This window comes from Ranitomeya imitator, chromosome 8 (assembly GCF_032444005.1).
Source record: "Ranitomeya imitator isolate aRanImi1 chromosome 8, aRanImi1.pri, whole genome shotgun sequence".
NCBI lineage: Eukaryota > Metazoa > Chordata > Amphibia > Anura > Dendrobatidae > Ranitomeya > Ranitomeya imitator.
The window spans coordinates 200,258,539-200,319,486 of NC_091289.1; the positions used below are offsets into that span (position 1 = coordinate 200,258,539).

General features: G+C 42.9%; 1 protein-coding gene across 4 annotated transcripts; it reads left to right on the plus strand.

Moving 5' to 3' along the window:
* The first annotated feature begins 33,593 nt into the window (after positions 1-33,593).
* LOC138647043 (uncharacterized) lies at positions 33,594-58,608 on the plus strand. 4 transcript variants are annotated; one of them, XR_011314847.1, is made up of 4 exons: positions 33,638-33,784; positions 53,412-53,517; positions 55,050-56,832; positions 56,917-58,608. XR_011314847.1 is itself a non-coding variant. In XM_069735831.1 (3 exons), the coding sequence occupies exons 2-3, from the start codon at positions 53,511-53,513 to the stop codon at positions 56,312-56,314; spliced, it is 1,272 nt and encodes a 423-aa protein (XP_069591932.1). In that variant the 5' UTR covers positions 33,594-33,784; positions 53,412-53,510; the 3' UTR covers positions 56,315-58,608. The 4 variants fall into 4 exon arrangements, 3 of the variants coding, with proteins under 3 accessions (XP_069591932.1, XP_069591930.1, XP_069591931.1); XM_069735831.1 differs by having other exon boundaries at positions 33,594-33,784; positions 55,050-58,608; XM_069735829.1 differs by lacking the exons at positions 33,638-33,784; positions 53,412-53,517 and having other exon boundaries at positions 56,310-56,832.
* The last annotated feature ends 2,340 nt before the right edge of the window (positions 58,609-60,948 follow it).

Consider the following 60,948-nt stretch of genomic DNA (forward strand, 5'->3'; position numbering starts at 1 on the left):
GATCGTATAATGATATTTATTTTCTTGAGTAGAGGTATTATTTGCTAACTTCATAGCTTTGTCATGTATGCAGGTGGCGCACGTGGTTCATTGACCCTCTGTGCCACGGGGCTGGGCTTACCTAGGAGGGGTGCAGCTAGGAGGCTACCTGGGGTTCACCGGAGCTCCTGATGGTGGAGTGAGGCTTGGCTGCCGGTAGCTGCTAGGTACCGCTCCTAGGAGGTCCCCGACACTGCAGCTGCTGCCCCCAAGGGCCACCGACACAGACTCGGGCTTCGTACAGACTACTCCTGGAGCACCGGCCATGTGCACAGCACGTATCGCTGGCTGCTATGGACAATTGCCGCTCCGCATGACCACACTGGGGTAGCTCAGCCGTGTGTGAGGGGTCAGGGTCTTTGTCGCATAGTTAGCGCCTGGACAAGGCTGGAATTTATATTTATGATTTTGTGTTGGTGCCGTGAAACCTGTGGAAATAAAAATCACGTTGTTTTAACACAAAAATCCAGGGCCTGTGTGACCGCTGGCGACCTGAGAGCGGGAATCCATACAATATACATAGTGTGTGTGTTACTGTCTTTTTTGATTGAGGGGGAACATATATCTTTGTAGACTTTAGCAGAGTCACAGGGTCCCACACATCAGAGCAACAATCTGATGCTTGCAGGGAGACCAGAGACCAGTTGCCTAGGGACCCATAGGACTTTAGTTACGTCCCTCGGCCCTACAGATAAGTCACAGTATCATAAGGTCGGACAAGCCCCTTAAATGCGACCTTAGGTCCTTGTCACTGCATTCTACTATTTCACCACCAGAGGGAGGCAAATTACCAGGATGATATCTAATGGACATAAACTATAAATTGTGAACTATGATAGTGTGCAGGAGGTGGAGGAGCGATGCTCTGCAGAGAGGTCAGTGGTGTAATACTCTGCAATATATCACTGTATCTGTAAGGAAGTGGAGGAGCGATGCTCTGCAGATCTGTAGAGGTCAGTGGTGTACTAAGTGGTGGTGTTCAGTGGTGTCCCCACCATCCTGTAGAATGTAAACCCACAAGGGCAGGGTCGTCGCCCCTCTGTATCAGTCTGTCATTGTTAGTTTACTGTAAGTGATATCTGTAACTTGTATGTGACCCCTTCTCATGTACAGCACCATGGAATCAATGGTGCTATAGAAATAAATAATAATAATAATCTGCAGGATATATCACTATGTATCTGTCAGGAGGTGGAGGAGCGATGCTCTGCAGAGAGGTCAGTGGTGTAATAATCTGCAGGATATATCACTATGTATCTGTCAGGAGGTGGAGGAGCGATGCTCTGCAGAGAGGTCAGTGGTGTAATAATCTGCAGTATGTATCACTATGTATCTGTCAGGAGGTGGAGGAGCGATGCTCTGCAGAGGGGTCGGTGGTGTAATAATCTGCAGGATATATCACTGTATCTGTCAGGAGGTGGAGGAGCGATGCTCTGCAGAAAGATCAGTGGTGTAATCTGCAGGATAGAGCGCTATGTATCTGTCAGGAGGTGGAGGAGCGATGCTCTGCAGGGAGGTCGGTGGTATAATCTGCAGGATAGATCACTATGTATCTGTCAGGAGGTGGAGGAGCGATGCTCTGCAGAGAGGTCAGTGGTGTAATCTGCAGGATATATCACTATGTATCTGTCAGGAGGTGGAGGAGCGATGCTCTGCAGGGAGGTCGGTGGTGTAATAATCTGCAGGATATATCACTATGTATCTGTCAGGAGGTGGAGGAGCGATGCTCTGCAGAGAGGTCAGTGGTGTAATAATCTGCAGGATATATCACTATGTATCTGTCAGGAGGTGGAGGAGCGATGCTCTGCAGAGAGGTCAGCGGTGTAATAATCTGCAGGATATATCACTGTGTATCTGTCAGTAGGTGGAGGAGCAATGATCTGCAGAGAGGTCAGTGGTGTAATAATCTGCAGGATATATCACTGTATCTAAGGAGGTAGAGGAGCGATGCTCTGCAGAGAGGTCAGTGGTGTAATAATCTGCAGGATATATCACTGTATCTAAGGAGGTAGAGGAGCGATGCTCTGCAGAGAGGTCAGTGGTGTAATAATCTGCAGGATAGATCGCTATGTATCTGTCAGGAGGTGGAGGAGCAATGCTCTGCAGAGAGGTCAGTGGTGTAATAATCTGCAGGATAGATCACTATGTATCTGTCAGGAGGTGGAGGAGTGATGCTCTGCAGAGAGGTCAGTGGTGTAATAATCTGCAGGATATATCACTATGTATCTGTCAGGAGGTGGAGGAGCGATGCTCTGCAGAGAGGTCGGTGGTGTAATAATCTGCAGATAGATCACTGTGGATCTGTCAGGAGGTGGAGGAGCGATGCTCTGCAGAGAGGTCAGTGGTGTAATAATCTGCAGGATATATCACTATGTATCTGTCAGGAGGTGGAGGAGCGATGCTCTGCAGAGAGGTAAGTGGTGTAATCTGCAGGATATATCACTGTGGATCTGTCAGGAGGTGGAGGAGCGATGCTCTGCAGAGGTGAGTGGTGTAATAATCTGCAGGATATATCACTATGTATCTGTCAGGAGGTGGAGGAGCGATGCTCTGCAGAGAGGTCGGTGGTGTAATAATCTGCAGGATATATCACTATGTATCTGTCAGGAGGTGGAGGAGCGATGCTCTGCAGGGAGGTCAGTGGTGTAATCTGCAGGATATATCACTATGTATCTGTCAGGAGGTGGAGGAGCGATGCTCTGCAGAGAGGTCGGTGGTGTAATAATCTGCAGGATATATCACTATGTATCTGTCAGGAGGTGGAGGAGCGATGCTCTGCAGAGAGGTCAGTGGTGTAATCTGCAGGATATATCACTATGTATCTGTCAGGAGGTGGAGGAGCGATGCTCTGCAGAGAGGTCGGTGGTGTAATAATCTGCAGGATATATCATTATGTATCTGTCAGGAGGTGGAGGAGCGATGCTCTGCTGAGAGGTCAGTGGTGTAATCTGCAGGATATATCACTATGTATCTGTCAGGAGGTGGAGGAGCGATGCTCTGCAGAGAGGTCGGTGGTGTAATAATCTGCAGGATATATCACTATGTATCTGTCAGGAGGTGGAGGAGCGATGCTCTGCAGAAAGGTCAGTGGTGTAATAATCTGCAGGATATATCACTATGTATCTGTCAGGAGGTGGAGGAGCGATGCTCTGCAGAGAGGTCGGTGGTGTAATAATCTGCAGGATATATCACTATGTATCTGTCAGGAGGTGGAGGAGCGATGCTCTGCAGAAAGGTCAGTGGTGTAATAATCTGCAGGATATATCACTATGTATCTGTCAGGAGGTGGAGGAGCGATGCTCTGCAGAGAGGTCGGTGGTGTAATAATCTGCAGGATATATCACTATGTATCTGTCAGGAGGTGGAGGAGCGATGCTCTGCAGAGAGGTCAGTGGTGTAATCTGCAGGATATATCACTATGTATCTGTCAGGAGGTGGAGGAGCGATGCTCTGCAGAGAGGTCGGTGGTGTAATAATCTGCAGGATATATCACTATGTATCTGTCAGGAGGTGGAGGAGCGATGCTCTGCAGAGAGGTCAGTGGTGTAATAATCTGCAGGATATATCACTATGTATCTGTCAGGAGGTGGAGGAGCGATGCTCTGCAGAGAGGTCAGTGGTGTAATAATCTGCAGGATATATCACTATGTATCTGTCAGGAGGTGGAGGAGCGATGCTCTGCAGAAAGGTCAGTGGTGTAATAATCTGCAGGATATATCACTATGTATCTGTCAGGAGGAGCGATGCTCTGCAGAGAGGTCAGTGGTGTAATAATCTGCAGGATATATCACTATGTATCTGTCAGGAGGTGGAGGAGCGATGCTCTGCAGAGAGGTCGGTGGTGTAATAATCTGCAGGATATATCACTATGTATCTGTCAGGAGGTGGAGGAGCGATGCTCTGCAGAGAGGTCAGTGGTGTAATAATCTGCAGGATATATCACTATGTATCTGTCAGGAGGTGGAGGAGCGATGCTCTGCAGAGAGGTCAGTGGTGTAATAATCTGCAGGATATATCACTATGTATCTGTCAGGAGGTGGAGGAGCGATGCTCTGCAGAAAGGTCAGTGGTGTAATAATCTGCAGGATATATCACTATGTATCTGTCAGGAGGTGGAGGAGCGATGCTCTGCAGAAAGGTTAGTGGTGTAATAATCTGCAGGATATATCACTATGTATCTGTCAGGAGGAGTGATGCTCTGCAGAGAGGTCGGTGGTGTAATAATCTGCAGGATATATCACTGTATCTAAGGAGGTAGAGGAGCGATGCTCTGCAGAGAGGTCAGTGGTGTAATAATCTGCAGGATAGATCGCTATGTATCTGTCAGAAGGTGGAGGAGCAATGCTCTGCAGAGAGGTCAGTGGTGTAATAATCTGCAGGATAGATCACTATGTATCTGTCAGGAGGTGGAGGAGCGATGCTCTGCAGAGAGGTCAGTGGTGTAATAATCTGCAGGATATATCACTATGTATCTGTCAGGAGGTGGAGGAGCAATGCTCTGCAGAGAGGTCGGTGGTGTAATAATCTGCAGGATAGATCACTATGTATCTGTCAGGAGGAGCGATGCTCTGCAGAGAGGTCGGTGGTGTAATAATCTGCAGGATAGATCACTATGTATCTGTCAGGAGGTGGAGGAGCGATGCTCTGCAGAGAGGTCAGTGGTGTAATAATCTGCAGGATATATCACTATGTATCTGTCAGGAGGTGGAGGAGCGATGCTCTGCAGAGGTCAGTGGTGTAATAATCTGCAGGATATCACTATGTATCTGTCAGGAGGTGGAGGAGCGATGCTCTGCAGAGAGGTCAGTGGTGTAATAATCTGCAGGATATATCACTGTATCTAAGGAGGTGGAGGAGCGATGCTCTGCAGAAAGGTTAGTGGTGTAATAATCTGCAGGATATATCACTATGTATCTGTCAGGAGGAGCGATGCTCTGCAGAGAGGTCGGTGGTGTAATAATCTGCAGGATAGATCACTATGTATCTGTCAGGAGGAGCGATGCTCTGCAGAGAGGTCGGTGGTGTAATAATCTGCAGGATAGATCACTATGTATCTGTCAGGAGGAGCGATGCTCTGCAGAGAGGTCGGTGGTGTAATAATCTGCAGGATAGATCACTATGTATGTGCGATGCTCTGCAGATTTCTGCCTCCATCTTGCAGCCGCCTGTCGATATTCAGACTTTGCTGGAATTTCAGGCCGGCATGCAGCGGACTCTGCAGCGATTGGCTGTGCCGTCTCCCCAGGACGCGGCCACCGGGTGAGATAAACGTCTGTCTGAATTGTCTCTTATTCTTCCGCTTTCTTAAAGGGCAACGCCACTTCAGACCAGACAGTGACAGGTGATGTCATGTCCTTCCTCCAGCTGCAGGTACAACTGGTCGCGTTTTACATTCATTCTCTGCTCGGCTGAAGAAGCAGAACTGCAGTGTAAAGCAGAGAGGACGGAGACGGCGGCTGCTTATACCTGGAAGAAAGTAAAAATGCAAAAGAGGAGAAGTCACTGATGAGAGAAGCGGAGGAGGAGGATCGGAGGGAACCGCTGGGCTCAGAATGGCGGACAGGAGGATCTCCGCTGATCTGTCCGTGCCCGGAGGGGGAACATCTACTGACTGCTGCACCTCAGGGGCTGGAACTCCTGGAGAAGCATCGCGAGGAGGCCTAGCCTTTACTGAAGGGAGAAATTCTGCTGTTTACTATTGGAAACCGTCAGCAAGAAGGTGGACACAGATACAGTATCACACAAGCAGTGCGCAGATATTTCCACACAGACACTGAACACGCGGAAGAGTTCAGCTCTAAAGATCGCAGAGTACTGAGTGCAGCTCTGGAGTATAATGCAGGATGTAACTCAGGATCAGTAATGTAATGTATGTACACAGTGACTGCACCAGCAGAATAGTGAGTGCAGCTCTGGAGTATAATGCAGGATGTAACTCAGGATCAGTAATGTAATGTATGTACACAGTGACTGCACCAGCAGAATAGTGAGTGCAGCTCTGGGGTATAATACTGGATGTAACTCAGGATCAGTAATGTAATGTATGTACACAGTGACTGCACCAGCAGAATAGTGTGTGCAGCTCTGGAGTATAATACAGGAGGTAACTCAGGATCAGTAATGTAATGTATGTACACAGTGACTGCACTAGCAGAATAGTGAGTGCAGCTCTGGGGTATAATACAGGATGTAACTCAGGATCAGTAATGTATGTACACAGTGACTGCACCAGCAGAATAGTGAGTGCAGCTCTGGGGTATAATACTGGATGTAACTCAGGATCAGTAATGTAATGTATGTACACAGTGACTGCACCAGCAGAATAATGAGTGCAGCTCTGGGGTATAATACTGGATGTAACTCAGGATCAGTAATGTAATGTATGTACACAGTGACTGCACCAGCAGAATAGTGAGTGCAGCTCTGGGGTATAATACTGGATGTAACTCAGGATCAGTAATGTATGTACACAGTGACTGCACCAGCAGAATAGTGAGTGCAGCTCTGGAGTATAATACAGGATGTAACTCAGGATCAGTAATGTATGTACACAGTGACTGCACCAGCAGAATAGTGAGTGCAGCTCTGGGGTATAATACTGGATGTAACTCAGGATCAGTAATGTAATGTATGTACACAGTGACTGCACCAGCAGAATAATGAGTGCAGCTCTGGGGTATAATACTGGATGTAACTCAGGATCAGTAATGTAATGTATGTACACAGTGACTGCACCAGCAGAATAGTGAGTGCAGCTCTGGGGTATAATACTGGATGTAACTCAGGATCAGTAATGTATGTACACAGTGACTGGCACCAGCAGAATAGTGAGTGCAGCTCTGGAGTATAATACAGGATGTAACTCAGGATCAGTAATGTAATGTATGTGCACAGTGACTGCACCAGCAGAATAGTGAGTGCAGCTCTGGAGTATAATACAGGATGTAACTCAGGATCAGTAATGTAATGTATGTACACAGTGACTGCACCAGCAGAATAGTGAGTGCAGCTCTGGAGTATAATACAGGATGTAACTCAGGATCAGTAATGTATGTACACAGTGACTGGCACCAGCAGAATAGTGAGTGCAGCTCTGGAGTATAATACAGGATGTAACTCAGGATCAGTAATGTATGTACACAGTGACTGCACCAGCAGAATAGTGAGTGCAGCTCTGGGGTATAATACAGGATGTAACTCAGGATCAGTAATGTAATGTATGTACACAGTGACTGCACCAGCAGAATAGTGAGTGCAGCTCTGTGGTATAATACAGGATGTAACTCAGGATCAGTAATGTAATGTAAGTACACAGTGACTGCACCAGCAGAATAGTGAGTGCAGCTCTGGAGTATAATACAGGATGTAACTCAGGATCAGTCATATAATGTATGTACACAGTGACTGCACCAGCAGAATAGTGAGTGCAGCTCTGGAGTATAATACAGGATGTAACTCAGGATCAGTAATGTAATGTATGTACACAGTGACTGCACCAGCAGAATAGTGAGTGCAGCTCTGGGGTATAATACTGGATGTAACTCAGGATCAGTAATGTAATGTATGTACACAGTGACTGCACCAGCAGAATAGTGAGTGCAGCTCTGGGGTATAATACTGGATGTAACTCAGGATCAGTAATGTATGTACACAGTGACTGGCACCAGCAGAATAGTGAGTGCAGCTCTGGAGTATAATACAGGATGTAACTCAGGATCAGTAATGTAATGTATGTGCACAGTGACTGCACCAGCAGAATAGTGAGTGCAGCTCTGGAGTATAATACAGGATGTAACTCAGGATCAATAATGTAATGTATGTACACAGTGACTGCACCAGCAGAATAGTGAGTGCAGCTCTGGAGTATAATACAGGATGTAACTCAGGATTAGTAATGTATGTACACAGTGACTGGCACCAGCAGAATAGTGAGTGCAGCTCTGGAGTATAATACAGGATGTAACTCAGGATCAGTAATGTATGTACACAGTGACTGCACCAGCAGAATAGTGAGTGCAGCTCTGGGGTATAATACAGGATGTAACTCAGGATCAGTAATGTAATGTATGTACACAGTGACTGCACCAGCAGAATAGTGAGTGCAGCTCTGTGGTATAGGAGGACAGGAGGATCTCCGCTGATCTGTCCGTGCCCGGAGGGGGAACATCTACTGACTGCTGCACCTCAGGGGCTGGAACTCCTGGAGAAGCATCGCGAGGAGGCCTAGCCTTTACTGAAGGGAGAAATTCTGCTGTTTACTATTGGAAACCGTCAGCAAGAAGGTGGACACAGATACAGTATCACACAAGCAGTGCGCAGATATTTCCACACAGACACTGAACACGCGGAAGAGTTCAGCTCTAAAGATCGCAGAGTACTGAGTGCAGCTCTGGAGTATAATGCAGGATGTAACTCAGGATCAGTAATGTAATGTATGTACACAGTGACTGCACCAGCAGAATAGTGAGTGCAGCTCTGGAGTATAATGCAGGATGTAACTCAGGATCAGTAATGTAATGTATGTACACAGTGACTGCACCAGCAGAATAGTGAGTGCAGCTCTGGGGTATAATACTGGATGTAACTCAGGATCAGTAATGTAATGTATGTACACAGTGACTGCACCAGCAGAATAGTGTGTGCAGCTCTGGAGTATAATACAGGAGGTAACTCAGGATCAGTAATGTAATGTATGTACACAGTGACTGCACTAGCAGAATAGTGAGTGCAGCTCTGGGGTATAATACAGGATGTAACTCAGGATCAGTAATGTATGTACACAGTGACTGCACCAGCAGAATAGTGAGTGCAGCTCTGGGGTATAATACTGGATGTAACTCAGGATCAGTAATGTAATGTATGTACACAGTGACTGCACCAGCAGAATAATGAGTGCAGCTCTGGGGTATAATACTGGATGTAACTCAGGATCAGTAATGTAATGTATGTACACAGTGACTGCACCAGCAGAATAGTGAGTGCAGCTCTGGGGTATAATACTGGATGTAACTCAGGATCAGTAATGTATGTACACAGTGACTGCACCAGCAGAATAGTGAGTGCAGCTCTGGAGTATAATACAGGATGTAACTCAGGATCAGTAATGTAATGTATGTGCACAGTGACTGCACCAGCAGAATAGTGAGTGCAGCTCTGGAGTATAATACAGGAGGTAACTCAGGATCAGTAATGTAATGTATGTACACAGTGACTGCACCAGCAGAATAGTGAGTGCAGCTCTGGGGTATAATACAGGAGGTAACTCAGGATCAGTAATGTAATGTATGTACACAGTCAGGGGTGGATTAAGGGTAGCCAGGGCCCCGGGCTGTTCAGACACTGTGGCCCCCCCCCCCGGTCATGTGACGGGGGTCATGTGACGGGGGTCATGTGACGGGGGTCATGATATACCCGAACCAGATTATTCCAGAAAAATGGCCGGGCCCTACTCTACTGTAACCTATTAAATATTTGTTAAAATCTGCAATACAATTTAGGTATATTTTGACCAATAATATCACATACAAAGAACAAATACCACCGCACCATGTCAAGACCACATATTACCACCACTTGATGACCAAATAGTACATACAAGGGACAAATACCACAACACCATTTCCAGTCCACATATTACCACCACATAGTAACTGAATACTACAATACCGATCAGTAATAATAAAAAAAAAAAACACAATACTATCACCATAAGTGCCAGTATTCACAGGAGATCTGTACTTGGTATGCAGTGTCTGTGTAGAGGTAATACAGTGATCATTGGTGACATTGTACACAGGACCTTTATATATAGTATACAGTGTATAGTGTCAGTGTATAGATAACACTGACTCACCAGTGACGTCTCTAGGTGAAGTCCTTCATATTTCATCCAGCACAGACCGCCATCATTTCTTCCAGCCAGGACTCGTTTCTGCAGGAAATAACACAGTTATCTCGAGCTCCGCTTGCAGAACACATTACTTAATTTTTCACAACTTCTACATTACACCACATGAAGAAAAAAAGGCGACATAGTGTCACTCTGCACAGTAACAGGACCGCCCCCCCCATTTAAAACAGTATACTCAAAAAATAAAATAAATACATCACTGCAGTAATAATATCCCTTAATTAGCCCCTATGGTAATAATATTCCCCACCCTGGCCCCGTGTGTCTCATTCCTGGCTCCAGCCATATGTTCTCGCATCCTGCCCTCATGAGTATCCATTCTGCCCCATATGATCTCCCCATCCTGCCCCATCAGTCTCCATCGTATCCATCCTGCCCCGTGATCCAATCCTGCCCCGTGTCTCCAATCCTGCCCCGTGTCTCCAATCATGCCCCGTGTCTCCAATCATGCCCCCAGTGTGTCCAGCAATCTGCCCCAGTATGTCCAGCATATTGCCCCAGTGTCCAGCAATCTGCCCCAGTGTGTCCAGCAATCTGCCCCAGTGTGTCCAGCATTGCCCCCAGACAGTGTCTCCAGCAATCTGCCCCAGTGTGTCCAGCAATCTGCCCCAGTGTGTCCAGCAATCTGCCCCAGTATGTCCAGCATTTCCCCCAGTGTCTCCAGCAATCTGCCCCAGTGTCTCCAGCAATCTGCCCCAGTGTCTCCAGCAATCTGCCCCAGTGTCCTCCAGCACTGCCCCAGTGTCCTCCAGCAATCTGCCCCAGTGTCCTCCAGCAATCTGCCCCAGTGTCCTCCAGCAATCTGCCCCAGTGTCCTCCAGCAATCTGCCCCAGTGTCTCCAGCATTGCCCCAGTGTCTCCAGCATTGCCCCAGTGTCCTCCAGCATTGCCCCAGTGTCCTCCAGCATTGCCCCAGTGTCTCCAGCATTGCCCCAGTGTCCTCCAGCATTGCCCCAGTGTCCTCCAGCAATCTGCCCCAATGTCCTCCAGCAATCTGCTCCAGTGTCCTCCAGCAATCTGCCCCAGTGTCCTCCAGCAATCTGCCCCAGTGTCCTCGAGCAATCTGCCCCAGTGTCCTCCAGCAATCTGCCCCAGTGTCCTCCAGCAATCTGCCCCAGCGTCCTCCAGCATTGTCCCAGCGTCCTCCAGCAATCTGCCCCAGTGTCCTCCAGCATTGCCCCAGCGTCCTCCAGCAATCTGCCCCAGTGTCCTCCAGCAATCTGCTCCAGTGTCCTCCAGCAATCTGCCCCAGAATCTCCAGCAATCTGCCCCAGTGTCCTCCAGCAATCTGCCCCAGTGTCTCCAGCATTGCCCCAGTGTCCTCCAGCAATCTGCCCCAGTGTCCTCCAGCAATCTGCCCCAGTGTCTCCAGCATTGCCCCAGTGTCCTCCAGCAATCTGCCCCAGTGTCCTCCAGCAATCTGCCCCAGTGTCTCCAGCATTGCCCCAGTGTCCTCCAGCAATCTGCCCCAGCGTCCTCCAGCAATCTGCCCCAGTGTCCTCCAGCAATCTGCCCCAGCGTCCTCCAGCAATCTGCCCCAGTGTCCTCCAGCAATCTGCCCCAGTGTCCTCCAGCATTGCCCCAGTGTCCTCCAGCAATCTGCCCCAGTCCCAGCGTCCTCCAGCAATCTGCCCCAGTGTCCTCCAGCATTGCCCCAGTGTCCTCCAGCAATCTGCCCCAGCGTCCTCCAGCAATCTTCCCCAGCGTCCTCCAGCAATCTGCCCCAGTGTCCTCCAGCAATCTGTCCCAGTGTCCTCCAGCAATCTGCCCCAGTGTCCTCCAGCATTGCCCCAGTGTCCTCCAGCAATCTGCCCCAGCGTCCTCCAGCAATCGCCCCAGCGTCCTCCAGCAATCTGCCCCAGTGTCCTCCAGCAATCTGCCCCAGTGTCTCCAGCATTGCCCCAGTGTCCTCCAGCAATCTGCCCCAGTGTCCTCCAGCAATCTGCCCCAGCGTCCTCCAGCAATCTGCCCCAGTGTCCTCCAGCAATCTGTCCCAGCGTCCTCCAGCAATCTGCCCCAGTGTCCTCCAGCATTGCCCCAGTGTCCTCCAGCAATCTGCCCCAGCGTCCTCCAGCAATCGCCCCAGAATCTCCAGCAATCTGCCCCAGTGTCCTCCAGCAATCTGCCCCAGTGTCTCCAGCATTGCCCCAGTGTCCTCCAGCAATCTGCCCCAGTGTCCTCCAGCAATCTGCCCCAGTGTCCTCCAGCAATCTGCCCCAGTGTCCTCCAGCAATCTGCCCCAGCGTCCTCCAGCAATCTGCCCCAGTGTCCTCCAGCAATCTGCCCCAGTGTCCTCCAGCATTGCCCCAGTGTCCTCCAGCAATCTGCCCCAGTCCCAGCGTCCTCCAGCAATCTGCCCCAGTGTCCTCCAGCATTGCCCCAGTGTCCTCCAGCAATCTGCCCCAGCGTCCTCCAGCAATCTGCCCCAGTGTCCTCCAGCAATCTGTCCCAGCGTCCTCCAGCAATCTGCCCCAGTGTCCTCCAGCATTGCCCCAGTGTCCTCCAGCAATCGCCCCAGCGTCCTCCAGCAATCTGCCCCAGTGTCCTCCAGCATTGCCCCAGTGTCTTCCAGGATTGCCCCCAGTGTGTCCACCGTTATAAAAAAAAAAAAAACAGTCTCCTCACATGTCCCCGTTCCAGCGGCGAGCTCCCTCCAACAGAGCACACTCGCCGGCGACTGACAATGACGTCAGACGCCGGCGACGTGTGCGCCTGCGGCCAACTTCAGCTGCCAGCCTCCAATTGGCTGGCGGCTGTTGTTAACTATTGACGTGCGGGCGCGAGCCCGCACGTCAATAGGAAACCGCCGCAGCGCCGGAAGGGGCCCAGTGAGCAGATGAGAAGGGGCCCGATGCGGGCCCCCTCTCTCTGCCCACCAGGTACAGGGGCACATAAATGCCGGCGGCGGCGGGCATTCACAGATGATTAGCAGAGGGTCAATCTCTGCGGTAGCCCAGGGCCCCCCCAGACCACTGGGCCCTGGGCTACCGCCCATATTGACCCTCTGATAATCCGCCCCTGTGTAATACAGTGACTGCACCAGCAGAATAGTGAGTGCAGCTCTGGAGTATAATACAGGATATAACTCAGGATCAGTAATGTAATGTATGTACACAGTGACTGCACCAGCAGAATAGTGAGTGCAGCTCTGGAGTATAATACAGGATGTAACTCAGGATCAGTAATGTAATGTATGTACACAGTGACTGCACCAGCAGAATAGTGAGTGCTGCTCTGGGGTATAATGCAGGATGTAACTCAGGATCAGTAATGTAATGTATGTACACAGTGACTGCACCAGCAGAATAGTGAGTGAAGCTCTGGGGTATAATACAGGATGTAACTCCGGATCAGTAATGTAATGTATGCACACAGTGACTGCACCAGCAGAATAGTGAGTGCAGCTCTGGGGTATAATACAGGATGTAACTCAGGATCAGTAATGTAATGTATGTACACAGTGACTGCACCAGCAGAATAGTGAGTGCAGCTCTGGGGTACAATACAGGATGTAACTCAGGATCAGTAATGTAATGTATGCACACAGTGACTGCACCAGCAGAATAGTGAGTGCAGCTCTGGGGTATAATACAGGATGTAACTCAGGATCAGTAATGTATGTACACAGTGACTGCACCAGCAGAATAGTGAGTGCAGCTCTGGAGTATAATACAGGATGTAACTCCGGATCAGTAATGTAATGTATGTACACAGTGACTGCACCAGCAGAATAGTGAGTGCAGCTCTGGATTATAATACAGGATGTAACTCTGGATCAGTAATGTAATGTATGTAAACAGTGACTGCACCAGCAGAATAGTGAGTGCAGCCCTGGATTATAATACAGGATGTAACTCTGGATCAGTAATGTAATGTATGTACACAGTGACTGCACCAGCAGAATAGTGAGTGCAGCTCTGGAGTATAATACAGGATGTAACTCAAGATCAGTAATGTAATGTATGTACACAGTGACTGCACCAGCAGAATAGTGAGTGCAGCTCTGGAGTATAATACAGGATGTAACTCAGGATCAGTAATGTAATGTATGTACACAGTGACTGCACCAGCAGAATAGTGAGTGCAGCTCTGGGGTATAATACAGGATGTAACTCAGGATTAGTAATGTATGTACACAGTGACTGCACCAGCAGAATAGTGAGTGCAGCTCTGGGGTATAATACAGGATGTAACTCAGGATCAGTAATGTAATGTATGTACACAGTGACTGCACCAGCAGAGTAGTGAGTGCAGCTCTGGAGTATAATACAGGATGTAACTCAGGATCAGTAATGTAATGTATGTACACAGTGACTGCACCAGCAGAATAGTGAGTGCAGCTCTGGGGTATAATACAGGATGTAACTCAGGATCAGTAATGTAATGTATGTACACAGTGACTGCACCAGCAGAGTAGTGAGTGCAGCTCTGGAGTATAATACAGGATGTAACTCAGGATCAGTAATGTAATGTATGTACACAGTGACTGCACCAGCAGAATAGTGTGTGCAGCTCTGGGGTATAATACAGGATGTAACTCAGGATCAGTAATGTAATGTATGTACACAGTGACTGCACCAGCAGAATAGTGAGTGCAGCTCTGGGGTATAATACAGGATGTAACTCAGGATCAGTAATGTAATGTATGTTCACAGTGACTGCACCAGCAGAATAGTGAGTGCTGCTCTGGGGTATAATGCAGGATGTAACTCAGGATCAGTAATGTAATGTATGTACACAGTGACTGCACCAGCAGAATAGTGAGTGAAGCTCTGGGGTATAATGCAGGATGTAACTCAGGATCAGTAATGTAATGTATGTACACAGTGACTGCACCAGCAGAATAGTGAGTGCAGCTCTGGGGTATAATACAGGGTGCAACTCGGGATCAGTAATGTAATGTATGCACACAGTGACTGCACCAGCAGAATAGTGAGTGCAGCTCTGGGGTATAATACAGGATGTAACTCAGGATCAGTAATGTAATGTATGTACACAGTGACTGCACCAGCAGAGTAGTGAGTGCAGCTCTGGAGTATAATACAGGATGTAACTCAGGATCAGTAATGTAATGTATGTACACAGTGACTGCACCAGCAGAATAGTGAGTGCAGCTCTGGAGTTTCTGTATAGCAGTTTACCCCGCTGCCTCAGGGTGTGGAGTTGGTTACATTGTGATCTGTTTCCTTCTTCTAAGCTAGTGACACAGAACCCGCATGTCCACATTCCTCTGCCAACTACTAGTGATAGCACCACACACCCCAGGGCGAAGAGTGTGAAGGGGAAAAAAACGATACTAAGTGCTGGTCTTTAGATTACTGATAGGGAGCAGACACTAAAGCCCTGAACTTCCCGTCACATCCTCAGTGTCAAACAGAGATGTTTGTGTCTTATTTCTTACTTCCATAAGGAGGCTCCTCCCCTTACTGTCAGCCCCGCCCTAATGACACTGACATTCTGTGTGGAAGGAAGAGATAATAATAATAATAATAATTTTTATTTTTATATAGCGCTAACATATTCCGCAGCGTTTTACAGTTTTGCACACATTATCATCACTGTCCCCGATTGGGCTCACAATCTAGAATTCCTATCAGTATGTCTTTGGACATGCAATATCACCATGCAATATCACACCTGTATATTATCTGTATATTACACCCCTGTGTCGCCTGTATATTATCTGTATATTACACCCCTGTGTCACCTGTATAATATCTGTACATTACACCCATGTGTCACCTGTATATTATCTGTATATTACACCCCTGTGTCGCCTGTATAATATCTGTATATTACACCCCTGTGTCGCCTGTATATCTGTATATTACACTCCTGTGTCACCTGTATATTATCTGTATATTACACCCCTGTGTCGCCTGTATATTATCTGTATATTACACCCCTGTGTCGCCTGTATATTATCTGTATATTACACCCCTGTCGCCTGTATAATATCTATTTATTACACCCCTGTGTCGCCTGTATATTATCTGTATATTACATCCCTGTGTCGCCTGTATAATATCTGTATATTACACCCCTGTGTCACCTGTATATTATCTGTATATTACACCCCTGTGTCACCTGTATATTATCTGTATATTACACCCCTGTCGCCTGTATAATATCTATTTATTACACCCCTGTGTCTCCTGTATATTATCTGCATATTACACCCCTGTCGCCTTTTATATTATCTGTATATTACACCTCTGTGTCGCCTGTATATCTGTATATTACACCCCTGTGTCGCCTGTATATTATCTGTATATTACACCCCTGTCGCCTGTATAATATCTATTTATTACACCCCTGTGTCTCCTGTATATCATCTGTATATTACACCCCTGTCGCCTGTATATTATCTGTATATTACACCCCTGTGTCACCTGTATATTACACCCCTGTGTCGCCTGTATATTATCTGTATATTACACCCCTGTGTCGCCTGTATATTATCTGTATATTACACCCCTGTGTCGCCTGTATATTATCTGTATATTACACCCCTGTCGCCTGTATAATATCTAATTATTACACCCCTGTGTCGCCTGTATATTATCTGTATATTACACCCCTGTGTCACCTGTATAATATCTGTATATTACACCCCTGTGTCACCTGTATATTATCTGTATATTACACCCCTGTGTCGCTGTATATTATCTGTATATTACACCCCTGTCGCCTGTATAATATCTATTTACTACACCCCTGTGTCTCCTGTATATTATCTGCATATTACACCCCTGTGTCGCCTGTATATTATCTGTATATTACACCCCTGTGTCGCCTGTATATTATCTGTATATTACACCCCTGTGCCGCCTGTATATTATCTGTATATTACACCCTTGTCGCCTGTATAATATCTATTTATTACACCCCTGTGTCGCCTGTATATTATCTGTATATTACACCCCTGTGTCGCCTGTATATTATCTGTATATTACACCCTTGTCGCCTGTATAATATCTATTTATTACACCCCTGTGTCTCCTGTATATTATCTGCATATTACACCACTCTGTCGCCTGTATAATATCTGTATATTACACCCCTGTGTCGCCTGTATAATATCTGTATATTACACCCATGTGTCGCCTGTATAATATCTGTATATTACACCTGTGTTTCCTGTATATTATCTGTATATTACACCCCTGTGTCGCCTGTATATTATCTGTATAGTACACCCCTGTGTCGCCAGTATAATATCTGTATATTACACCCCTGTGTCGCCTGTATATTATCTGTATATTACACCCCTGTGTCTCCTGTATATTATCTGTATATTACACCCCTGTGTCGCCTGTATAATATCTGTATATTACACCCCTGTGTCGCCTGTATATTATCTGTATATTACACCCCTGTGTCGCCTGTATATTATCTGTATATTACACCCCTGTGTCGCCTGTATATTATCTGTATATTACACCCCTGTGTTGCCTGTATATTATCTGTATATTACACCCCTGTGTCGCCTGTATAATATCTGTATATTACACCCCTGTGTCGCCTGTATATTATTTGTATATTACACCCCTGTCTCCTGTATATTATCTGTATGTTACACCCCTGTCTCCTGTATATTATCTGTATAGCACACCCGTGTTGCCTGAATAATATCTGTATATTACACCCCTGTGTCGCGTGTATAATATCTGTATATTACACCCCTGTGTCGCCTGTATATTATCTGTATAATACACCCCTGTCCCTGTGTACCTGTGTATATTACACCCCTGTTTCACCTATATACACTTGTGCTCAAAAGTTTACATACCCAGGCAGAATTTTTGTTTTCTTGGCCTTTTTTCAGAGAATATGGATGATAACACCAAACCTTTTCCTCCACTCATGGTTAGTGTTTGGATGAAGCCATTTATTGTCAGACTACTGTGTTTTCTCTTATTAAATCATAATGACAACCCAAAACATCCAAATGACCCCGATCAGAAGTTCACATACCCCATTTCTTAATACCATGTATTGCCCCCTCTAACATCAATGACAGCTTGAAGTCTTTTGTGGTAGTTGTGGATGAGGTTCTTTATTTTCTCAGATGGTAAAGCTGTCCACTCTTCCTGGTAAAAAGCCTCCAGTTCCTGTAAATTCCTGGGCTGTCTAGCATGAACTGCGTACTTGAGATGTCCCCAGAGTGGCTCAATGATACTGAGGTCAGGAGACTGAGATGGCCACTCCAGAACCTTCACTTTGGTCGGCTGTAGCCAATGACAGGTCGACTTGGTCTTGTGTTTTGGATCGTTGTCGTATTGGAACGTTCAAGTGTGTCCCATGCGCAGCTTCCGGACTGATGAGTGTAAATTTGCCTTCAGTATTTTGCTGATAACGTGCTGCATTCATCTTTCCTTCAACTTTGACCACGTTTCCTGTGCCTTTGTAACTCACACATCCACAAAACATCAGCGATCCACCGCCATGCTTTACAGTAGGAATGGTGTTCCTTTCATCATGGGTCTTGTTCACTTCTCTCCAAATGTAACGTTTATGGTTATGGCCAAAAAGTTCAATTTTGGTCTCATCACTCCTAATTCCCTTGTTCCAGAAGTTTTGAGGCTTGTCTCTGTGCTCTTTTGCATATTTGTAGGTGAGATACTTTGTGGCATTTGCGTAGTAATGGTTTTCTTCTGGCAACTCGACCATGCAGCCCCATTTTTCTTCAAGTGCCTCCTTATTGTGCATCTTGAAACAGCCACACCGCTAGTTTTCAGAGAGTCCTGTATTTCAGCTGATGTTATTTGTGGGTTTTTCTTTGCATCCTGAACAATTTTCCTGGTAGTTGTGGATGACATTTTTGTTGGTCTACCGGACCGTGGTTTTGTTGTTACAGAGCCCCTGATTTTCCATTTGTTAATCACAGTGTGAATGCTGCTGACTGGCATTATCATTTTCTTGGATATCTTTTTGTATCCCTTTCCTGTTTTATACAGTTCAACTACCTTTTCCCGTAGATCCGTTGACAATTCTTTTGCTTTCCCCATGACTCACAATCCAGAAACGTCAGTGGCTGGATGAAAGATGCAAGAGTCTGTCTGGATCCCAGAAACTCACTCCACTTTTATGCACACACTGATTACAAGCAAACAGGTCACAGGTGAGGATGTTACCTGTAGTAGCCATTCACACCAATTTGTTTCAACTTCTGTGCATGTTATCAGGCCACAATCACCAGGGTATGTGAACTTTTGATCAGGGTCATTTGGATGATTTGGGTTGTCGTTATGATTTAAAAAGAGAAAACACAGTAGTCTGACAATAAATGGCTTCACACAACCACTATCTATGAGTGGAGACAAAGGGTACCGTCTCACAGTGGCACTTTTGTCGCTACGACGGTACGATCCGTGACGTTCCAGAGATATCCATACGATATCGCTGTGTCTGACACACAGCAGCGATCAGGGACCCTGCTGAGAATCGTACGTCGTAGCAGATCGTTTGGAACTTTCTTTCGTCGCTGGATCTCCCGCTGTCATTGCTGGATCGGTGTGTGTGACACCGATCCAGCGATGCGTTCGCTTGTAACCAGGGTAAACATCGGGTTACTAAGCGCAGGGCCGCGCTTAGTAACCCGATGTTTATCCTGGTTACCAGCGTAAAAAAAAACAAACACTACATACTTACATTCCGGTGTCTGTCCCTTGCCGTCTGCTTCCCGCACTGACTGACTGCCGGCCGTAAAGTGAAAGCAGAGCACAGAGGTGACGTCACTGCTGTGCTTTCACTTTACGGCCGGCAGTCAGTCAGTGCGGGAAGCAGACGGCAAGGGACAGACACCGGAATGTAAGTATGTAGTGTTTGGGTTTTTTTACGCTGGTAACCAGGATAAACATCGGGTTACTAAGCGCGGCCCTGCGCTTAGTAACCCGATGTTTACCCTGGTTACCCGGGGATCATGGCCAGGTCGTATCGCTGGTCGTGATCGTTGGTAAATCGTATAGTGTAACGGTACCCTAAGTTTTGGTGTTCACATTCATATTCTCTGACAAAAGGACAAGAAAGCAAAAATTCTGCCGGGATATGTAAACTTTTGAGCACAACTGTATTATCTGTATACTACACCCCTGTGTCAGCTGTATATTATCTGCATATTACACCTGTTTTGACTGTATATTATCTGTATATTACACCGCTGCTGGCTGTATATTACACCCCTGTGTCGCCTGTATATTATCTCTATGTTACACCCCTATGCCACCTCTATATTATTTGTATTTTACACCAGTCGCCTGTATATTATCTGTATATTACACCCCTGTGCTGCCTCTATATTATTTGTATTTTACACCAGTCGCCTGTATATTATCTGTATATTGCACCCCTGTCACCTGTATATTACACCCTGTTCCGCCTGTATATTATCTGTATATTACACCCCTGTGCCGCCTCTATATTCTTTGTATTTTACACTGCTGTGACGCCTGCATATATTATACAGATAATATACAAGCGACACTGGTGTAATATATACAGGCGACACAACGGTGTAAAATACAAAGAATATAGTGGCGGCACAGGGGTGTAATATACAGATAATATACAGGCGGAATAGGGTGTAATATACAGGTGACACAGGTGTAATATACAAATAATATAGAGGCGGCACAGGGGTGTAACATACAGATAATATACATGTGATACAGGGATATAATATACAGGTAATATACAGGCGACACAGGTGTGTAATATACAGCCAGCACCGGTGTAATATACAGATAATAAACAGTCAACATGGGTGTATTACACCCCTGTTCCACCTGTATATTATCAGTATATTACACCCTTGTGTCACCTTTATAATATTTGTATATTACACACCTGTGCCGCCTGTATAATATTTGTATATTACACCCCTGTGTCACCTGTATATTACACCCTTGAGTCACCTGTATAATTGTATATTACACCCTTGTGTCGCCTGTATAATATTTGTATATTACACCCGTGTCACCTGTATATTACACCCTTGTGTCGCCTGTATAATTGTATATTACACCCTTGCGTCACCTGTATATTACACCCTTGTGTCGCCTGTATAATATTTGTATATTACACCCCTGTGCCGCCTGTATATTACACCCTTATGTCGCCTGCAGGGCCGCCATCAGGGCATTACTGCCCTGGCTGGCGTATGGGGCCCGGTGGGCAGAGGGTGCCCGCATCGGGCCCCGTCTCATCTGCTCACCGGACCCCTACCGGCAGGCTAAATCAGGTCCTTAGCTGCGGCAACACTATTGACGTACGGGCCTCGCCCGCACGTCAATAGTTAACAGCTGCCAGCCAATCAGAGGCTGGCAGCTGACGTCAGCCGCAGCGCGCACGTTGCCGGTGTCTGACGTCCATGTCAGTTGCCGGCAAGTGCGCGCTTCAGCTGAGTGGAGGGAGCTTCGCCTTCGCCGCAGGAGCACGGCCAGGTAAGAAGACCTTTTTTTTTATTATAGAGAGCGGCGATCCGGGGGGCGGGAGCAGAATGCTGGACACACTGGGGGCAGGACTGGAGACAGGTGGGTCAAGAATGGAGATACGGGGCATGATTGGAGACATGGGGCAGAATAAAAGACATGGGGGCAGGATGGAGACAGATGGGGCAGGATGGGGAGATCATATGGGGCAGGATGGGGAGATCATATGGGGCAGAATGGATACTCATGAGAGCAGGATGGGAGAACATATGGCTGGAGCCAGGAATGAGACACACGGCGGCCATGGTGGGGAATATTATTACCATAGGGGCTAATTAAGGGATATTATTACTGCAGTCATGTATTTTTTTTATTTTTTGAGTATACTGTTTTAAATGAGGGGGTGGTCCTGTTTCTGTGTAGAGTGATACTATGTCGCCTTTTTTTCTTCATGTGGTGTAATGTAGAAGTTGGGAAAAATTAAGTAATGTGTTCTGCAAGCGGAGCTCGAGATCACTGTGTTATTTCCTGCAGAGATGAGCCCTGGCTGGATGAAGTGATGGCGGTCTGTGCTGGATGAAAGATGAAGGACTTCACCTAGAGACATCACTGGTGAGTCAGTGTGTTACCTATACACTGACATTATACACTGTATACTATATACAGTGGTCCTGTGTATAATGTCACCAGTGAGCACTGTATTACCTGTACACAGACACTGCATACTAAGTACAGATCTCCTGTGTATAATGGCACTTATGGTGATAGTATTGTGTTTTTTTATTACTGATCAGTATTGTAGTATTCAGTCACTGTGGTGGTAATATGTGGTCTGGACATGGTGTTGCGGTATTTGTCCCTTGTATGTGGTATTATTCAGTCACTATGTGGTGGTAATATGTGGTCTGGTCATGGTGCGGTGGTATTTGTCCCTTGTATGTGGTATTATTCAGTCACTGGTGGTAATATGTGGTCTGGTCATGGTGCGGTGGTATTTGTCCCTTGTATGTGGTATTATTCAGTCACTGGTGGTAATATGTGGTCTGGTCGTGGTGTAGCGGTATTTGTCCCTTGTATGTGATATTATTCGGTCACTGGTGGTATTATGTGGTCTGGTCATGGTGCGGTGGTATTTGTTCCCTGTATGTGATATTATTGGTCATTTTAAAAATTGAAAAATAAATAAAAATATACCTAAATTGTATTGCATATTTTAACAAATATTTAGTAGGTGTTGTGGTGGCGGCTTAAAATATCTTTTGGCCAAATCAAAAGCTGCCGGCTATATGTGTGATCTGCTGATGGGAACTGTTAATGTGTGATAGGTGAGAAGTGGAGATTTTCCAAGAGAGAGCGGTGGGGCTGTGGACAGTTTGAGGGGTGGAGGCAGGGCTGGGGTGGAACCTGGGCGGAGTCTCAAGGGGGCCCAAAAATTTTTGCCAGTATGGGGCCCCGAAATTTCTAATGGCAGCCCTGGTCGCCTGTATAATATCTGTATATTACACCATTGTGTCGCCTGTATAATATTTGTATATTACACCCCTGTGTCGCCTGTATAATGTTTGTATATTACACCCCTGTGCCGCCTGTATATTACACACGTGTCGCCTGTATAATTTGTATATTACACCCTTGTGTTGCCTGCATAATATTTGTATATTACACCCTTGTGCCGCCTGTATATTACACCCGTGTCGCCTGTATAACATTTGTATATTACACCCTTGTATCGCCTGTATATTTTATATTACACCCCTATACCGCCTGTATATTACACCCGTGTCACCTGTATAATATTTGTATATTACACCCTTGTGTTGCCTGTATAATATTTGTATATTACACCCCTGTGCCACCTGTATATTACACCCGTGTCGCCTGTATAATATTTGTATATTACACCCTTGTGTCGCCTGTATAACATTTGTATATTACACCCTTGTGTCGCCTGTATATTTTATTTTACACCCTGTGCCGCCTGTATATTACACCCGTGTCGCCTGTATATTTGTATGATACACCCTTGTGTCGCCTGTATAGCATTTGTATATTACACCCTTGTGTCGCCTGTATATTTTATTTTACACCCCTGTGCTGCCTGTATATTACACCCGTGTCGCCTGTATATTTTATTTTACACCCCTATGCCGCCTGTATATTACACCCGTGTCGCCTGTATATTTGTATGATACACCCTTGTGTCGCCTGTATAACATTTGTATATTACACCCGTGTCGCCTGTATAGTATTTGTATATTACACCCCTGTGCCGCCTGTATATTACACCGGTGTCGCCTGTATAATATTTGTATATTACACCCTTGTGTCGCCTGTATAATATTTTATATTACACCCCTGTGCCGCCTGTATATTACACCCGTGTTGCCTGTATAATATTTGTATATTATACCCTTTTGTCGGCTGTATAACATTTGTATATTACAGCCTTTTGTCGCCTGTATAATATTTGTATATTACACCCCTGTGCCGCCTGTATATTACACCCGTGTCACCTGTGTAATAGTTGTATATTACACCCTTGTGTCGCCTGTATAATATTTGTATATTACATCCTTGTGCCGCCTGTATATTACACACTTGTGTCGCCTGTGTAATAGTTATATATTACACCCCTGTGCCACCTGTATAACATATGTATATTACACCCTTGTGTTGCCTGTGTAATATTTGTATATTACACCCTTGTGTCGCCTGTATAACATTTGTATATTACACCCTTGTGTCGCCTGTATATTTTATTTTACACCCTGTGCCGCCTGTATATTACACCCGTGTCGCCTGTATATTTGTATGATACACCCTTGTGTCGCCTGTATAGCATTTGTATATTACACCCTTGTGTCGCCTGTATATTTTATTTTACACCCCTGTGCTGCCTGTATATTACACCCGTGTCGCCTGTATATTTTATTTTACACCCCTATGCCGCCTGTATATTACACCCGTGTCGCCTGTATATTTGTATGATACACCCTTGTGTCGCCTGTATAACATTTGTATATTACACCCGTGTCGCCTGTATAGTATTTGTATATTACACCCCTGTGCCGCCTGTATATTACACCGGTGTCGCCTGTATAATATTTGTATATTACACCCTTGTGTCGCCTGTATAATATTTTATATTACACCCCTGTGCCGCCTGTATATTACACCCGTGTTGCCTGTATAATATTTGTATATTATACCCTTTTGTCGGCTGTATAACATTTGTATATTACAGCCTTTTGTCGCCTGTATAATATTTGTATATTACACCCCTGTGCCGCCTGTATATTACACCCGTGTCACCTGTGTAATAGTTGTATATTACACCCTTGTGTCGCCTGTATAATATTTGTATATTACATCCTTGTGCCGCCTGTATATTACACACTTGTGTCGCCTGTGTAATAGTTATATATTACACCCCTGTGCCACCTGTATAACATATGTATATTACACCCTTGTGTTGCCTGTGTAATAGTTGTATATTACACTCCTGTGCCACCTGTATAACATTTGTATATTACACCCTTGCATCGCCTGTATAATATTTTATATTACACCCCTGTGCCGCCTGTACATTACACCCGCGTCGCCTGTATAATATTTGTATATTACACCCTTGTGCCACCTGTATATTACACCCGTGTCGCCTGTATAATATTTGTATATTACACCCCTGTGCCACCTGTATATTACATCCGTGTCGCCTGTATATTTGTATATTACACCCTTGTGTCGCCTGTATAATATTTGTATATTACACCCTTGTGTCGCCTGAATAATATTTGTATATTACACCCCTGTGCCGCCTATATATTACACCCGTGTCGTCTGTATAATATTTGTATATTACACCCTTGTGTTGCCTGTATAATATTTGTATATTACACCCCTATGCCACCTGTATATTACACCCGTGTCGCCTGTATAATATTTGTATATTACACCCGTGTTGCCTGTATAATATTTGTATATTACACCCTTGTGTTGCCTGTATAATATTTGTATATTACACCCTTGTGTTGCCTGTATAATATTTGTATATTACACCCTTGTGTTGCCTGTATGATATTTGTATATTACACCCCTGTCGCCTGTATGATATTTGTATATTACACCCGTGTTGCCTGTATAATATTTGTATATTACACCCTTGTGTTGCCTGTATAATATTTGTATATTACACCCTTGTGTTGCCTGTATGATATTTGTATATTACACCCCTGTGCCAACTGTATATTACACCTGTGTCGCCTGTATAATATTTGTATATTACACCCGTGTTGCCTGTATAATATTTGTATATTACACCCTTGTGTTGCCTGTATAATATTTGTATGTTACACCCTTGTGTTGCCTGTATAATATTTGTATATTACACCCTTGTGTTGCCTGTATAATATTTGTATATTACACCCTTGTGTTGCCTGTATAATATTTGTATATTACACCCCTGTGCCACCTGTATATTACACCCGTGTCGCCTGTATAATATTTGTATATTACACCCGTGTCGCCTGTATAACATTTGTATATTACACCCTTGTGTCGCCTGTGTAATAGTTGTATATTACACCCCTGTGCCACCTGTATAACATTTGTATATTACACCCCTGTGTTGCCTGTATATTACACCCCTGTGTTGCCTGTATAACATTTGTATATTACACCCCTGTGTTGCCTGTATAATATTTGTATATTACACCCTTGTGTTGCCTGTATAATATTTGTATATTACACCCTTGTGTTGCCTGTATAATATTTGTATATTACACCCCTGTGCCACCTGTATATTACACCCGTGTCGCCTGTATAATATTTGTATATTACACCCGTGTCGCCTGTATAACATTTGTATATTACACCCTTGTGTCGCCTGTGTAATAGTTGTATATTACACCCCTGTGCCACCTGTATAACATTTGTATATTACACCCCTGTGTTGCCTGTATATTACACCCCTGTGTTGCCTGTATAACATTTGTATATTACACCCCTGTGTTGCCTGTATAACATTTGTATATTACACCCCTGTGTCCCCTGTATATTACACCCCTGTGTTGCCTGTATAACATTTGTATATTACACCCCTGTGTTGCCTGTATAACATTTGTATATTACACCCCTGTGTTGCCTGTATAACATTTGTATATTACACCCCTGTGTTGCCTGTATAACATTTGTATATTACACCCCTGTGTCGCCTGTATATTACACCCCTGTGTTGCCTGTATAACATTTGTATATTACACCCCTGTGTCGCCTGTATATTACACCCCTGTGTTGCCTGTATAACATTTGTATATTACACCCCTGTGTTGCCTGTATATTACACCCCTGTGTTGCCTGTATAACATTTGTATATTACACCCCTGTGTCGCCTGTATAACATTTGTATATTACACCCCTGTGTCGCCTGTATAACATTTGTATATTACACCCCTGTGTCGCCTGTATAACATTTGTATATTACACCCCTGTGTTGCCTGTATAACATTTGTATATTACACCCCTGTGTCGCCTGTATAACATTTGTATATTACACCCATGTGTCGCCTGTATATTACACCCCTGTGTTGCCTGTATAACATTTGTATATTACACCCCTGTGTCGCCTGTATATTACACCCCTGTGTTGCCTGTATAACATTTGTATATTACACCCCTGTGTCGCCTGTATAACATTTGTATATTACACCCCTGTGTCGCCTGTATAACATTTGTATATTACACCCCTGTGTTGCCTGTATAACATTTGTATATTACACCCTTGTGTTGCCTGTATAATATTTGTATATTACACCCTTGTGTTACCTGTATATTACACCTGTGTCGCCTGTATAATATTTGTATATTACACCTGTGTCGCCTGTATAATATTTGTATATTACACCCTTGTGTTGCCTGTATAATATTTGTATATTACACCCTTGTGTTGCCTGTATAATATTTGTAAATTACACCCCTGTGCCAACTGTATATTACACCTGTGTCGCCTGTATAATATTTGTATATTACATCCGTGTCGCCTGTATAACATTTGTATATTACACCCCTGTGTCGCCTGTATAACATTTGTATATTACACCCCTGTGTTGCCTGTATAACATTTGTATATTACACCCCTGTGTTGCCTGTATAACATTTGTATATTACACCCCTGTGTTGCCTGTATAACATTTGTATATTACACCCCTGTGTCGCCTGTATATTACACTCCTGTGTTGCCTGTATAACATTTGTATATTACACCCCTGTGTCGCCTGTATAACATTTGTATATTACACCCCTGTGTCGCCTGTATATTACACCCCTGTGTTGCCTGTATAACATTTGTATATTACACCCCTGTGTTGCCTGTATAACATTTGTATATTACACCCCTGTGTTGCCTGTATAACATTTGTATATTACACCCCTGTGTTGCCTGTATAACATTTGTATATTACACCCCTGTGTCGCCTGTATAACATTTGTATATTACACCCCTGTGTCGCCTGTATAACATTTGTATATTACACCCCTGTGTCGCCTGTATATTACACCCCTGTGTTGCCTGTATAACATTTGTATATTACACCCCTGTGTCGCCTGTATAACATTTGTATATTACACCCCTGTGTTGCCTGTATAACATTTGTATATTACACCCCTGTGTCGCCTGTATAACATTTGTATATTACACCCCTGTGTCGCCTGTATAACATTTGTATATTACACCCCTGTGTCGCCTGTATATTACACCCCTGTGTTGCCTGTATAACATTTGTATATTACACCCCTGTGTTGCCTGTATAACATTTGTATATTACACCCCTGTGTCGCCTGTATAACATTTGTATATTACACCCCTGTGTCGCCTGTATATTACACCCCTGTGTTGCCTGTATAACATTTGTATATTACACCCCTGTGTTGCCTGTATAACATTTGTATATTACACCCCTGTGTTGCCTGTATAACATTTGTATATTACACCCCTGTGTTGCCTGTATAACATTTGTATATTACACCCCTGTGTCGCCTGTATATTACACCCCTGTGTTGCCTGTATAACATTTGTATATTACACCCCTGTGTCGCCTGTATATTACACCCCTGTGTTGCCTGTATAACATTTGTATATTACACCCATGTGTCGCCTGTATATTACACCCCTGTGTTGCCTGTATAACATTTGTATATTACACCCCTGTGTCGCCTGTATAACATTTGTATATTACACCCCTGTGTCGCCTGTATAACATTTGTATATTACACCCCTGTGTCGCCTGTATATTACACCCCTGTGTTGCCTGTATAACATTTGTATATTACACCCCTGTGTCGCCTGTATACTACACCCCTGTGTTGCCTGTATAACATTTGTATATTACACCCCTGTGTCGCCTGTATATTACACCCCTGTGTTGCCTGTATAACATTTGTATATTACACCCCTGTGTTGCCTGTATAACATTTGTATATTACACCCTTGTGTCGCCTGTATAACATTTGTATATTACACCCCTGTGTCGCCTGTATATTACACCCCTGTGTCGCCTGTATAATAGTTGTATATTACACCCGTGTCGCCTGTATATTACACCCCTGTGTTGCCTGTATAACATTTGTATATTACACCCGTGTTGCCTGTATAACATTTGTATATTACACCCCTGTGTCGCCTGTATAACATTTGTATATTACACCCCTGTGTTGCCTGTATAACATTTGTATATTACACCCCTGTGTTGCCTGTATAACATTTGTATATTACACCCCTGTGTTGCCTGTATAACATTTGTATATTACACCCCTGTGTTGCCTGTATAACATTTGTATATTACACCCCTGTGTCGCCTGTATATTACACCCCTGTGTTGCCTGTATAACATTTGTATATTACACCCCTGTGTCGCCTGTATAACATTTGTATATTACACCCCTGTGTCGCCTGTATATTACACCCCTGTGTTGCCTGTATAACATTTGTATATTACACCCCTGTGTTGCCTGTATAACATTTGTATATTACACCCCTGTGTTGCCTGTATAACATTTGTATATTACACTCCTGTGTCGCCTGTATATTACACCCCTGTGTTGCCTGTATAACATTTGTATATTACAACCCTGTGTCGCCTGTATATTACACCCCTGTGTTGCCTGTACAACATTTGTATATTACACCCCTGTGTCGCCTGTATATTACACCCCTGTGTTGCCTGTATAACATTTGTATATTACACCCCTGTGTCGCCTGTATAACATTTGTATATTACACCCCTGTGTCGCCTGTATAACATTTGTATATTACACCCCTGTGTCGCCTGTATATTACACCCCTGTGTTGCCTGTATAACATTTGTATATTACACCCCTGTGTCGCCTGTATATTACACCCCTGTGTTGCCTGTATAACATTTGTATATTACACCCCTGTGTCGCCTGTATATTACACCCCTGTGTTGCCTGTATAACATTTGTATATTACACCCCTGTGTTGCCTGTATAACATTTGTATATTACACCCCTGTGTCGCCTGTATATTACACCCCTGTGTTGCCTGTATAACATTTGTATATTACACCCCTGTGTTGCCTGTATAACATTTGTATATTACACCCTTGTGTCGCCTGTATAACATTTGTATATTACACCCCTGTGTCGCCTGTATATTACACCCCTGTGTCGCCTGTATAATAGTTGTATATTACACCCGTGTTGCCTGTATAACATTTGTATATTACACCCCTGTGTCGCCTGTATAACATTTGTATATTACACCCCTGTGTCGCCTGTATAATAGTTGTATATTACACCCGTGTTGCCTGTATAACATTTGTATATTACACCCGTGTCGCCTGTATATTACACCCCTGTGTTGCCTGTATAACATTTGTATATTACACCCCTGTTTCGCCTGTATATTACACCCCTGTGTTGCCTGTATAACATTTGTATATTACACCCCTGTGTCGCCTGTCTATTACACCCCTGTGTTGCCTGTATAACATTTGTATATTACACCCCTGTGTCGCCTGTATATTACACCCCTGTGTTGCCTGTATAACATTTGTATATTACACCCCTGTGTTGCCTGTATAACATTTGTATATTACACCCCTGTGTCGCCTGTATATTACACCCCTGTGTTGCCTGTATAACATTTGTATATTACACCCCTGTGTTGCCTGTATAACATTTGTATATTACACCCTTGTGTCGCCTGTATAACATTTGTATATTACACCCCTGTGTCGCCTGTATATTACACCCCTGTGTCGCCTGTATAGTTGTATATTACACCCGTGTTGCCTGTATAACATTTGTATATTACACCCCTGTGTTGCCTGTATAACATTTGTATATTACACCCCTGTGTCGCCTGTATAACATTTGTATATTACACCCCTGTGTCGCCTGTATAACATTTGTATATTACACCCCTGTGTTGCCTGTATAACATTTGTATATTACACCCGTGTTGCCTGTATAACATTTGTATATTACACCCCTGTGTCGCCTGTATAACATTTGTATATTACACCCCTGTGTCGCCTGTATAACATTTGTATATTACACCCCTGTGTCGCCTGTATATTACACCCCTGTGTTGCCTGTATAACATTTGTATATTACACCCCTGTGTTGCCTGTATAACATTTGTATATTACACCCTTGTGTCGCCTGTATAACATTTGTATATTACACCCCTGTGTCGCCTGTATAATAGTTGTATATTACACCCGTGTTGCCTGTATAACATTTGTATATTACACCCCTGTGTTGCCTGTATAACATTTGTATATTACACCCCTGTGTCGCCTGTATAACATTTGTATATTACACCCCTGTGTCGCCTGTATAACATTTGTATATTACACCCCTGTGTCGCCTGTATAACATTTGTATATTACACCCCTGTGTTGCCTGTATAACATTTGTATATTACACCCCTGTGTCGCCTGTATAACATTTGTATATTACACCCCTGTGTCGCCTGTATAACATTTGTATATTACACCCCTGTGTCGCCTGTATATTACACCCCTGTGTTGCCTGTATAACATTTGTATATTACACCCCTGTGTTGCCTGTATAACATTTGTATATTACACCTTTGTGTCGCCTGTATAACATTTGTATATTACACCCCTGTGTCGCCTGTATAATAGTTGTATATTACACCCGTGTTGCCTGTATAACATTTGTATATTACACCCCTGTGTTGCCTGTATAACATTTGTATATTACACCCCTGTGTCGCCTGTATAACATTTGTATATTACACCCCTGTGTTGCCTGTATAACATTTGTATATTACACCCCTGTGTTGCCTGTATAACATTTGTATATTACACCCCTGTGTCGCCTGTATAATAGTTGTATATTACACCTGTGTTGCCTGTATAACATTTGTATATTACACCCCTGTGTCGCCTGTATAACATTTGTATATTACACCCCTGTGTCGCCTGTATAACATTTGTATATTACACCCCTGTGTCGCCTGTATATTACACCCGTGTTGCCTGTATAACATTTGTATATTACACCCCTGTGTTGCCTGTATAACATTTGTATATTACACCCCTGTGTCGCCTGTATAACATTTGTATATTACACCCCTGTGTCGCCTGTATAACATTTGTATATTACACCCCTGTGTCGCCTGTATAACATTTGTATATTACACCCCTGTGTCGCCTGTATAACATTTGTATATTACACCCCTGTGTCGCCTGTATAACATTTGTATATTACACCCCTGTGTCGCCTGTATAACATTTGTATATTACACCCCTGTGTCGCCTGTATAACATTTGTATATTACACCCCTGTGTCGCCTGTATAACATTTGTATGTTACACCCCTGTGTCGCCTGTATAACATTTGTATGTTACACCCCTGTGTCGCCTGTATAACATTTGTATGTTACACCCCTGTGTCGCCTGTATAACATTTGTATATTACACCCCTGTGTCGCCTGTATAACATTTGTATATTACACCCCTGTGTCGCCTGTATAACATTTGTATATTACACCCCTGTGTCGCCTGTATAACATTTGTATATTACACCCCTGTGTCGCCTGTATAACAGTTGTATATTACACCCGTGTTGCCTGTATAACATTTGTATATTACACCCCTGTGTCGCCTGTATAACATTTGTATATTACACCCCTGTGTCGCCTGTATAACATTTGTATATTACACCCCTGTGTCGCCTGTATAACATTTGTATATTACACCCCTATGTTGCCTGTATAACATTTGTATATTACACCCCTGTGTTGCCTGTATAACATTTGTATATTACACCCGTGTCGCCTGTATAATAGTTGTATATTACACCCCTGTGTCGCCTGTATAATAGTTGTATATTACACCCGTGTTGCCTGTATAACATTTGTATATTACACCCGTGTCGCCTGTATAACATTTGTATATTACACCCCTGTGTCGCCTGTATAACATTTGTATATTACGCCCCTGTGTCGCCTGTATAACATTTGTATATTACGCCCCTGTGTAGCCTGTATAACATTTGTATATTACGCCCCTGTGTCGCCTGTATAACATTTGTATATTACACCCCTGTGTCGCCTGTATAACATTTGTATATTACACCCCTGTGTCGCCTGTATAACATTTGTATATTACACCCCTGTGTCGCCTGTATAACATTTGTATATTACACCCCTGTGTTGCCTGTATAACATTTGTATATTACGCCCGTGTCGCCTGTATAACATTTGTATATTACGCCCCTGTGTCGCCTGTATAACATTTGTATATTACACCCCTGTGTCGCCTGTATAACATTTGTATATTACACCCCTGTGTCGCCTGTATAACATTTGTATATTACGCCCCTGTGTCGCCTGTATAACATTTGTATATTACGCCCCTGTGTCGCCTGTATAACATTTGTATATTACACCCCTGTGTCGCCTGTATAACATTTGTATATTACACCCCTGTGTCGCCTGTATAACATTTGTATATTACACCCCTGTGTCGCCTGTATAACATTTGTATATTACACCCCTGTGTCGCCTGTATAACATTTGTATATTACACCCCTGTGTCGCCTGTATAACATTTGTATATTACACCCCTGTGTCGCCTGTATAACATTTGTATATTACACCCTTGTGTCCTCTGACCCCTTTTCCTCTGACTCTCTCTCTCAGGCTACAGCCTCTCCAGGTTAATGATTAACCAGTTTCGGGTCACCGGGCGTCGCCGCTCTCCTTCCTCTTTAACCCTTTCCTCCCAGGACGCAGCCCAGTAACCCGTTCGCCGCCGGGGGATGTGTCAGGAAGGATTCATCCGCGGGAGGTGGAAGGAGGAAGAGACGGAGCGGAGGCTGAAGGCGCCGGGCAGGGACTGAGCTGGACAAGGTAGGAGACAGCCCGAGGTGCCGGAGCGCCGAACTTCTGCGGAGTGGACCGGCACCGACAGAGACCGCAGCGCTGCACACAGAGTATCACTCCCTCCATATAACGCCAACTGGGACCACATTATAGGAGCAAGAGCTATAGAGGGGGCGGCCATTCCTGGGGGTCCCAGCGACAAACAGCAACTATTGTGGATGCGGAACCAATAGACTGAAATTCTGCTCAGTAGCATTATTACATTATTATTATTATTATTATTATTATTATTATTATTATTATTATTAATAATAAATATTGAGCAGAATTGACCCCATTGAGCAGTTGCTGATAGATGTGATGATGGCGCCGATTGTATCCTGTGTTCTCACCTGCAGCAGAGAATCAAATCCATAGAATTCTGAGTATAAATCCTGTACCTGGACCTTCAGCTCCCCCCACACATTGTGAGACCCCCACTGCACAGAATGATTCCCCACAACCACCCACACAGTACAAGAACCTCACTGCCCCCCATATAGTGTACACAGGAGCAGTATTATAGTAGTTATATTCTTGTACATAGGGGCAGTATTATAATAGTTATATTCTTGTACATAGGAGCAGTATTATAGTAGTTATATTCTTGTACATAGGAGCAGTATTATAGTAGTTATATTCTTGTACATCGGAGCAGTATTATAGTAGTTATATTCTTGTACATAGGAGCAGTATTATAGTAGTTATATTCTTGTACATAGGAGCAGTATTATAGTAGTTATATTCTTGTACATTGGAGCAGTATTATAGTAGTTATATTCTTGTACATAGGGAGCAGTATTATAGTAGTTATATTCTTGTACATAGGGAGCAGTATTATAGTAGTTATATTCTTGTACATAGGGACAGTATTATAGTAGTTATATTCTTGTACACAGGAGCAGTATTATAGTAGTTATATTCTTGTATATAGGAGCAGTATTATAGTAGTTATATTCTTGTACATAGGGGCAGTATTATAGTAGTTATATTCTTGTACATAGGGGCAGTGTTATAGTAGTTATATTCTTGTATATAGGAGCAGTATTATAGTAGTTATATTCTTGTACATAGGGGCAGTATTATAGCAGTTATATTCCTGTACATAGGAGCAGTATTATAATAGTTATATTCTTGTACATAGGGGCAGTATTATAGTAGTTATATTCTTGTACATAGGGGCAGTATTATAGTAGTTATATTCTTGTACATAGGAGCAGTATTATAGTAGTTATATTCTTGTACATGGGGCAGTATTATAGTAGTTATATTCTTCTATATAGGAGCAGTACTATAGTAGTTATATTCTTGTACATAGGGACAGTATTATAGTAGTTATATTCTTGTACATAGGAGCAGTATTATAGTAGTTATATTCTTGTACATGGGGCAGTATTATAGTAGTTATATTCTTGTACATAGGAGCAGTATTATAGTAGTTATATTCTTGTACATAGGAGCAGTATTATAGTAGTTATATTCTTGTACATAGGGGCAGTGTTATAGTAGTTATATTCTTGTATATAGGAGCAGTATTATAGTAGTTATATTCTTGTACATAGGGGCAGTATTATAGCAGTTATATTCCTGTACATAGGAGCAGTATTATAATAGTTATATTCTTGTACATAGGGGCAGTATTATAGTAGTTATATTCTTGTACATAGGGGCAGTATTATAGTAGTTATATTCTTGTACATAGGAGCAGTATTATAGTAGTTATATTCTTGTACATGGGGCAGTATTATAGTAGTTATATTCTTCTATATAGGAGCAGTACTATAGTAGTTATATTCTTGTACATAGGGACAGTATTATAGTAGTTATATTCTTGTACATAGGAGCAGTATTATAGTAGTTATATTCTTGTACATGGGGCAGTATTATAGTAGTTATATTCTTGTACATAGGAGCAGTATTATAGTAGTTATATTCTTGTACATAGGAGCAGTATTATAGTAGTTATATTCTTGTACATAGGAGCAGTATTATAGTAGTTATATTCTTGTACATAGGGGCAGTATTATAGTAGTTATATTCTTGTACATAGGAGCAGTATTATAGTAGTTATATTCTTGTACATGGGGCAGTATTATAGTAGTTATATTCTTGTACATAGGGGCAGTATTATAGTAGTTATATTCTTGTACATAGGGACAGTATTATAGTAGTTATATTCTTCTATATAGGAGCAGTACTATAGTAGTTATATTCTTGTACATAGGAGCAGTATTATAGTAGTTATATTCTTGTACATAGGGGCAGTATTATAGTAGTTATATTCTTGTACATAGGAGCAGTATTATAGTAGTTATATTCTTGTACATAGGGGCAGTATTATAGTAGTTATATTCTTGTATATAGGAGCAGTATTATAGTAGTTATATTCTTGTATATAGGGGCAGTATTATAGTAGTTATATTCTTGTACATAGGGGCAGTATTATAGTAGTTATATTCTTGTACATAAGGGCAGTATTATAGTAGATATATTCTTGTATATAGGGGCAGTATTATAGTAGTTATATTCTTGTACATAGGAGCAGTGTTATAGTAGTTATATTCTTGTACATAGGAGCAGTATTATAGTAGTTATATTCTTGTACATAGGGGCAGTATTATAGTAGTTATATTCTTGTACATAGGGGTAGTATTATAGTAGTTATATTCTTGTACATAGGAGCAGTATTATAGTAGTTATATTCTTGTACATAGGAGCAGTGTTATAGTAGTTATATTCTTGTACATAGGAGCAGTATTATAGTAGTTATATTCTTGTACATAGGGGCAGTATTATAGTAGTTATATTCTTGTATATAGGAGCAGTATTATAGTAGTTATATTCTTGTATATAGGGGCAGTATTATAGTAGTTATATTCTTGTACATAGGGGCAGTATTATAGTAGTTATATTCTTGTACATAAGGGCAGTATTATAGTAGATATATTCTTGTATATAGGGGCAGTATTATAGTAGTTATATTCTTGTACATAGGAGCAGTGTTATAGTAGTTATATTCTTGTACATAGGAGCAGTATTATAGTAGTTATATTCTTGTACACAGGAGCAGTATTATAGTAGTTATATTCTTGTACATAGGAGCAGTATTATAGTAGTTATATTCTTGTACATAGGAGCAGTATTATAGCAGTTATACTCTTGTACATAGGGGCAGTGTTATAGTAGTTATATTCTTGTATATAGGAGCAGTATTATAGTAGTTATATTCTTGTACATAGGGGCAGTATTATAGCAGTTATATTCCTGTACATAGGAGCAGTATTATAATAGTTATATTCTTGTACATAGGGGCAGTATTATAGTAGTTATATTCTTGTACATAGGGGCAGTATTATAGTAGTTATATTCTTGTACATAGGAGCAGTATTATAGTAGTTATATTCTTGTACATGGGGCAGTATTATAGTAGTTATATTCTTCTATATAGGAGCAGTACTATAGTAGTTATATTCTTGTACATAGGGACAGTATTATAGTAGTTATATTCTTGTACATAGGAGCAGTATTATAGTAGTTATATTCTTGTACATGGGGCAGTATTATAGTAGTTATATTCTTGTACATAGGAGCAGTATTATAGTAGTTATATTCTTGTACATAGGAGCAGTATTATAGTAGTTATATTCTTGTACATAGGGGCAGTATTATAGTAGTTATATTCTTGTACATAGGAGCAGTATTATAGTAGTTATATTCTTGTACATGGGGCAGTATTATAGTAGTTATATTCTTGTACATAGGGGCAGTATTATAGTAGTTATATTCTTGTACATAGGGACAGTATTATAGTAGTTATATTCTTCTATATAGGAGCAGTACTATAGTAGTTATATTCTTGTACATAGGAGCAGTATTATAGTAGTTATATTCTTGTACATAGGGGCAGTATTATAGTAGTTATATTCTTGTACATAGGAGCAGTATTATAGTAGTTATATTCTTGTACATGGGGCAGTATTATAGTAGTTATATTCTTGTACATAGGGGCAGTATTATAGTAGTTATATTCTTGTACATAGGAGCAGTATTATAGTAGTTATATTCTTGTACATAGGAGCAGTATTATAGTAGTTATATTCTTGTACATAGGAGCAGTATTATAGTAGTTATATTCTTGTACATAGGGCAGTATTATAGTAGTTATATTCTTGTACATAGGAGCAGTATTATAGTAGTTATATTCTTGTACATGGGGCAGTATTATAGTAGTTATATTCTTGTACATATGGTCAGTATTATAGTAGTTATATTCTTGTACATAGGAGCAGTATTATAGTAGTTATATTCTTGTACATAGGAGCAGTATTATAGTAGTTATATTCTTGTACATAGGGCAGTATTATAGTAGTTATATTCTTGTACATAGGAGCAGTATTATAGTAGTTATATTCTTGTACATGGGGCAGTATTATAGTAATAATAATAATAATAATAATAATTTTTATTTATATAGCGCCAACATATTCCGCAGCGCTTTACAAATTATAGAGGGGACTTGTACAGACAATAGACATTACAGCATAACAGAAATACAGTTCAAAACAGATACCAGGAGGAGTGAGGGCCCTGCTGCTCGCAAGCTACAAACTATGAGGAAAAGGGGAGACACGAGAGGTGGATGGTAACAATTGCTTTAGTTATTCGGACCGGCTATAGTGTAAGGCTCAGGTGTTCATGTAAAGCTGCATGAACCAGTTAACTGCCTAAGTATGTAGCAGTACAGACACAGAGGGCTAATACTGCATAAAGTGTATGAGAACATGATGCGAGGAACCTTTTTTTTTTTTTTTTTATTATAAATAGGCCACACAGGGATCGTTAGGTTAATGCATTGAGGCGGTAGGCCAGTCTGAACAAATGAGTTTTTAGGGCACGCTTAAAACTGTGGGGATTGGGGATTAATCGTATTAACCTGGGTAGTGCATTCCAAAGAATCGGCGCAGCACGTGTAAAGTCTTGGAGACGGGAGTGGGAGGTTCTGATTATTGAGGATGCTAACCTGAGGTCATTAGCGGAGCGGAGGGCACGGGTAGGGTGGTAGACTGAGACCAGGGAGGAGATGTAGGGTGGTGCTGAGCCATGGAGTGCTTTGTGGATGAGGGTAGTAGTTTTGTACTGGATTCTGGAGTGGATGGGTAGCCAGTGTAATGACTGGCACAAGGTAGAGGCATCGGTGTAACGGTTGGTGAGGAATATGATCCTGGCTGCAGCATTCAGGACAGATTGGAGCGGGGAGAGTTTGGTAAGAGGGAGGCCGATTAGTAGAGAGTTACAATAGTCCAGACGAGAATGAATAAGTGAAACAGTCAGAGTTTTTGCAGAGTCGAAAGTAAGAAAAGGGCGAATTCTAGAAATGTTTTTGAGATGCAGGTAAGAAGAGCGAGCCAGTGATCGGATGTAGGGGGTGAATGAAAGGTCAGAATCAAGGATGACCCCAAGGCAGCGGGCATGTTGCTTTGGAGTAATGGTGGAACCGCACACGGAGATGGCAATGTCAGGCAAAGGTAGGTTAGTAGAGGGAGAGAACACGAGGAGTTCAGTTTTTGACAGGTTTAGTTTCAGATAGAGGGAGGACATGATGTTAGAGACAGCGGTAAGACAATCACTGGTGTTTTCTAAAAAGGTTGGTGTGATATCAGGAGCAGAAGTGTATAATTGGGTGTCGTCAGCATAGAGATGGTACTGGAAACCAAATCTACTGATTGTTTGTCCAATAGGGGCAGTATACAACGAGAAGAGAAGGGGGCCTAGGACTGATCCTTGAGGAACCCCAACAGTAAGGGGAAGGTGAGAGGAGGAGGAACAAGCAAAAGATACAGTGAAGGATCGGTCAGAGAGATAGGAGGAGAACCAGGAGAGAACGGTGTCCTTGAGGCCGATGGAGCGGAGCATAGTGAGGAGGAGCTGATGATCCACAGTATCGAATGCTGCAGAGAGATCCAAGAGAATTAGCATGGAGTAGTGATCATTAGATTTAGCTGTTAGTAGGTCATTAGAGACTTTAATGAGGGCAGTTTCAGTAGAGTGTAAAGAGCGGAAGCCAGATTGAAGAGGGTCGAGAAGAGAGTTATCTGAGAGATAGCGGGTAAGACGGGAGTGGACCAGGCGTTCGAGGAGTTTAGAGATGAAGGGAAGATTAGAGACAGGTCTATAATTAGCGGCACAGTTTTGATCGAGGGATGGTTTTTTAAGTAATGGATGTATGATGGCATGCTTAAATGAGGAGGGAAAAATACCGGAAGTGAGGGAAAGGTTGAATATTTTTGTTAGGTGAGAGGTGACAGCCGGGGAAAGGGACTGGAGGAGATGTGACGGAATGGGGTCACTGGTGCAAGTGGTCGGGCGAGAAGATGCAAGGAGCCTGCTTACTTCTTCTTCTGTAACTGCTTCAAAGTCAGAGAGTGAACTAGATGCAGTGGGGGAGGGAGGACAGTGCATGGTATGAAGAGATTGGGAGATGATTTCCTGTCGAATGTGGTCAATTTTTTCTTTGAAGTAATTGGCCAGATTGTCAGCACGGAGATCCGTGGTTGGGGCCTGCGCTCTTGGGTTGAGTAGGGACTGGAACGTGTCAAAGAGACGTTTAGGGTTATTGGACAGGGAGGTGATGAGGGTGTTGAAGTAGGTTTGTTTGGAGAGGTGAAGGGCAGAATTGTATGTCTTTAGCATGAACTTATAATGGATGAAATCTTCGGGTAGATTAGATTTTCTCCACAGACGTTCTGCGCACCTGGAGCACCGCTGCAGGAAACGTGTTTGCAGCGTGTGCCACGGTTGTTGCCGTCTGTGCCGAGTTGTTTTATGTATAGGAGGAGCAGCGCCATCCAGAGCACTTTGCAGGGTTTCATTGTAATGCTTCAATGCAGAATCAGGACATGAGATGGAGGAGATAGGGGCCAATGAGGACTGCAAGTTCTTCATAAGTTTCTGGGTGTTAATGGCCTGTATGTTTCTATAAGTGTGGAAAGTGGGGGTGACCTGAGCGGGATGGCAGTTGTTGATAGAGAATGAAAGAAGGTTGTGGTCAGAGAGCGGGAGAGGGGAGTTTGTGAAATCATCCACTGAGCAAAGTCGGGAGAAGACCAAGTCAAGGGAATTTCCATCTTCTTGTACATAGGGGCAGTATTATAGTAGTTATATTCTTGTACATAGGAGGAGTATTATAGTAGTTATATTCTTGTACATAGGGGCAGTATTATAGAAGTCATAGTCTTGTACATAGGGGCAGTATTATAGTAGTTATATTCTTGTACATAGGAGCAGTATTATAGTAGTTATATTCTTGTACATAGGAGCAGTATTATAGTAGTTATATTCTTGTACATAGGAGCAGTATTATAGTAGTTATATTCTTGTACATAGGGAGCAGTATTATAGTAGTTATATTCATGTACATAGGAGCAGTATTATAGTAGTTATATTCTTGTACATGGGGCAGTATTATAGTAGTTATATTCTTGTACATAGGGGCAGTATTATAGTAGTTATATTCTTGTACATGGGGCAGTATTATAGTAGTTATATTCTTGTACATAGGGGCAGTATTATAGTAGTTATATTCTTGTACATAGGAGCAGTATTATAGTAGTTATATTCTTGTACATAGGAGCAGTATTATAGTAGTTATATTCTTGTACATAGGAGCAGTATTATAGTAGTTATATTCTTGTACATAGGAGCAGTATTATAGTAGTTATATTCTTGTACATAGAGGCAGTATTATAGTAGTTATATTCTTGTACATGGGGCAGTATTATAGTAGTTATATTCTTGTACATAGGGGCAGTATTATAGTAGTTATATTCCTGTATATAGGAGCAGTATTATAGTAGTTATATTCTTGTACATAGGAGCAGTATTATAGTAGTTATATTCTTGTACATAGGAGCAGTATTATAGTAGTTATATTCTTGTACATAGGAGCAGTATTATAGTAGTTATATTCTTGTACATAGGAGCAGTATTATAGTAGTTATATTCTTGTACATAGGAGCAGTATTATAGTAGTTATATTCTTGTACATAGGGAGCAGTATTATAGTAGTTATATTCTTGTACATAGGAGCAGTATTATAGTAGTTATATTCTTGTACATGGGGCAGTATTATAGTAGTTATATTCTTGTACATAGGGGCAGTATTATAGTAGTTATATTCTTGTACATAGGAGCAGTATTATAGTAGTTATATTCTTGTACATAGGAGCAGTATTATAGTAGTTATATTCTTGTACATAGGAGCAGTATTATAGCAGTTATATTCTTGTACATAGGAGCAGTATTATAGCAGTTATATTCTTGTACATAGGGAGCAGTATTATAGTAGTTATATTCTTGTACATAGGGGCAGTATTATAGTAGTTATATTCTTGTACATAGGAGCAGTATTATAGTAGTTATATTCTTGTACATAGGAGCAGTATTATAGTAGTTATATTCTTGTACATAGGAGCAGTATTATAGTAGTTATATTCTTGTACATAGAGGCAGTATTATAGTAGTTATATTCTTGTACATGGGGCAGTATTATAGTAGTTATATTCTTGTACATAGGGGCAGTATTATAGTAGTTATATTCTTGTATATAGGAGCAGTATTATAGTAGTTATATTCTTGTACATAGGAGCAGTATTATAGTAGTTATATTCTTGTACATAGGAGCAGTATTATAGTAGTTATATTCTTGTACATAGGAGCAGTATTATAGTAGTTATATTCTTGTACATAGGAGCAGTATTATAGTAGTTATATTCTTGTACATAGGAGCAGTATTATAGTAGTTATATTCTTGTACATAGGAGCAGTATTATAGTAGTTATATTCTTGTACATAGGGAGCAGTATTATAGTAGTTATATTCTTGTACATAGGAGCAGTATTATAGTAGTTATATTCTTGTACATGGGGCAGTATTATAGTAGTTATATTCTTGTACATAGGAGCAGTATTATAGTAGTTATATTCTTGTACATAGGGACAGTATTATAGTAGTTATATTCTTGTACATAGGAGCAGTATTATAGTAGTTATATTCTTGTACATAGGGCAGTATTATAGTAGTTATATTCTTGTACATAGGAGCAGTATTATAGTAGTTATATTCTTGTACATAGGGAGCAGTATTATAGTAGTTATATTCTTGTACATAGGAGCAGTATTATAGTAGTTATATTCGTGTACATAGGGAGCAGTATTATAGTAGTTATATTCTTGTACATAGGAGCAGTATTATAGTAGTTATATTCTTGTACATAGGGAGCAGTATTATAGTAGTTATATTCTTGTACATAGGAGCAGTATTATAGTAGTTATATTCTTGTACATAGGGAGCAGTATTATAGTAGTTATATTCTTGTACATAGGAGCAGTATTATAGTAGTTATATTCTTGTACATGGGGCAGTATTATAGTAGTTATATTCTTGTACATAGGGGCAGTATTATAGTAGTTATATTCTTGTACATAGGAGCAGTATTATAGTAGTTATATTCTTGTACATAGGAGCAGTATTATAGTAGTTATATTCTTGTACATAGGAGCAGTATTATAGCAGTTATATTCTTGTACATAGGAGCAGTATTATAGCAGTTATATTCTTGTACATAGGGAGCAGTATTATAGTAGTTATATTCTTGTACATAGGGGCAGTATTATAGTAGTTATATTCTTGTACATAGGAGCAGTATTATAGTAGTTATATTCTTGTACATAGGAGCAGTATTATAGTAGTTATATTCTTGTACATAGGAGCAGTATTATAGTAGTTATATTCTTGTACATAGAGGCAGTATTATAGTAGTTATATTCTTGTACATGGGGCAGTATTATAGTAGTTATATTCTTGTACATAGGGGCAGTATTATAGTAGTTATATTCTTGTATATAGGAGCAGTATTATAGTAGTTATATTCTTGTACATAGGAGCAGTATTATAGTAGTTATATTCTTGTACATAGGAGCAGTATTATAGTAGTTATATTCTTGTACATAGGAGCAGTATTATAGTAGTTATATTCTTGTACATAGGAGCAGTATTATAGTAGTTATATTCTTGTACATAGGAGCAGTATTATAGTAGTTATATTCTTGTACATAGGAGCAGTATTATAGTAGTTATATTCTTGTACATAGGGAGCAGTATTATAGTAGTTATATTCTTGTACATAGGAGCAGTATTATAGTAGTTATATTCTTGTACATGGGGCAGTATTATAGTAGTTATATTCTTGTACATAGGAGCAGTATTATAGTAGTTATATTCTTGTACATAGGGACAGTATTATAGTAGTTATATTCTTGTACATAGGAGCAGTATTATAGTAGTTATATTCTTGTACATAGGGCAGTATTATAGTAGTTATATTCTTGTACATAGGAGCAGTATTATAGTAGTTATATTCTTGTACATAGGGAGCAGTATTATAGTAGTTATATTCTTGTACATAGGAGCAGTATTATAGTAGTTATATTCGTGTACATAGGGAGCAGTATTATAGTAGTTATATTCTTGTACATAGGAGCAGTATTATAGTAGTTATATTCTTGTACATAGGGAGCAGTATTATAGTAGTTATATTCTTGTACATAGGAGCAGTATTATAGTAGTTATATTCTTGTATATAGGGACAGTATTATAGTAGTTATATTCTTGTACATAGGGAGCAGTATTATAGTAGTTATATTCTTGTACATAGGGAGCAGTATTATAGTAGTTATATTCTTGTACATAGGAGCAGTATTATAGTAGTTATATTCTTGTACATAGGGACAGTATTATAGTAGTTATATTCTTGTACATAGGGCAGTATTATAGTAGTTATATTCTTGTACATAGGAGCAGTATTATAGTAGTTATATTCTTGTACATAGGGAGCAGTATTATAGTAGTTATATTCTTGTACATAGGAGCAGTATTATAGTAGTTATATTCTTGTACATAGGGCAGTATTATAGTAGTTATATTCTTGTACATAGGAGCAGTATTATAGTAGTTATATTCTTGTACATAGGGACAGTATTATAGTAGTTATATTCTTGTACATAGGAGCAGTATTATAGTAGTTATATTCTTGTACATAGGGCAGTATTATAGTAGTTATATTCTTGTACATAGGAGCAGTATTATAGTAGTTATATTCTTGTACATAGGGAGCAGTATTATAGTAGTTATATTCTTGTACATAGGGAGCAGTATTATAGTAGTTATATTCTTGTACATAGGAGCAGTATTATAGTAGTTATATTCTTGTACATAGGGACAGTATTATAGTAGTTATATTCTTGTACATAGGGAGCAGTATTATAGTAGTTATATTCTTGTACATAGGGAGCAGTATTATAGTAGTTATATTCTTGTACATAGGGCAGTATTATAGTAGTTATATTCTTGTACATATTGGCAGTATTATAGTAGTTATATTCTTGTACATAGGGACAGTATTATAGTAGTTATATTCTTGTACATAGGGAGCAGTATTATAGTAGTTATATTCTTGTACATAGGGCAGTATTATAGTAGTTATATTCTTGTACATATTGGCAGTATTATAGTAGTTATATTCTTGTACATATTGGCAGTATTATAGTAGTTATATTCTTGTACATAGGAGCAGTATTATAGTAGTTATATTCTTGTGCATAGGGCAGTATTATAGTAGTTATATTCTTGTACATAGGGCAGTATTATAGTAGTTATATTCTTGTACATATTGGCAGTATTATAGTAGTTATATTCTTGTACATATTGGCTGTATTATAGTAGTTATATTCTTGTACATAGGAGCAGTATTATAGTAGTTATATTCTTGTACATAGGGCAGTATTATAGTAGTTATATTCTTGTACATATTGGCAGTATTATAGTAGTTATATTCTTGTACATATTGGCTGTATTATAGTAGTTATATTCTTGTACATAGGAGCAGTATTATAGTAGTTATATTCTTGTACATAGGGCAGTATTATAGTAGTTATATTCTTGTACATATTGGCAGTATTATAGTATAGAAAAAAACAGGAACAGCATCTAGTACTACCTCAATGGTGTGCAAAGCTCTCCCAACCAGCAGTCCAAACGGCCTCCAGTAATAATATCAAAAAAAGAAAAGCAGCACAAAAATACATAGGGCCAGTATTATAGTAGTTATATTCTTGTATATAGGGGGCAGTATTATAGTAGTTATATTCCTGTAGAGCAGTATTGGAACAGTTATATTTTTGTATGTAAGGGCAGTATTATAGCAATTATATTCCTGCAAATAGGGGATTAGTATTTGTTGTCACTTTCCCTTTCCTCGGCTGCCCCACGATTCTGATGTAACTTATTTCCATGGTTGCTCATAATTATGACACTCGTGTAGGGATATTATAAGATAGATTTGGATTCTGGGCTTCATATCTGAACGTTTCTTTATAAACAGTGAAAATATTTTCTCCTTAAAATAGCCAAGAGGAGATAATTCTGCTGGGAAGAAGGGATCTTATGTCCCCGAGGCCTTTTTACAGGACAAGGAATTTACCCTTAATAATATAATAAATTAAGCTGGGGCCTCATAATGTTTTCCTGGGAAAAAAATGAAACTTAAGAGTCGCAATGATCACAAATGTAGAATCTGTCACATGTCACTACAATCCAGCTGACATTTCATAAGATTTGCAGCAAATCTGCCCTAGTGGGGGGCGGGGGGAATAAATGAAATATCCTAAAGGCCTCTTACACTGCAGTGTTCCCAGTCAGACCACACTTACTTTTCTATGTTGGAAACCTTTGCTGTTGAATCACTTTAGGTTTCAAGATCTTTGCTTGCGGTCAATGAATGGGAACATTGGATCAGTTTCCTAGAAGTGATTAAGCTGAGTGCTCTGCACGAGATGCAAACTCGGCTTTGGGAAAATGGCCGCCGCGATCTCTAATGCGCACGCGCGGCATCCCGCGGCCATTTTCCTGAAGCCCCGTGCAGCAGAGCACTCGATCTGCGCACGCGCGGCCCCAGGAAGATGGCGGCCCCCACCGATGCAAGGGATTACAGCGCAGATCGCGCGCTGCTTGTTCACCATTACGCCACTACGCCACCAACGTAAAGCTGAGGAAGAACCAGCGATGTCACCACGCCCTCCCGACCTGACCAGCCTGATTGACAGGCGAAAACGGCGACTTTGGTAAGTTATATCTCAGCATAGGTGGGGAATCGGGGTACACTACATACACTATAGGAACACACAGCGCAGGCCCTATTTAACAGTATTTATAGCTCAATCTCAAAAAACGGGGTGACAGGTTCCCTTTAAGAGAAGTGATTGGTGAGGAAAGTTACAGACATTTCAACTACATTGTGATAGTGCTGAATTTACTTCGGAGCTGTACTCTTCAGACTTCAGTTTCTGCAGGACTCTGTATCTAAGCTGTAGAGGCGGCTAGGATAGGTCTTTGTTCATAAAATCATTCTCTTTTGGCCACGTGCACACGTTCAGTATTTTATTCGTAGCCACAACCAGGAGTGGGTGATAATACAGAAGTGGTGCAGATGTTTCTATTCTACTTTTCCTCTGAATGTTGCACTCCTGGTTTTGGCTACAAATACTGATGTACAGTGCTGAACGTGTGAACGGGGTCTTAAGATGATATTCCAGCGCCAGGATACCCCTTTGAGCTCTTATGGGCCGTGATCTGATGATTTTTGCTGCTGCAGAGGTAACTCAACCCTTGTGGTGCTAATCCGGACTACTCCAGAGGATGTGACTGTGTATCTCATCTCCATGGATATCTTTACACCTGATGCACCAGAACAGGGGTGAATCCCTGCAGTGCAGCTGCTATATAAGATTCCCAGCGGTGGGCTCTCACTGTAGCCCCCAAATCAAACATAAAAGGAAAGGTCTTCAAGGTGAAAAACCAAACATACAGTGAAAATCTGCAAAGCTTATGTATTGTCAATGTGCGTAGATGTCAGAAGGGCAATAAAGAGTTAACAATGCTGTCTCCTAGCAACTGGGAGTGTTTACAAACATGTAAAGCCTAACTGTGGAAGGCAAGGTCCCTTTAAGAGGTTACTTGTTACAATTTATACAGGGGAAAATGACTGTGCACAAATGAGTAGGGGGGGGAGGGGGGGTCGAGCATAACATGGAAACTCCCCCCACTAAACCAAGAGCCAAACCTACCAACATTTCTTGTGAATTAATTCTATTATTTTTTGTCATAAACTGTTTCATTGTCAGTCATCAGAGAACTGGAATAAAACGCCCAACTGTAACCAAAATTATAAGAGGGGCTGATATCAGTCACATATGGTGTAATGTCTGGGGTTATATCAGTACTGGAGCGTTATAAGAGCGGCTGATATCAGTCACATATGATTTAATGTCTGGAGGTTATATCAGTACTGGAGCGTTATAAGAGGCTGATATCAGTCACATATGGTGTAATGTCTGGAGGTTATATCGGTACTGGAGCGTTATAAGAGCGGCTGATATCAGTCACATATGATGTAATGTCTGGGGGTTATATCAGTACTGGAGCTTTATAAGAGGGGCTGATATCAGTCACATATGGTGTAATGTCTGGGGGTTATATCAGTACTGGAGCGTTATAAGAGCGGCTGATATCAGTCACATATGATGTAATGTCTGGGGGTTATATCAGTACTGGAGCGTTATAAGAGGGGCTGATATCAGTCACATATGGTGTAATGTCTGGAGGTTATATCAGTACTGGAGCGTTATAAGAGGGGCTGATATCAGTCACATATGGTGTAATGTCTGGGGTTATATCAGTACTGGAGCGTTATAAGAGGGGCTGATATCAGTCACATATGGTGTAATGTCTGGGGTTATATCAGTACTGGAGCGTTATAAGAGGGGCTGATATCAGTCACATATGATTTAATGTCTGGAGGTTATATCAGTACTGGAGCGTTATAAGAGGCTGATATCAGTCACATATGGTGTAATGTCTGGGGGTTATATCAGTACTGGAGCGTTATAAGAGGCTGATATCAGTCACATATGATGTAATGTCTGGGGGTTATATCAGTACTGGAGTGTTATAAGAGGGGCTGATATCAGTCACATATGATGTAATGTCTGGGGGTTATATCAGTACTGGAGCGTTATAAGAGCGGCTGATATCAGTCACATATGATGTAATGTCTGGGGGTTATATCAGTACTGGAGCGTTATAAGAGCGGCTGATATCAGTCACATATGATGTAATGTCTGGGGGTTATATCAGTACTGGAGCGTTATAAGAGCGGCTGATATCAGTCACATATGGTGTAATGTCTGGGGGTTATATCAGTACTGGAGCGTTATAAGAGCGGCTGATATCAGTCACATATGATGTAATGTCTGGGGGTTATATCAGTACTGGAGCTTTATAAGAGGGGCTGATATCAGTCACATATGGTGTAATGTCTGGGGTTATATCAGTACTGGAGCGTTATAAGAGGGGCTGATATCAGTCACATATGGTGTAATGTCTGGGGGTTATATCAGTACTGGAGCGTTATAAGAGGCTGATATCAGTCACATATGGTGTAATATCTGGGGATTATATCAGTACTGGAGCGTTATAAGAGGCTGATATCAGTCACATATGGTGTAATGTCTGGAGGTTATATCAGTACTGGAGCGTTATAAGAGGGGCTGATATCAGTCACATATGGTGTAATGTCTGGGGTTATATCACTACTGGAGCGTTATAAGAGGGGCTGATATCAGTCACATATGGTGTAATGTCTGGGGGTTATATCAGTACTGGAGCGTTATAAGAGGGGCTGATATCAGTCACATATGGTGTAATGTCTGGAGGTTATATCAGTACTGGAGCGTTATAAGAGGGGCTGATATCAGTCACATATGGTGTAATGTCTGGGGTTATATCACTACTGGAGCGTTATAAGAGGGGCTGATATCAGTCACATATGGTGTAATGTCTGGAGGTTATATCAGTACTGGAGCGTTATATGAGGCTGATATCAGTCACATATGGTGTAATGTCTGGGGGTTATATCAGTACTGGAGCGTTATAAGAGAGGCTGATATCAGTCACATATGGTGTAATGTCTGGAGGTTATATCAGTACTGGAGCGTTATAAGAGGGGCTGATATCAGTCACATATGGTGTAATGTCTGGGGGTTATATCAGTACTGGAGCGTTATAAGAGAGGCTGATATCAGTCACATATGGTGTAATGTCTGGGGGTTATATCAGTACTGGAGCGTTATATGAGGCTGATATCAGTCACATATGGTGTAATGTCTGGGGGTTATATCAGTACTGGAGCGTTATAAGAGAGGCTGATATCAGTCACATATGGTGTAATGTCTGGAGGTTATATCAGTACTGGAGCGTTATAAGAGGGGCTGATATCAGTCACATATGGTGTAATGTCTGGGGGTTATATCAGTACTGGAGCGTTATAAGAGAGGCTGATATCAGTCACATATGGTGTAATGTCTGGGGGTTATATCAGTACTGGAGCGTTATAAGAGGGGCTGATATCAGTCACATATGGTGTAATGTCTGGGGGTTATATCAGTACTGGAGCGTTATAAGAGAGGCTGATATCAGTCACATATGGTGTAATGTCTGGGGTTATATCACTACTGGAGCGTTATAAGAGGGGCTGATATCAGTCACATATGGTGTAATGTCTGGAGGTTATATCAGTACTGGAGCGTTATATGGGGCTGATATCAGTCACATATGGTGTAATGTCTGGGGGTTATATCAGTACTGGAGCGTTATAAGAGAGGCTGATATCAGTCACATATGGTGTAATGTCTGGAGGTTATATCAGTACTGGAGCGTTATAAGAGGGGCTGATATCAGTCACATATGGTGTAATGTCTGGGGGTTATATCAGTACTGGAGCGTTATAAGAGAGGCTGATATCAGTCACATATGGTGTAATGTCTGGGGGTTATATCAGTACTGGAGCGTTATAAGAGGGGCTGATATCAGTCACATATGGTGTAATATCTGGAGGTTATATCAGCACTGGAGCGTTATAAGAGGCTGATATCAGTCACATATGATGTAATGTCTGGGGTTATATCAGTACTGGAGCGTTATAAGAGGGGCTGAGATCAGTCACATATGGTGTAATGTCTGGGGGTTATATCAGTACTGGAGCGTTATAAGAGAGGCTGATATCAGTCACATATGGTGTAATGTCTGGAGGTTATATCACTACTGGAGCGTTATAAGAGGGGCTGATATCAGTCACATATGGTGTAATGTCTGGAGGTTATATCAGTACTGGAGCGTTATATGAGGCTGATATCAGTCACATATGGTGTAATGTCTGGAGGTTATATCAGTACTGGAGCGTTATATGAGGCTGATATCAGTCACATATGGTGTAATGTCTGGGGGATATATCAGTACTGGAGCATTATAAGAGGCTGATATCAGTCACATATGATGTAATGTCTGGGGGTTATATCAGTACTGCAGCGTTATAAGAGGGGCTGATATCAGTCACATATGGTGTAATGTCTGGGGGTTATATCAGTACTGGAGCGTTATAAGAGGGGCTGATATCAGTCACATATGATGTAATGTCTGGAGGTTATATCAGTACTGGAGCGTTATAAGAGGGGCTGATATCAGTCACATATGGTGTAATGTCTGGAGGTTATATCAGTACTGGAGCGTTATAAGAGGGGCTGATATCAGTCACATATGGTGTAATGTCTGGGGGTTATATCAGTATTGGAGCGTTATAAGAGGGGCTGATATCAGTCACATATGGTGTAATATTTGGGGTTATATCAGTACTGGAGCGTTATAAGAGGGGCTGATATCAGTCACATATGGTGTAATGTCTGGAGGTTATATCACTACTGGGGCGTTATAAGAGGCTGATATCAGTCATATATGGTGTAATGTCTGGAGGTTATATCAGTACTGGAGCGTTATAAGAGGGGCTGATATCAGTCACATATGGTGTAATGTCTGGGGTTATATCAGTACTGGAGCGTTATAAGAGGGGCTGATATCAGTCACATATGGTGTAATGTCTGGAGGTTATATCAGCACTGGAGCGTTATAAGAGAGGCTGATATCAGTCACATACGGTGTAATGTCTGGGGTTATATCAGTACTGGAGCGTTATAAGAGGGGCTGATATCAGTCACATATGGTGTAATGTCTGGGGTTATATCAGTACTGGAGCGTTATAAGAGAGGCTGATATCAGTCACATATGGTGTAATGTCTGGAGGTTATATCACTACTGGGGCGTTATAAGAGGCTGATATCAGTCATATATGGGGTAATGTCTGGGGTTATATCAGTACTGGAGCGTTATAAGAGGGGCTGATATCAGTCACATATGGTGTAATGTCTGGAGGTTATATCAGTACTGGAGCGTTATAAGAGGGGCTGATATCAGTCACATATGGTGTAATGTCTGGAGGTTATATCAGTACTGGAGCGTTATAAGAGGCTGATATCAGTCACATATGATGTAATGTCTGGGGTTATATCAGTACTGGAGCGTTATAAGAGGCTGATATCAGTCACATATGGTGTAATGTCTGGGGTTATATCAGTACTGGAGCGTTATAAGAGGGGCTGATATCAGTCACATATGATGTAATGTCTGGAGGTTATATCAGTACTGGAGCGTTATAAGAGGCTGATATCAGTCACATATGGTGTAATGTCTGGGGGTTATATCAGTACTGGAGCGTTATAAGAGGGGCTGATATCAGTCACATATGGTGTAATGTCTGGAGGTTATATCAGTACTGGAGCGTTATAAGAGGCTGATATCAGTCACATATGGTGTAATGTCTGGGGTTATATCAGTACTGGAGCGTTATATGAGGGGCTGATATCAGTCACATATGGTGTAATGTCTGGGGGTTATATCAGTACTGGAGCGTTATAAGAGGGGCTGATATCAGTCACATATGGTGTAATGTCTGGGGGTTATATCAGTACTGGAGCGTTATAAGAGGCTGATATCAGTCACATATGGTGTAATGTCTGGGGGTTATATCAGTACTGGAGCGTTATAAGAGGGGCTGATATCAGTCACATATGGTGTAATGTCTGGAGGTTATATCAGTACTGGAGCGTTATAAGAGGCTGATATCAGTCACATATGATGTAATGTCTGGAGGTTATATCAGTACTGGAGCGTTATAAGAGGGGCTGATATCAGTCACATATGATGTAATGTCTGGAGGTTATATCAGTACTGGGGCGTTATAAGAGGCTGATATCAGTCACATATGGTGTAATGTCTGGGGGTTATATCAGTACTGGAGCGTTATAAGAGGCTGATATCAGTGCTGGAGTGTTATAAGAGGGGCTGATATCAGAGGATGATATATGTGATATAAACAGAGATCACAGGACGCAGGGAAATCTCTGCATCAAACTGTACAGTGAGCTTCTCCCAGCTTGAAATGGCTGATGACAGAGAGCAATAGACTGCAGTCACCTGTGCAACCTATAGAGTGTTCTGGGTTCCTATCCCTTTAAATGCAGTCATTTCTCTCTGTTATCAGGCTGTGAGTGCAGATGAATCAGGTTTCCTCCCACACTCGGAGTTATCAGGATTAACTCTTTAATTTCTTCTCCAGCTCACAATGAGGAAACTACAGGAGACCCGGGAGCGGCAGCACAAGGTGACGGTGTAGCACCTGCGACTAGATCTGTCCTCCCCAACTGTGGCCCACATCATGTCTGGTGAGTGCGTGCGGCCCTGCACCCATGAACTATCACCCCCTGGGCCCCATCATTTCCTGCCTTCAGTTCATAGAACTTTCTCTCCTACTAGAAGTAAATTTCTGTATATATTACTGGGCCTGTAAATGATCCTCCACAACCGGGGAATCCCAACTCGGTACTCCCCTCACACTTTGTACACCTCCCTTCATACATTGTAGCTCTCCCCACACCTCGTCCCTCCCCTGATGCCTCGTGTCTCCCCTCATACCTCCCCTCACACCTCGTCCCTCCCCCGATGCCTCGTGTCTCCCCTCATACCTCCTCTCGTCCCTCATACCTCCCCTCATACCTCACACCCAGTACCTCTAATCGTACCTCTCCTTGTACCTCCCCTCACACCTCGTCCCTCCCCTGATGCCTCGTGTCTCCCCTCATACCTCCTCTCGTCCCTCATACCTCCCCTCATACCTCACACCCAGTACCTTTAATCGTACCTCTCCTTGTACCTCCCCTCACACCTCGTCCCTCCCCTGATGCCTCGTGTCTCCCCTCATACCTCCTCTCGTCCCTCATACCTCCCCTCATACCTCACACCCAGTACCTCTAATCGTACCTCTCCTTGTACCTCCCCTCACACCTCGTCCCTCCCCCGATGCCTCGTGTCTCCCCTCATACCTCCTCTCGTCCCTCATACCTCCCCTCATACCTCACACCCAGTACCTCTAATCGTACCTCTCCTTGTACCTCCCCTCACACCTCGTCCCTCCCCTGATGCCTCGTGTCTCCCCTCGTACCTCCTCTCGTCCCTCATACCTCCCCTCATACCTCACACCCAGTACCTCTAATCGTACCTCTCCTTGTACCTCCCCTCACACCTCGTCCCTCCCCTGATGCCTCGTGTCTCCCCTCATACCTCCTCTCGTCCCTCATACCTCCCCTCATACCTCACACCCAGTACCTCTAATCGTACCTCTCCTTGTACCTCCCCTCACACCTCGTCCCTCCCCTGATGCCTCGTGTCTCCCCTCGTACCTCCTCTCGTCCCTCATACCTCCCCTCATACCTCACACCCAGTACCACTAATCGTACCTCTCCTTGTACCTCCCCTCACACCTCGTCCCTCCCCTGATGCCTCGTGTCTCCCCTCATACCTCCTCTCGTCCCTCATACCTCCCCTCATACCTCACACCAGTACCTCTAATCGTACCTCTCCTTGTACCTCCCCTCACACCTCGTCCCTCCCCTGATGCCTCGTGTCTCCCCTCGTACCTCCTCTTGTCCCTCATACCCCACCTTGTACCTCTTGCCTCGCACCTCTTTTCTACTTTCCCTGTGCATTATACCTGACATGTTCAGGCTGCGGTCGGGGCCACAGTTGTCCGTTACAATTGTATTCATAGGTCGGATGTGAACAGATACAATAATAATAATAATCTTTATATAGCACTAACATATTCCGCAGCGCTTTACAGTTTGCACACAGTATCATTGCACACACAATGTAACAACTTTCGGGTCATTGGTGTTAAAGGGACCTCGTGTCTTTGCAGGTCCTCTCCTCTTGGGACGCCGGCTACCCTTGTTCGTTCTTCTGGGGGTCCTGGCTGGCATTTCTGCAGATGACCACTGTACATGCATCGTCCTGGAGGAGGAGGCGGACTGGGCGCTGCTGAAGTCTGATCGCTGCTGTGTGAACCTCACCCTCTCTGTGAGCGCCCTGGAGTGGAACCTCTTCACCGCCCTCCCCAGCCTCCGGGTCTTGGATCTTTCCAACTCTGGGATTCTGGAAATCACCGACTCCGAGGGGGGAAGGAACCAGACGCTGGTGGAGATGTTGTACATGGACCACAATCACCTGACGGAGCTTCCTGGTGGTTTCTTGAGCAACGCTCCCAACGTGAGGGTTCTCCACCTTGAGTTCAACAAGCTGCGCCACCTTCCTTCCAACTTCTTACAAGTGTCTGACCTCCTCCAGGAACTCCACCTGAGCCACAACAACCTGCGCTCCTTCCCCACCAGTCTCTTGAGACCGTCTCTCACCACTTTTGGTTTCCTCAACAATTCCCTGGACTGCAGCTGTGCCTTTTATGACCAACTGGAGCCCAGGATCCGCGCCAATGACTCCCGGCTCCTGCTGGATGACATTGTCTGTGCTTCTCCGAAAGACTCCAATGGAAGGAAAATCCTGGATGTCCCAAGATCCTCTGTCTGCCGCTCCCACAGTTTGACCATAGCCTTGATCTGTATCCCACTGGTGGTGCTGGTCCTGCTCACGTGCTGGTACGTCTGCTGCCGAAGACAAAAAGGAGCGTTTCCCAGCACAAGGCGCGAGTGTAGCCTGGTCACCGTGGATCGCAATGGGGCCGGGAGTATGGGAGGCTATCATCAATCTGAACCCCGGAACAACTTCCAGAAAGAGCTGAGGGAACAAGACACCCATCAGTTCAAGGACCCCATTCTCCTGAGACCATCCGCCGCCCTTCTGGGGAGCAGCCGAGACCTCTACGAAGAGGTGGAGATCAAGATGGGGACCTCTGCCGACTCCCTGGTGGTCGATGGACAGGACGGCTGTGTGGGTCCAGGCCTGATGTTGTCTGTACAAGAGGAAGAAGAAGAAGAAGAAGAGGAAGAAGAGGTGCAGATGAAGCCGGATGAACCAGGAGTGGAAACTGTCAGTGTGACCGACGTGATGAAGGACTCTAGTGACCGAGAGAAGCTTTATCTGAACCAGACTGCGGACTATTACAGTCTGGTGCCAGACATTGAGCTGGAGGACTCTGACCATTGTGAGTATGAGAGCGTCGACCTCTCGTGAGCGACCTCCAGAGCTGAAAACCAACGGACACGATATTGTGATGATGGACTAGCCATTAATGCGTCCAGCTAAACCGCCACGACTAACAGTGACTAACAGTGACCGACTAACAGTGGTCAGACCACATCCCATAATGCACTGACCGCATCCTATAATCTACTGGCCACGTCCTATAATGCACTGACCACGTCCTATAATATACAGGCCCACATCCTATAATGTACAGACCACAGCCTATAATATAGTGACCGCATCCTATAATGTAGTGGCCACATCCTATAATGAACAGGCCACGTCCTATAATACACTTACCGCATCCTATAATGTACAGGCCAAGTCCTATAATACTGACCACATCCTATAATGTACAGGCCACTTTCTATGATGTACAGGCGACGTTCTATAATGTACAGGCCACATCCTATAATGTACAGGCCACATCCTATAATGTACAGGCCATGTTCTTTAATACACTGTCCACATCCCATAATGTACAGGCCACGTCCTATAATGTACAGGCCACGTCCTATAATGTACAGGCCACATCGCATAATGAACAGGCCATGTTCTTTAATACACTGACCACATCCCATAATGTACAGGCCACGTCCTATAATGTACAGGCCACATCGCATAATGAACAGGCCACGTTCTATAATGTACAGGCCACGTCCTATAATACACTGAGCACATCCTATACTGTACAGGCCACGTCCTATAATGTACAGGCCACGTTCTATAATGTACAGGCCACATCCTATAATACACTGACCACATCCCGTAATGTACAGGCCACGTCCTATAATACACTGATCACATCCCTTAATGTACAGGCCACGTCCTATAATACACTGATCACATCCCGTAATGTACAGGCCATGTCCTATAATACACTGATCACATCCCGTAATGTACAGGCCACGTCCTATAATACACTGATCACATCCTATACTGTACAGGCCACGCCCTATAATACACTGACCACATCCTATACTGTACAGGCCACGTCCTATAATGTACAGGCCACGTTCTATAATGTACAGGCCACGTCCTATAATACACTGATCACATCCCTTAATGTACAGGCCACGTCCTATACTACACTGATCACATCCCATAATGTACAGGCCACGTCCTATAATACACTGACCACATCCCATAATGTACAGGCCACGTCCTATAATACACTGATCACATCCTATACTGTACAGGCCACGTTCTATAATGTACAGGCCACGTCCTATAATACACTGATCACATCCTGTAATGTACAGGCCACGTCCTATAATATACTGATCACATCCCGTAATGTACAGGCCACGTCCTATAATACACTGATCACATCCCTTAATGTACAGGCCACGTCCTATAATACACTGACCACATCCCATAATGTACAGGCCACGTCCTATAATACACTGATCACATCCCATAATGTACAGGCCACCTCCTATAATACACTGATCACATCCCTTAATGTACAGTCCACGTCCTATAATACACTGATCACATCCCATAATGTACAGGCCACGTCCTATAATACACTGACTGCATCCCATAATGTACAGGCCACGCCCTGTAACGCACTGACAACGTCCTATAATGTACAGGCCACGTCCTATAATACACTGATCACATCCCATAATGTACAGGCCACGTCCTATAATGCACTGACCGCATCCCATAATGTACAGGCCACGCCCTGTAACGCACTGACAACGTCCTATAATGCACATACCAGATATCTGCTGTGATGACTACTGACTATGAGAGATCCTTGCACTATATGGCGACCCATGCGCTGTATTGAGGTCCATGCACTATATGGCGACCCATGCACTGTATTGAGGTCCTTGCGCTGTATGGCGACCCGTGCACTGCATGGGGGTCCCTCACTGCTGTAAGCCCCCAATATTCAGCTTCCTGCATCTTTTCATTACTTTGATGACGTTTAGTTTTGGCCACAATGATTTGTGAGCTGAGTGGGACCCGGCGGGCGCACTATAAGTATCCACATGCCCGCTGCCCATACAGAGCACAAGACAGAACCTGGACTGATACATTGTAACAAACTAAGGTCAAGTGAGATATTTGTGCAGCTTTTTTGTTTAGCTGGCGGAGGATTGTCTGTGCTGATACATTGTAACAAAGACTCAGATTCTGGAAGAAGTTTTGTGTGTGGAGGAGATTTTAGCCTTTGAATGTAACCAATAAGTTTCCTTCCATTGACAGCAAGGAAAGATACTATCAGTGTATGGAAAGCTATGTTATAAAATGTCTGACTGTTCCATTCACCTGAATTTTCTGTGTAATGATCTCTGCGCTGTGGTGACTGTGGCCCCGATCAGATCTTCCTCAGGGGCCCAGTGTCTCCGGTATCATAGGTACATGGAATTCAATCATGAACATCCATGATGTAGACATGAAGGAATGTGACTCCAATGCCGTCATCAGGGGCGACATCGCCTTTTCCTCCCGGGAAGTGACTTTTCCTGGATATAATGGATAATGTCATTTCCTTACACAAACCTCACGCCTCATCTAGACTCCAGTGTGAATGCAGCTCTGGATGTAAATCACCACATGCAAAGGGTTAATGCAGCTCTGGATGTAACTGACCACATGCAGAAGAGTGAATGCAGCTCTGGCTGTAACTGACCACATGCAGAAGGGTTAATACAGCTCTGGCTGTAACTGACCACATGCAGAAGAGTGAATGCAGCTCTGGCTGTAAATGACCACATGCAGAAGGGTGAATGCAGCTCTGGATGTAACTGACCACATGCAAAGGGTTAATACAGCTCTGGCTGTAACTGACCACATGCAGAAGAGTGAATGCAGCTCTGGCTGTAACTGACCACATGCAGAAGAGTGAATGCAGCTCTGGCTGTAAATGACCACATGCAGAAGGGTGAATGCAGCTCTGGATGTAACTGACCACATGCAGAAGGGTGAATGCAGCTCTGGCTGTAAATGACCCCATGCAGAAGAGTAAATGCAGCTCTGGATGTACTGACCACATGCAGAAGGGTGAATGCGGCTCTGGATGTACTGACCACATGCAGAAGGGTGAATGCAGCTCTGGCTGTAACTGACCACATGCAGAAGGGTGAATGCAGCTCTGGCTGTAACTGACCACATGCAGAAGGGTTAATGCAGCTCTGGATGTAACTGACCACATGCAGAAGAGTGAATGCAGCTCTGGATGTAACTGACCACATGCAGAAGAGTGAATGCAGCTCTGGCTGTACTGACCACATGCAGAAGGGTGAATGCAGCTCTGGCTGTACTGACCACATGCAGAAGGGTTAATACAGCTCTGGATGTAACTGACCACATGCAGAAGAGTGAATGCAGTTCTGGCTGTACTGACCACATGCAGAAGGGTGAATGCAGCTCTGGATGTAACTGACCACATGCAGAAGGGTTAATACAGCTCTGGATGTAACTGACCACATGCAGAAGGGTTAATACAGCTCTGGCTGTACTGACCACATGCAGAAGGGTTAATGCAGCTCTGGATGTAACTGACCACATGCAGAACAGTGAATGTAGCTCTGGATGTAAATCACCACATGCAGAAGGGTGAATGCAGCTCTGGCTGTAACTGACCACATGCAGAAGAGTGAATGCAGCTCTGGCTATAACTGACCACATGCAGAAGGGTGAATGCAGCTCTGGCTGTAAATGACCACATGCAGAAGGGTGAATGCAGCTCTGGCTGTAAATGACCACATGCAGAAGGGTTAATACAGCTCTGGCTGTAAATGACCACATGCAGAAGGGTGAATGCAGCTCTGGATGTAACTGACCACATGCAGAAGGGTTAATACAGCTCTGGATGTAAATGACCACATGCAGAAGGGTTAATACAGCTCTGGCTGTACTGACCACATGCAGAAGGGTTAATGCAGCTCTGGATGTAACTGACCACATGCAGAACAGTGAATGCAGCTCTGGATGTAAATCACCACATGCAGAAGGGTGAATGCAGCTCTGGCTGTAACTGACCACATGCAGAAGAGTGAATGCAGCTCTGGCTATAACTGACCACATGCAGAAGGGTGAATGCAGCTCTGGCTGTAAATGACCACATGCAGAAGGGTGAATGCAGCTCTGGCTGTAAATGACCACATGCAGAAGGGTTAATACAGCTCTGGCTGTAAATGACCACATGCAGAAGAGTGAATGCAGCTCTGGATGTAACTGACCATATGCAGAAGGGTGAATGCAGCTCTGGATGTAAATGACCACATGCAGAAGGGTTAATACAGCTCTGGATGTAACTGACCACATGCAGAAGGGTGAATGCAGCTCTGGCTATAAATGACCACATGCAGAAGAGTGAATGCAGCTCTGGCTGTAAATGACCACATGCAGAAGAGTGAATGCAGCTCTGGCTGTAAATGACCACATGCAGAAGGGTGAATGCAGCTCTGGCTGTAACTGACCACATGCAGAAGGGTGAATACAGCTCTGGATGTAACTGACCACATGCAGAAGGGTGAATGCAGCTCTGGCTGTAACTGACCACATGCAGAAGAGTGAATGCAGCTCTGGCTGTAAATGACCACATGCAGAAGGGTGAATACAGCTCTGGATGTAACTGACCATATGCAGAAGGGTGAATGCAG

Bases quoted from the DNA above. Each gene is read 5' to 3' on its own strand.
- LOC138647043 (XM_069735829.1), top strand. From the start codon at position 56,596: ATGAACAGGCCACGTCCTATAATACACTTACCGCATCCTATAATGTAC. The intron at 56,833-56,916 runs GCCACGTCCTAT...CATAATGTACAG, and splicing joins CCACGTCCTATAATGTACAG to GCCACGTCCTATAATGTACA.